This window comes from Mustelus asterias, chromosome 17, assembly GCF_964213995.1.
Source record: "Mustelus asterias chromosome 17, sMusAst1.hap1.1, whole genome shotgun sequence".
NCBI classification, from domain to species: Eukaryota; Metazoa; Chordata; class Chondrichthyes; order Carcharhiniformes; family Triakidae; genus Mustelus; species Mustelus asterias.
The window spans coordinates 69,303,033-69,375,121 of record NC_135817.1 but is presented as its reverse complement, the minus strand read 5'-3'; the positions used below and the strand labels follow the sequence as shown (position 1 = coordinate 69,375,121).

The 72,089-nt window shown below is 46.3% G+C and overlaps 1 protein-coding gene across 1 annotated transcript; it reads left to right on the top strand.

Moving 5' to 3' along the window:
• Positions 1 to 34,911: 34,911 nt before the first annotated feature.
• LOC144506189 (NXPE family member 3-like) lies at positions 34,912 to 56,291 on the top strand. The gene is made up of 6 exons (XM_078232044.1): positions 34,912 to 34,962; positions 36,609 to 36,782; positions 38,054 to 38,841; positions 43,153 to 43,226; positions 49,649 to 49,858; positions 55,713 to 56,291. Exons 2-6 carry the CDS (start codon positions 36,663 to 36,665, stop codon positions 56,264 to 56,266), a joined length of 1,746 nt encoding a protein of 581 aa, XP_078088170.1. The 5' UTR covers positions 34,912 to 34,962; positions 36,609 to 36,662; the 3' UTR covers positions 56,267 to 56,291.
• The last annotated feature ends 15,798 nt before the right edge of the window (positions 56,292 to 72,089 follow it).

Below are 72,089 nucleotides of genomic sequence, written 5' to 3'. Positions count from 1 at the left end.
TTATCAAGTCTCTACAGGTTATCAAGTCTTTACAATGCATTGTTTGTGAACCCAACACTCCACTCACCTGAAGGAGCAGCACTCCAAAAGCTCGTGGTACAAAATAAACCTGTTGGACTTTAAACTGGTGTTGTGAGAGTTCTTACCGTGCCCACCCCAGACCAACGCTGGATTCTCCACATCTTTAAAAAAGATAAAATACCAAAACTGAAAAGGACACAAAAAGTGTAACAGGTTCAAAAACCTCTGCTGAATGCTTCCCATTGGGGGATCCTCCGCTCACTCAATTAGGCAGTTTATACTCCATAAAGCCCAAGCGGAGATTTACAGATGATCCCTGTGGCCTTTGTGGGCAACATTACATCCCTCCCCCGCTTAGGTCTACATGTCTCCCAGCACCCCCACTGCGAGGAGGTCCTTTCCTTCGCTTGGCGCTCGGTCGGAAGTCCATCAAAGTCAGGGCTGGACCAGGTTCACGTTGGGCTGGACTTTGCTGTCGAACTAATGATGAGGCTGTCATCACTCACTCTTATTAAAAGGTAAATTGAGAGCAACTTCTGGCAACTGCACGTGCTCAGTAAAGGCAGCATTCATCACACTGCAGTCTGAGTTGTGTTGCCAGCTGTGGCTCAGTTGCCTTTGAATCAAACCAAGGCTCCACCTCCCCTCAAGGGTGGAAATAAAAACTCCCAGGGTGCTGTTTTGAACAGCAGGTTGTGCCAGTATCCGGACCAATTTTTATCCCTCAATTAATTGATTGATGATCTAATTCATGTTTTATCTGTTGACACTGTAACCTGATGTTGTGAGACTTTGTAAAGTCCAAAGGTTTATTTGGTAGCATGAGCTTTCAGAGAGCTGCTCCTTCATCAGGTGACTGGAGAGTTGATTGATTTGATTTATTATTGTCACATGTATGAATATAAAGACAAAACATACCATTCATAGAGAAGATGAGAGAGTGCAGAATGTAGTGTTACAGTCATAGCTAGGGTGTAGAGAAAGATCAACTTAATGCAAGGTAAGTCCATTCAAAAGTCTGACAGCAGCAGGGAAGAAACTATTCTTGAGTCATTTGGTACATGATTGGGAGAGGATGTTCGAGGGTAAGTCCGCGTCTGGCATGTGGGAGTCTTTTAAGGAACTATTGATAAGGCTGCAGGATAGGCATGTGCCTGTAAAAAGGAAAGATAGGAAAGGCAGGATTCGAGAGCCGTGGATAACCAGGGAAATTGAGGATCTGATTAAAATGTACGTTAAGTCCAGGCAACAGAAAACAGATGGAGCTCTGGAGGAATACAGAGCGTAGGAAAGAACTCAAACGGGGAGTGAGAAGGGCAAAAAGATGTCACGAGATGTTCTTGGCAGGCAGGATTAAGGAGAATCCTAAGGCACTCTATTCATACGTTAGGAACAAAAGAGTTGTCAGGGAGAAAATCGGACCTCTCAGGGACAAAGGAGGGGAATTATGCTTAGAACCCAAGGGAATAGGGGAGATCCTAAATGAATACTTTGCATCGGCATTCACGAAGGAGAGGGGCGTGTTAACCGGGAGTGTCTCGGAGGGAGGTGTTGACCCGTTAGAGAAAATCGCCATTACAAGAGAGGAAGTGTTAGGTTTTTTAGGGAACATTAAAACTGACAAAGCCCCAGGGCCTGATGGCATCTATCCTCGACTGCTCAGGGAGACGAGAGATGAAATTGCTGGGCCTCTGACGGAAATCTTTGTCGCTTCTTTGGACACGGGTGAGGTCCCTGAGGATTGGAGGATAGCGAATGTGGTCCCGTTGTTTAAGAAGGGTAGCAGGTAATGTGAACCTGGTCCAGGAAATTATAGGCCGGTGAGCTTGATGTCCGTGGTAGGGAAGTTGTTGGAGAGGATTCTTAGAGACAGGATGTATGTGCATTTAGAACGGAACAATCTCATTAGTGACAGACAGCATGGTTTTGTAAGAGGGAGGTCGTGCCTTACAAATTTGGTGGAGTTTTTTGAGGAAGTGACAAAAACGGTTGATGAAGGAAGGGCCGTGGATGTCGTCTATATGGATTTCAGTAAGGCATTTGACAAAGTCCCACATGGCAGGTTGGTTAAGAAGGTTAAGGCTCATGGGATACAAGGAGAAGTGGCTAGATGGGTGGAGAACTGGCTTGGCCATGGGAGACAGAGGGTAGTGGTCGAAGGGTCTTTTTCCGGCTGGAGGTCTGTGACCAGTGGTGTTCCGCAGGGCTCTGTACTGGGACCTCTGCTATTTGTGATATATATAAATGATTTGGAAGAAGGTGTAACTGGTGTAATCAGCAAGTTTGCGGATGACACGAAGATGGCTGGACTTGCGGATAGCGAAGAGCATTGTCGGGCAATACAGCAGGATATAGATAGGCTGGAAAATTGGGCGGAGAGGTGGCAGATGGAGTTTAATCCGGATAAATGCGAAGTGATGCATTTTGGAAGAAATAATGTAGGGAGGTGTTATACAATAAATGGCAGAGTCATCAGGAGTATAGAAACACAGAGGGACCTAGGTGTGCAAGTCCACAAATCCTTGAAGGTGGCAACACAGGTGGAGAAGGTGGTGAAGAAGGCATATGGTATGCTTGCCTTTATAGGACGGGGTATAGAGTATAAAAGCTGGAGTCTGATGATGCAGCTGTATAGAACGCTGGTTAGGCCACATTTGGAGTACTGCGTCCAGTTCTGCTCGCCGCACTACCAGAAGGACGTGGAGGCATTAGAGAGTGTGCAGGGAAGGTTTACCAGGATGTTGCCTGGTATGGAGGGTCTTAGCTATGAGGAGAGATTGGGTAAACTGGGGTTGTTCTCCCTGGAAAGACGGAGAATGAGGGGAGATCTAATAGAGGTGTACAAGATTATGAAGGGGATAGATAGGGTGAACGGTGGGAAGCTTTTTCCCAGATCAGAAGTGACGTTCACGAGGGGTCACGGGCTCAAGGTGAGAGGGGCGAAGTATAACTCAGATATTAGAGGGATGTTTTTTACACAGAGGGTGGTGAGGGCCTGGAATGTGCTGCCAAGTAGGGTGGTGGAGGCAGGCACGCTGACATCGTTTAAGACTTACCTGGATAGTCACATGAGCAGCCTGGGAATGGAGGGATACAAACGATTGGTCTAGTTGGACCAAGGAGCGGCACAGGCTTGGAGGGCCGAAGGGCCTGTTTCCTGTGCTGTACTGTTCTTTGTTCTTTGTATGACCTCAGACTTTTGTATCTTTTTCCCGAAGGAAGGTGGAAGAGAGAATGTCCCGTGTGCGTGGGGTTCTTAATTATGCTGGCTGCTTTGCCAAGGCAGCGGGAAGTGTAGACAGAGTCAATGGATAGGTTCAGAAAGAGGACATATATAGGCAGAGAGGCAATTACAAGATAATGGTTGGACTGCGAGTCTTAACAGGTAATCAAGTCTTTACAGATACAGGCAATGCGAATGGAGAGAGGGTTAATCACAGGTTAAAGAGGTGTGAATTGTCTCAAGCCAGGACAGTTAGTAAGATTTTGCAAGCCCAGGCGTGGGGGTTACAGGTAGTGTGAATCTGTTGAAACCACATTGCTGTTAGTGAGAGCTTGCAAATTGGCTGCTGTGTTTCCTTTAGGGCAATGGTTCCCAAACTTTTTTCACTGGGCCGCACTTTCGGAATAAAAATTTGCGCACGCCACATTGATGAGAAATACATTAAAAAAAACAACTCCTGGCAGGGCTTGATTCATAACATAGAACACAACTACTTTATAATATGATCATGGGACATCCAGAAAGTATAAAACAATCACTTTGGAAACATATCTAATCCATGTTTAAATGTTTCTTTGATTGTCCTTGAATCTTCCCGCCACACTTGCCATCCTCTCTCGCCGCGCGCCACACCCTTTGGGAACCACTGCTTTAGGGCAGCAGTGGCCACACCTCAAAAAAAGGCTGTGAAAAGCTTCGAGATGTTTGGTGGCCATGCAAGCTGAAAGATGAGTGCAAATCATTGCTGTGAAACCAGCCCCGCTGAGTTTTTCCAGCATTTTCTGTTTGTATTACATTCTCGGGGAATGTCGCCTCTGACTCTTTACCCTGAAGTGGTTCCTTTATTTCCCCGTCATCTCAGACATTGCTGGTTCCCTTTACAAAACTCTAGCCACTTTTCTTCCTCAGATAATGTTCTCCCTTCATCCCATCCAGACATTACCAGGCGTACATGTCAGCGCATAGTGGATTAAAAGCAAGGAATGTTTTTAATTTCTCCTGGGGTAAAGTGTCTCACTTGATAACTGCACACAGCTCCTCCCCGTGATAAACGGATATAGAGACACAGGCGTAAACTGAGGTTAGCAGAAGAGTTATGTCTATGGGGAGTCCTTCAGTCACCAGAGAACTGGCAAGATGTGAACACTGTTCTCATCCCATTGGATTTCCAGTTGAGGTCAGTAATATTAGTGCTAAGCCGATTGTCAAGTGAAAAACAGAAATCAGATGCACAAACATCCAAGTAGTTTGTGCGCTGACGTTTTGGAACTGATAGATACAGAAGCTCTGCATTCAGCAGGAGCCAAACCGTGAAAATTGGCTAATAAAGTACAACAATCTGGATTTGCGATGCAATTTATTTTGGTAGAAGTCAACATACCCTGAAGAACAAAATCTGAATAGATTTAACGGAGGAGAGTTAATGAAATAAATATCATGGAAAGCTGCTGGGAATGTGAACTTAATTGTTGATAAGAATGGAAATCTGGCTAAGTCGTGACTGTATATATTTCATAAATCTTTTCGATGTTAAAAGTTAAACCTTCCATAAATTTGGAATGAAATGGAGGTATTCAAACAAAGGATTAGTGGGCTGTTGTTGAATCATTGTTGTTTGACAATTTCAAAACCTCAGGTTGATCAAATAAATAGCCAAGTAACATCCGTGTCAATATCAAGACGGGCTACAGCCTCCAGTGCATTTTGAAGCGGTAATCCTTCGAGTTACTGTGCCACGACTAATGAAAAGAATAGTTTCAAAACTAGGTTGTTTTATATGCTGGGAACGCGCCTCGGTGCTCAGTGTGGAACTGCCCTGCATTTGGAAATTGTAGCTGTTACATATACAAGAATTTATAAGATTGTTATGTTTGTGACTGTAGCCGGGATTTTTCAGCCCACCCCGGTTTACACCCCTGCATGGGTTTCCCTGCTACACTCCCGTTGATTCCCACACTACCTTCGCACAGACTCTCTTCCCCTTTAGTTTAAGAGGATCCCCGCCCGCCCCCCCCCCCCCGCCCCCCGCCACTCTCTCCCATGTGCTTGGGCACACGACTACTCTCAGACTGAAGTTCAGTTCTTGCTTTACCTCCTGGTTGCTTGTCAACTGGGTGAGGCAACTGTCTCGGAACCAATTTGGAAATTATTCTGCTCTCCCCATACTTGTTGGACTGGTCCCTAATTAACTCTGCAAAAAAATGTATCGAACAACCCAATTTCCACTTTATCTTCTTTACCTGGTTTTAATTCCACAATCCGGCACTGAGTATTCAGTAAGGGTGATGTGGAGATGCCAGCGTTGGACTGGGGTAAAGCTCGCTCCATAAAAGCTTGTGGCCTTTGCTGCCAAATAAACCTGTTGGACTTTAATCTGGCGTTGTTAAACTTCTCACTGCATTCAGTAAGGGCACAGATCCAAACTTGGCCTTTTTAACTTCCAGAAGCTTGTTTCTTAACGCCCACTGGTCTTATTGTCTTATGGGAAATTTCATTCCCATATCAATTTGTTGCTTATTTCGAAACTAGACATTGAGCTGGATATTATGGGCCCAAATTTACCATTGTGTTGTGACCGTTTCGGGCGCGAAAACTTGGTGAGGTGAGTAGCACAATCTGTGCCCGTCTCCACGTCAGTTCCTCCTCGATCAAGGTCCGAAAATTGACGCGATCAGGACCGCGCCCGAAACAGGCACGGCGGCTATTTGAATACATTAAAATTGAATTAATGGGCTGCAACTTTACCGGCACTTCCCCCTTTACCACCGTGTTCACCCATCCGGAATCGGCGCAAAACAGACATGCTCCATAGAAGTCTGATTCGGGCACTCCATCAGTGAGGAGGTAAGTGCATAGCGTCCGACAGCTCTCTGCTGCTCACGGGTGTCCTGTTGTTGTGGCCATTTTCCTTCTCGGGTCGGTGGTGGTTCTGCGAGTGTGTGGGGGGGTGGAGGGCTGTTGCCCTGCAGGGTCTCCGATGTCCGACTTGCAGCACTGACCCGGGTCTCAGCACGAGCCTCGGGTCTTGTGGTTGTTAGCGCGAGTGAACAGATACCACACCACTCGCACCCAGAGCCAAGATCGTTAACAGCACAGTTTATTATAGTGTTTTACGTCGACGGAGGTACAATCAGGACACAGACAAGACAGTCCCGTAAAGTACTCTGCTTGCCTGCCAAAACGGAGTACAGTTATAGTAACGATCTGTTTTGATATGTAAATGGTTTGTGAGTGGTTTCCTGATATAATCATCCTGTTTCAATAGGTTTGTGGGTGTGGAGTTTGATGTGTAAATGGTTTTCTTTTATAGTTATCCCGTTAATGGGTTTTCTGGTCTAGAGTTTTAATATGTAAAGTTTGGTTTAAGAGTGTGATAATTGCTTTATGTCTCTGAATTCCTTTGGACAATGGGTGTTTGATGGGATGTCAGGAAGTTTTCCAGGTCTCAAGATATTTTCTGAATAGCATATTGATGCGAGTTCCTGAGTCTTTGTCAACCTGGTTTCTGTGTTTAAAAGATGTCTGCTTGCCTTACTCACACCTTTCTGGCTGAATGCTGTCCTGTTTTGCTTCATTTATCGAGTTATAGTTTAAGAAATATTCTAATCCTAATACCCACAAAATTTATGCCCGCCTACATGGTGCTGCTGGGTCCTGGCGCACTCAGCATTTTTTCAGCTGAAGGATGTGCACAAAGCCCTTGCAAATTGCACTGCTGCAGCCTCTCAACTTTTCAAGGAGGTGCGATTGTGGGGAGCATGTGGCTGGGGGAATTGGGGGGGGGATGTGACTGTGGGGAGCATGTGGCTGGGGGGGATTGACTGTGACTGTTGATGTGCTAGGGGCAAGCAGCGTTCCTTCACCTCTACATGTGTTCCTCTCCATCTCCCCCACCCCCACTTCAGAGTGACGAGATGGCTTTTGTGATGCAACCAATCGATCTTGCTGTTCTTTTGGTTGCTGCTGGAGCTGAGGAGGAGGAGCTGGAAGAAGAATTGTGGGCCCAGGAGGCCCGGGCCTTACCACTTGCAGGAGTAGAGGGAGATGATCACCAGAGGCAGGAGGTGGCTGCCGTTCACCCAGAGCAGGGGAGGGGTGCAGGAGAAGGAGGGAGCAGAGACCCCGGCAGTTCCGTGCACGAGTGTCATTTGAACAGATGTTGGACACCGTGTGCCACCGACGTCTCCGCCTCTGAAAGGAGACAATGCAACACCTATGCAACCTGTTGCAGGACCTGGCACCTAGAGGGGAAGGAGGGTGGGGTGGGGGGACACCCACTCTTGGTGGCTGTCAAATTGACAGCCGCTCTGAACTTTTATGTGACTGGCTCCTTCCAGACCCCTAGTGGAGATGTCTGTGGCATCTCCCAATCAGCCGTGCACACCTGTGTCAAGCAGGTCACAGAAGCCCTGTATGCCCAGGCTGGGCAGTACATCAAATTTAACCTGGAGCACACCCATCAGGAAGCCGGGGCTGCAGGGTTTGCAGCCATTGCAGGCATGCCTAGTGTTCAGGGGGCCATCGACTGCACACACATCGCCCTTAAGGCCCCCTTACAGAATCCGCGGAGATTCATCCACTCCCTGAATGTTCAACTCGTGTACGACCATAACATCAACATTATGCATGCCTGTGCAAGACATCCAGGTAGTGTGCACGGCAGTTTCATTGTCAGGAGCTCGGACATCCCGGAGGCATTTGAGGAGGAGCCCAGGCTGCGGGGGTGGTTCGTGGGTGATATGGGTTACCCGCTTCGGACATGGCTGATGACGCCTGTGCGGAGGCCTGTGTCTGAGGCGGAGACCCGCTATAATGAGGCCCATGTAGCCACCCGCGCAATAGTGGAGAGGTACATTGGGCTCCTCAAAATGCGATTCGGGTGCCTGGAACATCTGGCAGGGCCCACCATTACAACCCAGTGATCTCTTCCCGCATAATGGTCGTGTGCTGTGCCTTGCACAATCTGGCTCTACAAAGAGGTGACCTATTGGAGGAGGAGGAGGAGGAGGTCGTGGAGGCTGACCAGCTGGGCGTCACTGGGGAGGATGACCAGCAGGAAGAGGAGGAAGAGGAGGAGGAGAAAGACGAGGAAGAGCATGCCGAGGAACATCAACCAGACGCTGGAGGGCTGGCAGCCCAAATGAGGCATGCAAGGGCAGCAAGGAGGCCCTGATCACCAGGCAGTTCACTCGCTAGGGGTATGTGTCTGTGGGTTCCATCTCGCCCCCCCCCCCTCCATATCCTGCAACATTTTCACACCAGAGTGGTGGGCCTGGGTACTCTGTGTTCGTGAGTATTTTGGCAGGCAGGAGGGTGATGATGACTTACTAAGCACCATTATGATGATGCCCTGGTGCAAACTAGCCTGACTCCTACCTGAGTTCCGCACACACACTGGCACCTGGGCCCACGTCTGTGTGGTGGATAAGGGATCTGAAATCCCCGTACAGGGCCCTGGGGTGGGTGGGGTGGGGGACGGGAGGGAATCACTTGTGGGGCCTGGGGAACCAATGGCTTCCTTTTCTCAATGACACAGCATTGAGGGGCCCCGCAACTGACATCAACCTGAAGCATTCCTCTGGCGATCATCAATGGAAGAGGATTCCTATTTGAGACAAATTAGTCTCAGGTGGGTGTTGAAAAAACATTTAATTGCAATAAAGCTGTTTAAATATGATGTTCTAACATAAAAACTTGTGAACAGAAAACATTAAGGTCTTTGAATATCTTTCTAACTAGTGCAGCCCTTCACCCGTGCCATCTCAGTGCAACTGCAACTTCTTAACCTTACGTGGCCTACCACTACGTCTCAATGACTCCCCAGAATGTACATCGGAGGTGGAGGGGGCCAGCTGCCCATCATACCCCATGGCCTGTGATGCACGTGACAGGTGCCCTCTGGAGGCCCTGAACCTTGAGGGCCCTGGCCTGCTTCCAGGCATCTGGGATGTTTCCATGACACCTCTTCATCCTGCTGCCCTGAGATGCCTCAGTGTCAGGAAGGGAGGAGTCAGCAAGTGCCCTCTGAGACAGGGCCACGCTCTGCAAGCCCTTAGCCATGACCCTCTGTGACTGGGCCACATTCTCAAGAGCTGCTGCCATAGCCCACTGTGTCTCAGCGCTATCAAAGAACAAAGAACAAAGAACAATACAGCACAGGAACAGGCCCTTCGGCCCTCCAAGCCCGCGCCGCTCCCCGGTCCAGGATTGAATCCTGAATCCAGGATCCCCGCCCAATTTTCCAGCCTATCTACATACTAATATCCTATCCACCGAGCTGTCCCTCACAGCTACGATGCTTTGTTCATCACAACCTATTAACTCACCCCCACCCCCCCATTCCAGACCATGTGATCTCCAGGGAGAGGCAAAAACCCAGAGTGAAAACGCCAGGGCCAATATGGGGAAAAAAAAATCTGGGAAATTCCTCTCCGACCCCCTGTGGCGATCGAAACGAGTCCAGGAGATCACACTGGCCCTGATCAGAAAATGCTTCCCAACCCTATTCATTTCCACTTCTGCTTTACGAACACCATCTGAATTCCCTGCCCCCGAGACAGGTTCCCAACTATCCGCAGTCTCGCTCTGTACTGGCACCAGCAAGATGATCATAGAATGAAGCCTTGAAACGAGAAACAAAGAACAATTAGCCTGCGCCGCTCCCTGGTCCAAACTAGACCACTCTTTTGTATCCCTCCATTCCCACTCCGTTCATATAGCTGTCTAGATAAGTCTTAAACGTTCCCAGTGTGTCCGCCTCCACCACCTTGCCCGGCAACACATTCCAGGTCCCCACGACCCTCTGTGTAAAACATGTCCTTCTGATATCTGTGTTAAACCTCCCCCCCCTTCACCTTGAACCTATGACCCCTCGTGAACGTCACCACCGACCCGGGGAAAAGTTTCCCACCATTCACCCTATCTATGCCTTTCATAATTTTATACACCTCTATTAAGTCTCCCCTCATCCTCCGTCTTTCCAAGGAGAACAACCCCAGTTTCCCCAATCTCTCCTCATAACCAAGCCCCTCCATACCAGGCAACATCCTGGTAAACCTCCTCTGTACTCTCTCCAAAGCCTCCACGTCCTTCTGGTAGTGTGGCGACCAGAACTGGATGCAGTATTCCAAATGCGGCCGAACCAACGTTCTATACATCTGCAACATCAGACCCCAACTTTTATACTCTATGCCCCGTCCTATAAAGGCAAGCATGCCATATGCCTTCTTCACCACCTTCTCCACCTGGGACATCACCTTCAAAGATCTGTGGACTTGCACACCCAGGTCCCTCTGCGTCTCTACACCCTTTATGGTTCTTCCATTTATCGTGTAGCTCCTCCCTACATTATTCCCACCAAAATGCATCACTTCGCATTTATCAGGATTGAACTCCATCTGCCATTTCTTTGCCCAAATTTCCAGCCTATCTATATCCTTCTGTAGCCTCTGACAATGTTCCTCACTATCTGCAAGTCCTGCCAGTTTTGTGTCGTCCGCAAACTTACTGATCACCCCAGTTACTCCTTCTTCCAGATCATTTATATAAATCACAAACAGCAGAGGTCCCAATACAGAGCCCTGCGGAACACCACTAGTCACAGGCCTCCAGCCGGAAAAAGACCCTTCCACTACCACCCTCTGTCTTCTATGACCAAGCCAGTTCTCCACCCATCTAGCCACCTCCCCCTTTATCCCATGAGAACCAACCTTTTTCACTAGCCTACCATGAGGGACTTTGTCAAACGCTTTACTAAAGTCCATATAGACAACATCCACGGCCCTTCCTTCGTCAACCATTCTGGTCACTTCTTCAAAAAACACCACCAGGTTAGTGAGGCATGACCTCCCTCTCACAAAACCATGCTGACTATCGTTAATGAGTTTATTCCTTTCTAAATGCGCATACATCCTTTCTCCAAGAATCTTCTCCAACAACTTCCCCACCACGGACGTCAAGCTCACCGGCCTATAATTACCCGGGTTATCCTTCCTACCCTTCTTAAATAACGGGACCACATTAGCTATCCTCCAATCCTCTGGGACCTCACCTGCGTCCAGTGACGAGACAAAGATTTGCGTCAGAGGCCCAACGATTTCACCTCTCGTCTCCCTGAGCAGCCTTGGATAGATTCCATCAGGCCCTGGGGATTTGTCCGTCTTTATATTCTCTAACAAACCTAACACTTCCTCCTTTGTAATGGAGATTTTCTCCAACGGTTCAACACTCCCCTCCGAGACACTCCCAGTCAACACATCCCTCTCCTTTGTGAATACCAACGCAAAGTATTAATTTAGGATCTCCCCTACTTCTTTGGGCTCCAAGCATAAGTCCCCACTTTTGTCCCTGAGAGGTCCGATTTTTTCCCTGACAACCCTTTTGTTCCTAACGTATGAATAAAATGCCTTGGGATTCTCCTTAATCCTGTCTGCCAAGAACATTTCGTGACCCCTTTTTACTCTTCTAATTCCCCGTTTGAGTACTTTCCTACTTTCTTTGTACTCCTCCAGAGCTCCCTCCGTTTTTAGCTGCTTGGACCTAACATACGCCTCTCTTTTCTTTTTGACCAGTCCCTCAATTTCCCTGGTTATCCACGGTTCTCTAATCCTACCCTTCCTATCCTTCTTTTTTACAGGCACATGCTTGTCCTGTAGCCCTAACAACCGTTCCTTAAAAGACTGCCACATACCAGATGTGGATTTACCCTCAAACAGCCTCTCCCAATCAAGAGCTGCCAATTTCTGCCTGATCCCAATAAAGTTAGCCTTCCCCCAATCCAACACCTTACCCTTGGGACACCACTCATCCTTTTCCATCACTATCCTAAAGCTAACAGAATTGTGGTCACTATTTGCCACATGTTCCCCGACCAAAACTTTGAAGACCTGACCGGACTCATTCCCCAGTACCAGGTCCAGTATAGCCCCCTCTCTAGTAGGGCTGTCTACATATTGTTCCAACGAACCCTCCTGTACACATTTTACAAATTCCTCCCCATCCAGAGTCCCTGCCTTCAGCGATTTCCAGTCTGTACCAGGGAAATTGAAGTCTCCCACTACAACAACCCTATTTTTCCTGCACCTATCCAGTATCTCCTGACATATCCATTCTTCCACTTTCCTTGGGCTGTTGGGGGGCCTGTAGTACACCCCCAACATAGTGACTGCGCCTTTCCTGTTTCTAAGCTCCACCCAGAGTGACTCGTTACACGACCCCTCTGAATTGTCCTCCCTCTGCACCGCTGTAATATGCTCTCCAACTAATACCGCTACTCCCCCACCTCTTTTGGCCCCTCCTCTGTCTCGCCTAAAACACTTGTACCCTGGAATATTCAGCTGCCAGTCCTGTCCCTCTTTCAACCAAGTCTCTGTCACCGCAACCACATCCAAATTCCTCGTGCGTATTAAGGCCCCAAGTTCGTCTGTCTTACCTGCTACGCTCCTTGCATTGAAGTATAAGCACTCCAGACCTCCAGGCCCAATGAGGTCGTCCTCCCCCAGAGTGCTCTTCTTCTTTGCCAGCCTTGTCCCAGCCCCAAGCTCGTCCCCAGCCTCCACACTTATAGACCTAATATTTTGATCCCCACCCCCCTGCCATACTAGTTTAAACCCCCCCGAACTGCACTAGCAAAGCTCCCAGCCAGGATATTTGTGCCCTTCCAACTTAGTTGTGACCCCTCCCTCTTGTACAGGTGCCATCCTCTCCTGAAAACTTCCCATTGATCTATGAAAATGAAGCCCTCCCTCCTAAAGGAGTCCTAAAGGACTCTGCAACTAAAACTTTCATTACAGGAGTAAAATTTCTTGTTATTAAGACAATGCCTTTATTTCTGGTCACTATCCCTTTCCTCTTCTGATTCTTCGGTGTCATGTGGTTGGCACAGTGGTTAGCACTGCTGCCTCACAGCGCCAGGGACCCAGGTTCGATTCCTGGCTTGGGTCACTGTCCGTGTGGAGTTTACACGTTCTCCCCGTGTCTGCGTGGGTTTCCTCCGGGTGCTCCGGTTTCCTCCCACAGTCCAAAGATGTGCAGGTTAGGTAGATTGGCCATGCTAAATTGCCCCTTAGTGTCAAGGGGACTAGCTAGGGTATGTGCATGGGGTTATGGGGATAGGGCCTGGGTGGGATTGTGGTCAGTGCAGACTCAATGGGCTGAATGGCCTCCTTTTGCACTGTAGGATTCTATGTCTATGTGTAGCTTTAAACACTATTAAATTGTTTCGGACAGTTGAAAGCATATTGAAACTTAGAGTTACACTGATTAATCATTCCCTGGGCATTTCTGGGGTTCATTTCTCTGTTACCACTCTCCATATCCTTCCTCCTGCTACAGATATTAAAGGGGTTTCTATCCTCATAATTTCTGGGTCCCAATCTTCTGCCATTCTCCTGTAGCCACCTTATGCCTGTACGATCTCGCTATCCTGTTAACAGTGTGTCTGCCACACAGTCTGTTTTATCACTGACTGACCCATTTGTGTCATAAGAGCCGTGGGGGATAGAATGTTTCCCTAAAAAATTTTTTGGGATCATATAAGGTATGGTTGACGTTTCAGTAGGGGAGCAGTTCGAGAACAGTGACCAGAATTCAGTAAGCTTTAGGGTAGTGATGGATAAAGATTAGTGTAGTCCTCAAGTTAAGGTGCTAAACAGGGGGAGGGATGTGTGTGAAAGGCTAGCAACAATATTAATCAGGAACTGAAGAATGTAGATTGGGGCAGATGTTTGAGGGCAAATCAACATCTGGCATGAGGGAGGCTTTCAAGTGTAAGTTGATAGGGATTCAGGACCGGCACATTCCTGTAAGGATGAAGGATAAGTATGGCAAGTTTCAGGAACCTTGGATAACGAGAGATATTGTGAACCTAGTCAAAGAGAAAAAGGAAGCATTTGTCAAGACTAGGAGGCTGGGAACACACAAAGCAAGTGTGGAATACAAGGAAAGAAGAAAGAAACTTAAGCAAGGAGTAAGGCGGGCTAAAAAGGCTCATGAAGGCATTGGCCAGCAGAATTAAGGAAAATCCCAAGGCTTTTTATACACATATAAAGAGCAAGAGGGTAGCCAGGGAGAGGGTTGGCCCACTCAGGGACAGGGAAGGGAATCTATACGCGGAGCCAGAGGAAATGGGTGAGGTATTAAGTGAGTACTTTGCATCAGTATTCACCAAAGAGAATGACTTGGTGGATGATGAGTCTGGGAAAGGGTGTGTAGATAGTTTGAGTCATGTTGAGATCAAAAAGGAGGTGGTATTGGGGTTCTTGAGAAACATTAAGGTAGACAAGTCCCCCAGGGCCTGATGGGACATACCCCAGAATACTGAGAGAGGCAAGGGAGGAAATTGCTGGAGCCTAGAGAGAAATCTTTGTATTCACACTGGCTACAGGGGAGGTCCCAGAACATTGGATAATAGCCAATGTTGTTCCTTTGTTTAAGAAGGATAGCAAGGATAATCCAGGTAATTACAGGCTGGTGAGCCTTACATCAGTGGTAGGGAAATTATTGGAGAGGATTCTTCAAGACAGAATTTACTCCCACTTGGAAATAAGTGGGCGTATTAGTGAGAGGCAACATGGTTTTGTGAAGGGGAGGTCGTGCCTCACCAACTTGATCGAGTTCTTCGAGGAAGTGACGAAGATGATTGATGAGGGTAGAGCAGTGGATGTTGTCAACATGGACTTCAGTAAAGCCTTTGACAAGGTCCCTCTTGGCAGACTGGTGCAGAAGGTGAAATCGCATGGGATCAGAGGTGAGCTGGCAAGGTGGATACAAAACTGGCTCGGTCACGCAGGTGGAGAAGGCAGTCAAGAAGGCATATGGCATGCTTGCCTTCATCAGCCGGGGCATTGAGTTTAAAAATTGGCAAGTCATGTTGCAGCTTTATAGAACCTTAGTTAGGCCGCACTTGGAATATAGTGTTCAATTCTGGTCACCACATTACCAGAAGGATGTGGAGGCTTTGGAGAGGGTACAGAAAAGATTTACCATGATGTTGCCTGGAATGGAGGGCATTAGCTATGAGGAGAGGTTGCACAAACTTGGCTTGTTCTCACTGGAACGACAGAGGGGCGACCTGATAGAAGTCTACAAGATTATGAGGGGCATGGACAGAGTGGCTTGTCAGAAGCTTTTTCCCAGGGTGGAAGAGTCAATTATGAGGGAGGCATAGGTTTAAGGTGCGAGGGGCAAGGTTTAAAGGAGATGTACGAGGCAGATGTTTTACACAGAGGGTGGTGGGTGCCTGGAACTCGTTGCTGGGGCAAGTAGTGGAAGCAGATATGATAGTGACTTTTAAGGGGCATCTTGACAAATACATGAATAGGATGGGAATAGAGGGATATGGTCCCGGAAGGGTAGGGGGTTTTAGTTTAGTCGGGCAGCATGGTCAGTGCAGGCTTGGAGGGCCGGTTCCTGTGCTGTAATTTTCTTTGTTCACCTGCAAATTTAGCTCCTGTCAAAAGCAGGAGCCTATTCATATTTATAACTTTAGCAGTCAAAGCAACTTAAATGCCGACACAGACTGTGGGATTTCCAGGCAGTCTTTTTGCGGCCTTATATACAGTCTGTTAAATTCCATTACATACTCTTGAATAGAAATATCCTGATTTCCAAAAACTATCAAAACCTGACTAGGCTTCATACGCACTTAATAAGTCATCCTTTCGATAAACCTTATCCATAAAGATTAAAAAATTATCCAGACCTTCTTCCGAACCCAAATGTTCCAACTCCAATTTGGAAAATACCTTGCAACAAATTTTACTTCGATGTAGTGAAGAGAGCCAAGACCATTCCTTGTTTTATTTTCCCCAAACCAGTTACCTTAGTCCACATGATGACTTCTCCATAGGTCATCAGGTTCAGTGTCTGAGAATAATGGTGGATAGTCATATTCTGACACTTTTACTCTGGGTTCAGCCATTTTGTCGTCTCCCATTCATTCCTTTGATTGAAATGCTGAGTGAAGTCTTTTTTTCCAAAAAAAGTCATAACTTGCAGCCTTTTATTTGGAATCAACAACTATCCCCTGCTACCAATGTTAATCCTCTCAGTGCAGTCCAGAAATAAAAGATGATGCAATTCCTGCTTCTTCACAAACACATTTTTTTCTCTTTTACAACTCCACACACACACCCAACACCCAGTGTCATCTGGTGCAGAGGGGGGGCGGGGAAGGAGGATGACCTCCTCGTGAACCTGCTCCGAGACTTGGCAAGGCACGTCATCTACAGGTCCAGGCAGCGGGCGATCGACGGGGCCGTCCATCCCGACTGTCTGCCCCTCTACCGCGGCTACATTCGCGGCCAGGTGTCCCTGGAGAGGGAGCTTGCGGTGTCCACGGGCGCGGTTGACGCCTTCCGCGACCGCTGGGCGCCGCAGGGGCTGGGGTGTATTATCGACCCCGATAATCACCTTTTGGTTTGACGTTTTAAGTTTCCTTTCGACTTTGATTTTGGTTCGGGCTGTTCCCCCCTTCCTTTTGGGGAGCCGCCCCTTTTACTTTGTCCCTAAGTTAATTTGAGTTTGTTTACTTGATTGGTGCCGAAAAAGCTACCTGTAATCCCTTTACACACTCCAGTAATTTCTATTGAATGGTTAACGTCCAATTTAGTACTTAAGTGCAAGGTGACTGTTAACCCATTCCTAACATAGGGCTCCCACATTTCCTTGAATACATCCACTGAAGTTGGTGCACAGGGAGAAGAATCATGTCAAGTGGGTTCACTCAACCTGTACTCAGAGAGGGGGAGAAAAATGGAAATCTGGAGATAACCGCCAATGAAGACTCGACTGGCCTTCTGCGACTCGTGATGATGCAAGAGGACAGGCAAGACCCACCTTCATACCAAGGAGTTCTTTCATCGACGTGTGCTCAATGAATTGGAACCAACAGCCCGGTTAGGTTCACTAGAGAGGCTAGTATAATGTGTATTTCAGGCAGTCAACCTTTTCCCAAATTAGGCTAACTTAATTTATTGTGTAAGGGTTGTTTCTTTAACTTGCAAGTGTTTTAATAAAATTAAATTTGAACCGCAATCCTTTGTTAGTTTCATAAAGTAAGAGCTCCTGCGTAAACGTGTTTTTGGAACTTGTGGAAGTGTCCGTGTGGAATATTTCACAGGCAACAGCTGCTAGGTTTTGTAATGTGCCAACAAAGAACCTTGGAGGCCATTGTGAATTTTCTGCTGATTTGTGGGAACTCCAATGTACTTTATGTATCCGAGATAGGCATATGTACGCTGATTGGTGGCACTTTGTGTAAATAGTTCTGTTAGCGCGAGTGAACAGATACCACACCACTCGCACCCAGAGCCAAGATCGTTAACAGCACAGTTTATTATAGTGTTTTACGTCGACGGAGGTACAATCAGGACACAGACAAGACAGTCCCGTAAAGTACTCTGCCTGCCTGCCAAAACGGAGTACAGTTATAGTAACGATCTGTTTTGATATGTAAATGGTTTGTGAGTGGTTTCCTGATATAATCATCCTGTTTCAATAGGTTTGTGGGTGTGGAGTTTGATGTGTAAATGGTTTTCTTTTATAGTTATCCCGTTAATGGGTTTTCTGGTCTAGAGTTTTAATATGTAAAGTTTGGTTTAAGAGTGTGATAATTGCTTTATGTCTCTGAATTCCTTTGGACAATGGGTGTTTGATGGGATGTCAGGAAGTTTTCCAGGTCTCAAGATATTTTCTGAATAGCATATTGATGCGAGTTCCTGAGTCTTTGTCAACCTGGTTTCTGTGTTTAAAAGATGTCTGCTTGCCTTACTCACACCTTTCTGGCTGAATGCTGTCCTGTTTTGCTTCATTTATCGAGTTATAGTTTAAGAAATATTCTAATCCTAATACCCACAAAATTTATGCCCGCCTACAGTCCCCCCTGTCGGTCAAAAGTGAATTTTTGTTGTTTATTTCCTTTTCACTTTTCTAACCGATCTTTCTCCCCTTTATTATATTTTGTGTCCGGTGCTTCCTGCCTCCGTACGCTGCAGTCGTACAGTTTAGGGGAGTCCCGGAGTTTGTCAAATCATGTGTAGGCGGGAGTAATCATCCCGCTTGGCTACCTGCCCCATCATACCAATTGTTCTAACTAAGTTCTTATGTGCTTTCATTCTCTTCCGCTGGCGGTAGGTATAACATGTAGCCAATCCCCAGGAAAGGGCTAAGATGAGTTGGATGACCACCAGTGTGTGCGATGTAATTCGGACCCAGGGGTGGATGTTTACATTTAGACCCCAGTCCCACACCTTCTGTACCCATGTTTGACTTCGTAACGCCGTCTCGGTATCTTGTTCCAAGGTTTTGATGTGTGACTGTAACCGGTGGTATAATCGGACGGAGTGTCCTACTTTAAGTCGGAGCTCCCTTAGGACTTCGGTCAGGTGTGGGATGGGGGCTTGCTCGGGTTCTTGGTAGTCTCTTAGGTTGTCTTTTAGGGGGTCTGTGGCATTAAAGGCTATGGTCTGCCTATTTCGAATATTGGTGATGTGAGCTTGACCTATAGTGACTGGCTTGCGAGGGGTAAAACAGAAGTTAGGGTCGGGGATTGGGCATGTTAATCCGTTATATGTGAATGATGTACGTGTGGTGGCTACACAGTATCTACCCCGCCCCCCGTATCCTGCCCGGGCGAAATGTGGGTCTACGGGTATAATCTCTAAGGTGCAGTCCTGTGTTCGGTTAAACCCACATTCTGCTGCCTCTCCTTGTCTCAGTGGGTGAGGACAGATGGTGACCTCTCCCCTCTGCTTGCACCCTGCGAGAGAAACACTGGACATTATGCCATGTTTGGAGATGGCCATGTTTTCGGTTATGTGGTAGCGGAGGGAAGCATTGCCCCTAACAACACCAATATTTTCAATTCGGAAGATGGGGAATGGTCCAGCGTCCTGTGTGACCGTTGGAATTAGCAGAACCATTCCTGATCTACCACTGCCCATCCTGTGCGGTACTGTCCCTCCACCTGCCTTCGGGACCCGTCTACGTATAGTATTATATCGGGGTTCTCCAGTGGCTGATCACTAATCCCATCCTCTGTATCCATGTCTGAGTTAATCGGACAGTGATGTGGACTGCCGTCTGGAAGGAACCCCTCTGCTGGGTTTCTTCCGGTATCTCGTACGATTTTAATAGATTGGTCCTGAGGAAGGAGCACTGCCTCCCAAGTTGCCCTTCGAGCATCTGAAACAGTTCGGAGTCGACCTGTGTTTAATAATTCTACTATTGTATGTTTTGTGTGCAGGATGATCTGTCCTAACATAGTAATGGGTTCGCACACCCTGACTGCCCATGCGGCACAGTCCAGGGCTGCCACACATTTGTGTAGTCCTTTGGCTATCGGGGACTGCCGCACCGAATAATATGCTACAGGTCTCATGGTGCCCCCACTTTCTTGAGTCACAACGGAGCTATAGAATCCGTCCTCCGCATTATAAAAAAGATGGAACGGTTTCGCTATGTTGGGCAGGCATAAGGCTGGGGCCGCTAATAATTCTGATTTCAGGTGGGAGTATGCTGTTTCTTGTTCGGGTCCCCATTCAATGATTTCTGCCCCCGGCCTCCCCCCTTTTACCAATCGCTGGATAGGTTCTGCTATGGATGCAAACTGATCGATGAAATTCCGACAGTAATTAAAGAGTCCCATTACCCTACGCACCCCCCTAACTGTGTTCGGACGGGTCATGTTGGCAATTGCTGTTTTTCGGTCCGTGGGAAGGGTTTTCTTTCCCTGACTTATGTAATGCCCCAGATATCGGACCTCTGGTTTTGCGAGTTGTGCTTTGGTTGGGTTAACCTTAAATCCTGCTGTTTGTAAGCCCCGCAGGATTACTGACAGGGCTCCCAAATGCCCCGTCGGGTTAGTGGAGGCGATCAAGATGTCATCCACATATTGGAGAAAAGCGCTCTCATAGGGGGATAAGTTACAATTTTCGAGGGCTTTGCTCATAACCCGGTGGAATATGTTGGGGCTATTGTGGAATCCCTGGGGGAGACGGGTCCAGGTGTACTGTCTACCTCCACAGGTGAAGGCAAACTTCTCCTGGGAGTCTGGGTGGAGTGGAATTGACCAGAATCCGTTTGCTATGTCTAGCACGGAGAAGATACAATATTCAGGTCGCAGTCCGTTAAATATAGTGGCCGGGCTCGCAACGATAGGGTGTTCCTTTGGGGTGACCTTATTCAGGGCGGTATAGTCGATGGTTAGTCGGTAGTTCCCGTCTGGCTTACGGACGGGCCACATCGGGGAATTTGTGTGGGACACGGTGGGTCTCAGGATGCCCCGTTTAACCAAAGCCTGGACGATTGTTTCGGTTGCCTGTAACGCCTCGGGTTTTATGGGATATTGTTTATGAGGGGCATGGGCTGGTCCTTGTATTTGTAAAGGAAGGATTGTGACGAGACCGCAGTCTTGCTTGCCTGTAGCCCAGACCCCGGGCAGTGCTTGACATAAGAGTCCCACTAGTCCCTCCTTCTTCCAGTCTCGGGCCGTCGGAGCCGGAGCCCCCATGCCTATGGCTGCTACGTTCTTATTAGGGACCCAGTATCCTTGGATCCCGCTCTTGTGTTCTTTCCTTGCCGTCCACAGCAGGCGCTTATTGAAAGCGTCCACCACTGCTCCTAACTCTCCCAGGAGGTCTATTCCCAAAATTGTCCCTTCTTCATTTGGGCCCACCCAGAAGTGTACGGGGAGTATGATCCCCTCTACCTCAAGTAACACTGCTTCGCTCTGATATGCTATAGTCCTATCCCCCCCTATTCCTACTACTACTATGGAACGGTGGGTGGTGGGTAGTGCCATGTTGGTGAGGGATATCGAAGCCCCCGTATCTATTAATATTTTGCATCGCCGGCCCCCTAACGATGCATTCACCCAGATACGGGGGTCCGTTCCCGGGGCGGGGGCCGATGCCACTCATGCAGATTTTTGTGCCGCCAAGGTTTGTATAATGTCCAGCAGCTGCTGGTGGCTGAGGTGCGCTGGGTCCGAAACCACCTCATTCTCCCTTATATCTGGGGCGCTTGCCGGGGTTTTCTCCAGTCTCTTCGGGGGCGCTCCCTTTCTCCTTGGGATCCTTCTGTCTTTGCAGGTAGATTCGGTGTGTCCGATTCTGCCGCACTTATTACATGTATCAGGAGGGTGCGGGATTATAGCTCGGCATTCCCTTTTGAAATGGCCTAATTCCCCGCACCTGTAGCAATTTCCTCCTTCAGTTCCTACCGCTGATATCCCTGCTCTGGCGCCCTGTGTTTTCCTTTGCTGGTTGTCTACAGTGACAGCCCAGTTTTCTAATTCATCGAAGGTGTTAAAGTTTACCAATCCTGTCTTTAGGATAGCTTGGTGTGCTGGGCTCAGCCCATCCCTATATAACTGGAGGAATGCCGGGTTCTGTCTATCTGCATCTGGCATTCCTCCGTGGGCTACAAAGGCATCGAATTTTCGTCGCCCGTATTCCTGAGCCCCTTCCTCCTTTTTCTGCGTTACTCCTACTATTACACTCCAACTCACGGGGACCTCCCCCATGGTCAGGATGATATCGTTTTTAAAGCCTGTCAGAGCCTGTTCCTGCTCCCGGCGGCTCCCGTCTAGGTCTGCACACCAAGTCCCATTCTGGTGTTCTGCCCGGAGCCGAGCCCAGTGATTCTCGAGCATCTTGGCTCTTACTAACCCTGCTATATCTCGGTTGTGTAAGTTGTGGCACAGTTGCATCTCTTTCATCTTTTGCCAAAAAATTGCGTTACTGTGCCTGGGCTGCAGGGTTGGGAGCTTTTCTAGTAATTTCATAGTGTCCCCTGGCGAGAGTGACACATAAGTCATTTTAATTTGGGCCTGCCTTCCTCGCCCGTCTCTCCCTTGTCCCCCTGGGATACATTCGATCTTAAGAGGTGCTGCTTTGGCGTTTGGGGGATCGGTGGTTACCGGGGGACTCCCCCCTGTTGGGCACCGAGGACTTGTCTCGTCTATTAAGCACTCCCAATCGGGACATTCCTCGTATGGGGCTTCACGGGAGAAGTCGGTCAGTGCCGGCAACACGGGGTTAATAGCCATCACAGCAGCATGCTTTTTCTGTTCAGCCTTTTCTTGTTTATCCTGAACGTATTTATGGACTCGCCCTGCTAGGGTGAGGTGTGCCTTTAGTATGAGGATCCAAGCCTTATCATCCTTGTTCCTCTTTTCCGTTGCCCACCATTCCCGTTGGCTCTCAAGGGGGTCTTGGGGTTTCCACCCTGTTTTAATCATGCTTTTAATTAGGTTCTTGTTTTTATCTGCTAGATAGCGGGTGAGGGACCCTTCCGGCCCCCATTCAAAAATGGTCTCAATGCTATCCATGTCGAATCTCTTAGCTAAGATCAGTGGTGTACTAATCCTGGTTTGGTGCTTCCCACAGATACTTGTGTAGGTATCCCTGGGGTTCCTGGTTTGGTGTTTCCACTGTCAGTACCTTTAAACCTTCAACAGTAACACGCAGAGCCCGTCCTGCATGTAACGGGGAGATCACCGCTCACAGAAACAGGGGGGGGGCTCTGACCACGACTACAGGGGCCGGGGGCCACTCTTTCCTGACCAAATCCTACATCTAAATCAATCCACAGAGGCTCGCCGTTTCCCTATCTCCCCGGGAATCACCCTGACCTGGGTGCGGACAAGCGTGGGATTGACCGCAGGTAGGAGTTCCCCCGGCGTGTAGCCGTTCTTTCGCGCTACCAGAGGTCTCCTGCTTGTAGTGCCCGAAGCACTCACAGAGGCTCCAGACTTAGTAGCGCCCGGACATGTAGCAGACTCCTCGCGGATCTGTTTCCAGTGGCCCAGACTTTCGCGCCTGCAGAGGTCCTACCCGACTTGCAGCGCCCGGACTTAAACCGAACTTCGTGAGTCCGCGTTCATTGGCCCTAACCCTGGACGTCCTCCCGGCCTCCCGGCCACCTAACCCTTGTCTTCCTTAGGTACCTTTTGGGTCAGCTAATGTCTGGTCGGGTCCGCTGTCAGGGATACACGGAATGCAACAGTACACAATCAATTACAATTCGCGACCCCGCTCACCCGCCCAAAGAAGAACCTACCCCGCTGTGCAGCTCTCGATCGGGCTCTGTTCACAAGTTCAGATCGCGGCAGCCGTGGAACACCGCTGGCACTGGGAATTCCCGCGGACTTTAAATGAGTAAAGATACTCACCCAGTGTTTGAGAGGCGATGTTCCAGCGGCGGTCACGATCCCGGACGAGCCCCCAATTGTTAGCGCGAGTGAACAGATACCACACCACTCGCACCCAGAGCCAAGATCGTTAACAGCACAGTTTATTATAGTGTTTTACGTCGACGGAGGTACAATCAGGACACAGACAAGACAGTCCCGTAAAGTACTCTGCTTGCCTGCCAAAATGGAGTACAGTTATAGTAACGATCTGTTTTGATATGTAAATGGTTTGTGAGTGGTTTCCTGATATAATCATCCTGTTTCAATAGGTTTGTGGGTGTGGAGTTTGATGTGTAAATGGTTTTCTTTTATAGTTATCCCGTTAATGGGTTTTCTGGTCTAGAGTTTTAATATGTAAAGTTTGGTTTAAGAGTGTGATAATTGCTTTATGTCTCTGAATTCCTTTGGACAATGGGTGTTTGATGGGATGTCAGGAAGTTTTCCAGGTCTCAAGATATTTTCTGAATAGCATATTGATGCGAGTTCCTGAGTCTTTGTCAACCTGGTTTCTGTGTTTAAAAGATGTCTGCTTGCCTTACTCACACCTTTCTGGCTGAATGCTGTCCTGTTTTGCTTCATTTATCGAGTTATAGTTTAAGAAATATTCTAATCCTAATACCCACAAAATTTATGCCCGCCTACATGGTGCTGCTGGGTCCTGGCACACTCAGCATTTTTTCAGCTGAAGGATGTGCACAAAGCCCTTGCAAATTGCACTGCTGCAGCCTCTCAACTTTTCAAGGAGGTGCGATTGTGGGGAGCATGTGGCTGGGGGAATTGGGGGGGGGATGTGACTGTGGGGAGCATGTGGCTGGGGGGGATTGACTGTGACTGTTGATGTGCTAGGGGCAAGCAGCGTTCCTTCACCTCTACATGTGTTCCTCTCCATCTCCCCCACCCCCACTTCAGAGTGACGAGATGGCTTTTGTGATGCAACCAATCGATCTTGCTGTTCTTTTGGTTGCTGCTGGAGCTGAGGAGGAGGAGCTGGAAGAAGAATTGTGGGCCCAGGAGGCCCGGGCCTTACCACTTGCAGGAGTAGAGGGAGATGATCACCAGAGGCAGGAGGTGGCTGCCGTTCACCCAGAGCAGGGGAGGGGTGCAGGAGAAGGAGGGAGCAGAGACCCCGGCAGTTCCGTGCACGAGTGTCATTTGAACAGATGTTGGACACCGTGTGCCACCGACGTCTCCGCCTCTGAAAGGAGACAATGCAACACCTATGCAACCTGTTGCAGGACCTGGCACCTAGAGGGGAAGGAGGGTGGGGTGGGGGGACACCCACTCTTGGTGGCTGTCAAATTGACAGCCGCTCTGAACTTTTATGTGACTGGCTCCTTCCAGACCCCTAGTGGAGATGTCTGTGGCATCTCCCAATCAGCCGTGCACACCTGTGTCAAGCAGGTCACAGAAGCCCTGTATGCCCAGGCTGGGCAGTACATCAAATTTAACCTGGAGCACACCCATCAGGAAGCCGGGGCTGCAGGGTTTGCAGCCATTGCAGGCATGCCTAGTGTTCAGGGGGCCATCGACTGCACACACATCGCCCTTAAGGCCCCCTTACAGAATCCGCGGAGATTCATCCACTCCCTGAATGTTCAACTCGTGTACGACCATAACATCAACATTATGCATGTCTGTGCAAGACATCCAGGTAGTGTGCACGGCAGTTTCATTGTCAGGAGCTCGGACATCCCGGAGGCATTTGAGGAGGAGCCCAGGCTGCGGGGGTGGTTCGTGGGTGATATGGGTTACCCGCTTCGGACATGGCTGATGATGCCTGTGCGGAGGCCTGTGTCTGAGGCGGAGACCCGCTATAATGAGGCCCATGTAGCCACCCGTGCAACAGTGGAGAGGTGCATTGGGCTCCTCAAAATGCGATTCGGGTGCCTGGAACATCTGGCAGGGCCCACCATTACAACCCAGTGATCTCTTCCCGCATAATGGTCGTGTGCTGTGCCTTGCACAATCTGGCTCTACAAAGAGATGACCTATTGGAGGAGGAGGAGGAGGGGGTCGTGGAGGCTGACCAGCTGGGCGTCGCTGGGGAGGATGACCAGCAGGAGGAGGAGGAAGAGGAGGAGGAGAAAGAAGAGGAAGAGCATGCCGAGGAACATCAACCAGACGCTGGAGGGCTGGCAGCCCAAATGAGGCATGCAAGGGCAGCAAGGAGGCCCTGATCACCAGGCAGTTCACTCGCTAGGGGTATGTGTCTGTGGGTTCCATCTCGCCCCCCCCCCCTCCATATCCTGCAACATTTTCACACCAGAGTGGTGGGCCTGGGTACTCTGTGTTCGTGAGTATTTTGGCAGGCAGGAGGGTGATGACGACTTACTAAGCACCATTATGATGATGCCCTGGTGCAAACTAGCCTGACTCCTACCTGAGTTCCGCACACACACTGGCACCTGGGCCCACGTCTGTGTGGTGGATAAGGGATCTGAAATCCCCGTACAGGGCCCTGGGGTGGGTGGGGTGGGGGACGGGAGGGAATCACTTGTGGGGCCTGGGGAACCAATGGCTTCCTTTTCTCAATGACACAGCATTGAGGGGCCCCCCAACTGACATCAACCTGAAGCATTCCTCTGGCGATCATCAATGGAAGAGGATTCCTATTTGAGACAAATTAGTCTCAGGTGGGTGTTGAAAAAACATTTAATTGCAATAAAGCTGTTTAAATATGATGTTCTAACATAAAAACTTGTGAACAGAAAACATTAAGGTCTTTGAATATCTTTCTAACTAGTGCAGCCCTTCACCCGTGCCATCTCAGTGCAACTGCAACTTCTTAACCTTACGTGGCCTACCACTACGTCTCAATGACTCCCCAGAATGTACATCGGAGGTGGAGGGGGCCAGCTGCCCATCATACCCCATGGCCTGTGATGCACGTGACAGGTGCCCTCTGGAGGCCCTGAACCTTGAGGGCCCTGGCCTGCTTCCAGGCATCTGGGATGTTTCCATGACACCTCTTCATCCTGCTGCCCTGAGATGCCTCAGTGTCAGGAAGGGAGGAGTCAGCAAGTGCCCTCTGAGACAGGGCCACGCTCTGCAAGCCCTTAGCCATGACCCTCTGTGACTGGGCCACATTCTCAAGAGCTGCTGCCATAGCCCACTGTGTCTCAGCGCTATCAAAGAACAAAGAACAAAGAACAATACAGCACAGGAACAGGCCCTTCGGCCCTCCAAGCCCGCGCCGCTCCCCGGTCCAGGATTGAATCCTGAATCCAGGATCCCCGCCCAATTTTCCAGCCTATCTACATACTAATATCCTATCCACCGAGCTGTCCCTCACAGCTACGATGCTTTGTTCATCACAACCTATTAACTCACCCCCACCCCCCCATTCCAGACCATGTGATCTCCAGGGAGAGGCAAAAACCCAGAGTGAAAACGCCAGGGCCAATATGGGGAAAAAAAAATCTGGGAAATTCCTCTCCGACCCCCTGTGGCGATCGAAACGAGTCCAGGAGATCACACTGGCCCTGATCAGAAAATGCTTCCCAACCCTATTCATTTCCACTTCTGCTTTACGAACACCATCTGAATTCCCTGCCCCCGAGACAGGTTCCCAACTATCCGCAGTCTCGCTCTGTACTGGCACCAGCAAGATGATCATAGAATGAAGCCTTGAAACGAGAAACAAAGAACAATTAGCCTGCGCCGCTCCCTGGTCCAAACTAGACCACTCTTTTGTATCCCTCCATTCCCACTCCGTTCATATAGCTGTCTAGATAAGTCTTAAACGTTCCCAGTGTGTCCGCCTCCACCACCTTGCCCGGCAACACATTCCAGGTCCCCACGACCCTCTGTGTAAAACATGTCCTTCTGATATCTGTGTTAAACCTCCCCCCCCTTCACCTTGAACCTATGACCCCTCGTGAACGTCACCACCGACCCGGGGAAAAGTTTCCCACCATTCACCCTATCTATGCCTTTCATAATTTTATACACCTCTATTAAGTCTCCCCTCATCCTCCGTCTTTCCAAGGAGAACAACCCCAGTTTCCCCAATCTCTCCTCATAACCAAGCCCCTCCATACCAGGCAACATCCTGGTAAACCTCCTCTGTACTCTCTCCAAAGCCTCCACGTCCTTCTGGTAGTGTGGCGACCAGAACTGGATGCAGTATTCCAAATGCGGCCGAACCAACGTTCTATACATCTGCAACATCAGACCCCAACTTTTATACTCTATGCCCCGTCCTATAAAGGCAAGCATGCCATATGCCTTCTTCACCACCTTCTCCACCTGTGACGTCACCTTCAAAGATCTGTGGACTTGCACACCCAGGTCCCTCTGCGTCTCTACACCCTTTATGGTTCTTCCATTTATCGTGTAGCTCCTCCCTACATTATTCCCACCAAAATGCATCACTTCGCATTTATCAGGATTGAACTCCATCTGCCATTTCTTTGCCCAAATTTCTAGCCTATCTATATCCTTCTGTAGCCTCTGACAATGTTCCTCACTATCTGCAAGTCCTGCCAGTTTTGTGTCGTCCGCAAACTTACTGATCACCCCAGTTACTCCTTCTTCCAGATCATTTATATAAATCACAAACAGCAGAGGTCCCAATACAGAGCCCTGCGGAACACCACTAGTCACAGGCCTCCAGCCGGAAAAAGACCCTTCCACTACCACCCTCTGTCTTCTATGACCAAGCCAGTTCTCCACCCATCTAGCCACCTCCCCCTTTATCCCATGAGATCCAACCTTTTTCACTAGCCTACCATGAGGGACTTTGTCAAACGCTTTACTAAAGTCCATATAGACAACATCCACGGCCCTTCCTTCGTCAACCATTCTGGTCACTTCTTCAAAAAACACCACCAGGTTAGTGAGGCATGACCTCCCTCTCACAAAACCATGCTGACTATCGTTAATGAGTTTATTCCTTTCTAAATGCGCATACATCCTTTCTCCAAGAATCTTCTCCAACAACTTCCCCACCACGGACGTCAAGCTCACCGGCCTATAATTACCCGGGTTATCCTTCCTACCCTTCTTAAATAACGGGACCACATTAGCTATCCTCCAATCCTCTGGGACCTCACCTGCGTCCAGTGACGAGACAAAGATTTGCGTCAGAGGCCCAACGATTTCACCTCTCGTCTCCCTGAGCAGCCTTGGATAGATTCCATCAGGCCCTGGGGATTTGTCCGTCTTTATATTCTCTAACAAACCTAACACTTCCTCCTTTGTAATGGAGATTTTCTCCAACGGTTCAACACTCCCCTCCGAGACACTCCCAGTCAACACATCCCTCTCCTTTGTGAATACCAACGCAAAGTATTCATTTAGGATCTCCCCTACTTCTTTGGGCTCCAAGCATAAGTCCCCACTTTTGTCCCTGAGAGGTCCGATTTTTTCCCTGACAACCCTTTTGTTCCTAACGTATGAATAAAATGCCTTGGGATTCTCCTTAATCCTGTCTGCCAAGAACATTTCGTGACCCCTTTTTACTCTTCTAATTCCCCGTTTGAGTACTTTCCTACTTTCTTTGTACTCCTCCAGAGCTCCCTCCGTTTTTAGCTGCTTGGACCTAACATACGCCTCTCTTTTCTTTTTGACCAGTCCCTCAATTTCCCTGGTTATCCACGGTTCTCTAATCCTACCCTTCCTATCCTTCTTTTTTACAGGCACATGCTTGTCCTGTAGCCCTAACAACCGTTCCTTAAAAGACTGCCACATACCAGATGTGGATTTACCCTCAAACAGCCTCTCCCAATCAAGAGCTGCCAATTTCTGCCTGATCCCAATAAAGTTAGCCTTCCCCCAATCCAACACCTTACCCTTGGGACACCACTCATCCTTTTCCATCACTATCCTAAAGCTAACAGAATTGTGGTCACTATTTGCCACATGTTCCCCAACCAAAACTTTGAAGACCTGACCGGACTCATTCCCCAGTACCAGGTCCAGTATAGCCCCCTCTCTAGTAGGGCTGTCTACATATTGTTCCAACGAACCCTCCTGTACACATTTTACAAATTCCTCCCCATCCAGAGTCCCTGCCTTCAGCGATTTCCAGTCTGTACCAGGGAAATTGAAGTCTCCCACTACAACAACCCTATTTTTCCTGCACCTATCCAGTATCTCCTGACATATCCATTCTTCCACTTCCCTTGGGCTGTTGGGGGGCCTGTAGTACACCCCCAACATAGTGACTGCGCCTTTCCTGTTTCTAAGCTCCACCCAGAGTGACTCGTTACACGACCCCTCTGAATTGTCCTCCCTCTGCACCGCTGTAATATGCTCTCCAACTAATACCGCTACTCCCCCACCTCTTTTGGCCCCTCCTCTGTCTCGCCTAAAACACTTGTACCCTGGAATATTCAGCTGCCAGTCCTGTCCCTCTTTCAACCAAGTCTCTGTCACCGCAACCACATCCAAATTCCTCGTGCGTATTAAGGCCCCAAGTTCGTCTGTCTTACCTGCTACGCTCCTTGCATTGAAGTATAAGCACTCCAGACCTCCAGGCCCAATGAGGTCGTCCTCCCCCAGAGTGCTCTTCTTCTTTGCCAGCCTTGTCCCAGCCCCAAGCTCGTCCCCAGCCTCCACACTTATAGACCTAATATTTTGATCCCCACCCCCCTGCCATACTAGTTTAAACCCCCCCGAACTGCACTAGCAAAGCTCCCAGCCAGGATATTTGTGCCCTTCCAACTTAGTTGTGACCCCTCCCTCTTGTACAGGTGCCATCCTCTCCTGAAAACTTCCCATTGATCTATGAAAATGAAGCCCTCCCTCCTAAAGGAGTCCTAAAGGACTCTGCAACTAAAACTTTCATTACAGGAGTAAAATTTCTTGTTATTAAGACAATGCCTTTATTTCTGGTCACTATCCCTTTCCTCTTCTGATTCTTCGGTGTCATGTGGTTGGCACAGTGGTTAGCACTGCTGCCTCACAGCGCCAGGGACCCAGGTTCGATTCCTGGCTTGGGTCACTGTCCGTGTGGAGTTTACACGTTCTCCCCGTGTCTGCGTGGGTTTCCTCCGGGTGCTCCGGTTTCCTCCCACAGTCCAAAGATGTGCAGGTTAGGTAGATTGGCCATGCTAAATTGCCCCTTAGTGTCAAGGGGACTAGCTAGGGTATGTGCATGGGGTTATGGGGATAGGGCCTGGGTGGGATTGTGGTCAGTGCAGACTCAATGGGCTGAATGGCCTCCTTTTGCACTGTAGGATTCTATGTCTATGTGTAGCTTTAAACACTATTAAATTGTTTCGGACAGTTGAAAGCATATTGAAACTTAGAGTTACACTGATTAATCATTCCCTGGGCATTTCTGGGGTTCATTTCTCTGTTACCACTCTCCATATCCTTCCTCCTGCTACAGATATTAAAGGGGTTTCTATCCTCATAATTTCTGGGTCCCAATCTTCTGCCATTCTCCTGTAGCCACCTTATGCCTGTACGATCTCGCTATCCTGTTAACAGTGTGTCTGCCACACAGTCTGTTTTATCACTGACTGACCCATTTGTGTCATAAGAGCCGTGGGGGATAGAATGTTTCCCTAAAAAATTTTTTGGGATCATATAAGGTATGGTTGACGTTTCAGTAGGGGAGCAGTTCGAGAACAGTGACCAGAATTCAGTAAGCTTTAGGGTAGTGATGGATAAAGATTAGTGTAGTCCTCAAGTTAAGGTGCTAAACAGGGGGAGGGATGTGTGTGAAAGGCTAGCAACAATATTAATCAGGAACTGAAGAATGTAGATTGGGGCAGATGTTTGAGGGCAAATCAACATCTGGCATGAGGGAGGCTTTCAAGTGTAAGTTGATAGGGATTCAGGACCGGCACATTCCTGTAAGGATGAAGGATAAGTATGGCAAGTTTCAGGAACCTTGGATAACGAGAGATATTGTGAACCTAGTCAAAGAGAAAAAGGAAGCATTTGTCAAGACTAGGAGGCTGGGAACACACAAAGCAAGTGTGGAATACAAGGAAAGAAGAAAGAAACTTAAGCAAGGAGTAAGGCGGGCTAAAAAGGCTCATGAAGGCATTGGCCAGCAGAATTAAGGAAAATCCCAAGGCTTTTTATACACATATAAAGAGCAAGAGGGTAGCCAGGGAGAGGGTTGGCCCACTCAGGGACAGGGAAGGGAATCTATACGCGGAGCCAGAGGAAATGGGTGAGGTATTAAGTGAGTACTTTGCATCAGTATTCACCAAAGAGAATGACTTGGTGGATGATGAGTCTGGGAAAGGGTGTGTAGATAGTTTGAGTCATGTTGAGATCAAAAAGGAGGTGGTATTGGGGTTCTTGAGAAACATTAAGGTAGACAAGTCCCCCAGGGCCTGATGGGACATACCCCAGAATACTGAGAGAGGCAAGGGAGGAAATTGCTGGAGCCTAGAGAGAAATCTTTGTATTCACACTGGCTACAGGGGAGGTCCCAGAACATTGGATAATAGCCAATGTTGTTCCTTTGTTTAAGAAGGATAGCAAGGATAATCCAGGTAATTACAGGCCAGTGAGCCTTACATCAGTGGTAGGGAAATTATTGGAGAGGATTCTTCAAGACAGAATTTACTCCCACTTGGAAATAAGTGGACGTATTAGTGAGAGGCAACATGGTTTTGTGAAGGGGAGGTCGTGCCTCACCAACTTGATCGAGTTCTTCGAGGAAGTGACGAAGATGATTGATGAGGGTAGAGCAGTGGATGTTGTCAACATGGACTTCAGTAAAGCCTTTGACAAGGTCCCTCTTGGCAGACTGGTGCAGAAGGTGAAATCGCATGGGATCAGAGGTGAGCTGGCAAGGTGGATACAAAACTGGCTCGGTCACGCAGGTGGAGAAGGCAGTCAAGAAGGCATATGGCATGCTTGCCTTCATCAGCCGGGGCATTGAGTTTAAAAATTGGCAAGTCATGTTGCAGCTTTATAGAACCTTAGTTAGGCCGCACTTGGAATATAGTGTTCAATTCTGGTCACCACATTACCAGAAGGATGTGGAGGCTTTGGAGAGGGTACAGAAAAGATTTACCATGATGTTGCCTGGAATGGAGGGCATTAGCTATGAGGAGAGGTTGCACAAACTTGGCTTGTTCTCACTGGAACGACAGAGGGGCGACCTGATAGAAGTCTACAAGATTATGAGGGGCATGGACAGAGTGGCTTGTCAGAAGCTTTTTCCCAGGGTGGAAGAGTCAATTATGAGGGAGGCATAGGTTTAAGGTGCGAGGGGCAAGGTTTAAAGGAGATGTACGAGGCAGATGTTTTACACAGAGGGTGGTGGGTGCCTGGAACTCGTTGCTGGGGCAAGTAGTGGAAGCAGATATGATAGTGACTTTTAAGGGGCATCTTGACAAATACATGAATAGGATGGGAATAAAGGGATATGGTCCCGGAAGGGTAGGGGGTTTTAGTTTAGTCGGGCAGCATGGTCAGTGCAGGCTTGGAGGGCCGGTTCCTGTGCTGTAATTTTCTTTGTTCACCTGCAAATTTAGCTCCTGTCAAAAGCAGGAGCCTATTTATATTTATAACTTTAGCAGTCAAAGCAACTTAAATGCCGACACAGACTGTGGGATTTCCAGGCAGTCTTTTTGCGGCCTTATATACAGTCTGTTAAATTCCATTACATACTCTTGAATAGAAATATCCTGATTTCCAAAAACTATCAAAACCTGACTAGGCTTCATACGCACTTAATAAGTCATCCTTTCGATAAACCTTATCCATAAAGATTAAAAAATTATCCAGACCTTCTTCCGAACCCAAATGTTCCAACTCCAATTTGGAAAATACCTTGCAACAAATTTTACTTCGATGTAGTGAAGAGAGCCAAGACCATTCCTTGTTTTATTTTCCCCAAACCAGTTACCTTAGTCCACATGATGACTTCTCCATAGGTCATCAGGTTCAGTGTCTGAGAATAATGGTGGATAGTCATATTCTGACACTTTTACTCTGGGTTCAGCCATTTTGTCGTCTCCCATTCATTCCTTTGATTGAAATGCTGAGTGAAGTCTTTTTTTCCAAAAAAAGTCATAACTTGCAGCCTTTTATTTGGAATCAACAACTATCCCCTGCTACCAATGTTAATCCTCTCAGTGCAGTCCAGAAATAAAAGATGATGCAATTTCTGCTTCTTCACAAACACATTTTATTCTCTTTTACAACTCCACACACACACCCAACACCCAGTGTCATCTGGTGCAGAGGGGGGGCGGGGAAGGAGGATGACCTCCTCGTGAACCTGCTCCGAGACTTGGCAAGGCACGTCATCTACAGGTCCAGGCAGCGGGCGAGTGAGGGGGTCGTCCAACTGACTGTCTGCCCCTCTACCACGGCTACATTCGTGGCCAGGTGTCCTTGGAAAGGGAGCATGCAGTGTCCGAGGGCGCAGTTGATGCCTTCCGCGACCGCTGGGCGCCGCAGGGGCTGGGGTGTATTATCGACCCCGATAATCACCTTTTGGTTTGACGTTTTAAGTTTCCTTTCGACTTTGATTTTGGTTCGGGCTGTTCCCCCCTTCCTTTTGGGGAGCCGCCCCTTTTACTTTGTCCCTAAGTTAATTTGAGTTCGTTTACTTGATTGGTGTCGAAAGAAATACTCAACACACAGTGCCACCTGTAATCCCTTTACACACTCCAGTAATTTCTATTGAATGGTTAACGTCCAATTTAGTACTTAAGTGCAAGGTGACTGTTAACCCATTCCTAACATAGGGCTCCCACATTTCCTTGAATACATCCACTGAAGTTGGTGCACAGGGAGAAGAATCATGTCAAGTGGGTTCACTCAACCTGTACTCAGAGAGGGGGAGAAAAATGGAAATCTGGAGATAACCGCCAATGAAGACTCGACTGGCCTTCTGCGACTCGTGATGATGCAAGAGGACAGGCAAGACCCACCTTCATACCAAGGAGTTCTTTCATCGACGTGTGCTCAATGAATTGGAACCAACAGCCCGGTTAGGTTCACTAGAGAGGCTAGTATAATGTGTATTTCAGGCAGTCAACCTTTCCCCAAATTAGGCGAACTTAATTTATTGTGTAAGGGTTGTTTCTTTAACTTGCAAGTGTTTTAATAAAATTAAATTTGAACCGCAATCCTTTGTTAGTTTCATAAAGTAAGAGCTCCTGCGTAAACGTGTTTTTGGAACTTGTGGAAGTGTCCGTGTGGAATATTTCACAGGCAACAGCTGCTAGGTTTTGTAATGTGCCAACAAAGAACCTTGGAGGCCATTGTGAATTTTCTGCTGATTTGTTGGAACTCCAATGTACTTTATGTATCCGAGATAGGCATATGTACGCTGATTGGTGGCACTTTGTGTAAATAGTTCAAAGCTGTGTCGCAAGCCCGATGGAATCAATAATTCCAAATGTTTTGTTTGATATATTGAACTGTGGTTTTTGCAGCAATTTCCCTCTTTTTCATTTTAGACATTGTGGGTTCCCTTTGCAAAGCTGCTCTCTGTTTCCTTGCTGGGGATCTCTTCCCTCCCCACCAACCACAATGCTACCCACACACTGACTGCTCCAAGCAGGAGGACTGCGTCTCTGCGAATGCTCGACTCAAAGTAAGGAGAGTTTTATTTTCCTTTTCTAACAAGTGGGAGGTTTTATTGCCTTGTAGGTGGTTAACACCAGAACCTGAATAGTGAACTAAAAATGTAAAATGATGTTTGTGCGCCCACATTGAGTTAATCTCAATGCTGGAGGAAGAAGCAGAGAAACTGCATGTAGCAGGAATCAGACTGTGAAAACTGACGAATAACCGGCACCATTCTGGATTAGGATGCAAATTATTTTCAGAAATAAATGAACTTTCTCAGAGTTAACGAATCGTGTATATATATATAATGTTCTCATTAAAATTAATCTCAATGCTGATTAATTTCAAATTAATCTCAATGCTACTAAATAAACCTGTTGGACTTTAACCTGGTGTTGTGAGACTTCTTACTGTGCCGACCCCAGTCCAACGCCTGCATCTCCACATCATGACATTGCACCTTATCCAGTTTAGTGGGAATTCCAGCCTACCCTGAATAAGACAGTGACTGGCGAACTGCAGTGTAGCTGGGAATCTGATTAAGGCAGTAATGGCTTGTCCAATCAGGGAGCCCTCCATGCATACATAATGTGGGTTGTCAGGGTTACGGGCACTCTGGGTTTATAATCTGTACAAGGAAGTACCGGCCTGATTGTTGGTGACTTTGTAAATAAATCTAAATTTGGTGAAGGAACACTGGCCTCGGAAGAGTTATTTCAGTCTGGAGGGAGAGATGGAAAAAATAAAATTCTCCTCATCGCCAATGTAATGATTCAGCCAAATGCCAATTCCCCATCAGCAAACACCCTGATTGTGTGCACCAAAGGCCGTGCCTGCAGCTTACAGTTAGACAGTCCATACATCAGGACCTACAATGCCAGCTGACTGCTTCTCATTGGGTGAGTCAATAAAGAAGCTCAGCCTCCACAAAGCGGGGGGGGGTGGATCCATCGATTGGCTGCCATGGCCATCATAACCCAAGTGCTATCAGGATACGTTTCTATTCCTTTCTCAAAGCATTCTTTCTGGTTGTATCACAGCTTGGTATGGCTCCTGCTCTGCCCAAGACCGCAATAAACTACAAAAGGTCGTGAATGTAGCCCAATCCACCACACAAACCAGCTTCCCATCCATTGACTGTCTACACTTCCCGCTGCCTCGGCAAAGCAGCCAGTATAATTAGGGACCCCACGTACCCCGGACATTCTTTCTTCCGTTGGGAAAAAGATACAAAGTCTGAGGTCACGTACCAACCGACTCTAGAACAGTTCTTCCCTGCTGCCATCAGACATTTGAATAGACCTACCTTGCGTTAAGTTGATTTTTCTCTACACCTTAACTATGACTGTAACACTACATTCTGCACTCTCTCATTTCCTTCTCTATGAACGGTATGCTCTGTGTGTATAGTGCGCAAGAAATAATACTTTTCACTGTGCTAATACAGGTGACAATAATAAATTAAATCAAATCAAAATTAAATCTCATTTACTTACCTAGCAGCCTGGTTGTAATTCCTCCCAGACTTGCTTGCAGCAGATTTATTGCTGCATGGCTGATTGTTAAATTGTGTCCGTACAAATGAAATGGAAAACTGTATGTGAACTATGATGATGCAAATGTTTTCAGATTTCTTTTGGTAATTCTCTTTATTTTGTCATTATATTTAAGGAACAGGGGTTGATCAGAGGGATTGTTAACACTGGTGAGTTGTGAGCACCAAGTATGAATCAACAAACAAGGAAAGATTCACCCCGTTCCTGGTCTGCACTCCGGACTCTGTTTGGTTTGTTGTTACTGACGGCATTGCTGATGACGCTGACTCTGAACCTTCCTCACATAAAGGTGTGTAGAACGATAAAACAGATTGTTCGCAATAAACTGCGATTTTAAACTCTTTGAAACTCAACATTAAATGTTGACAACCTACGCAACTAAAGATTGCTTCAGATGAGTTAATGTGTCTGTCGCTGAAATGCCAATGCCCAGCAAGGTGAGGGCAATCAGAGTTGGAGGCACTGGCTGATTATTGGGTATTTTCCTTTCTAAACCCACATTTGCTGAGGTTGATTGTTCCATTCTTAATGCTGTCCAGTTGAGATCAGTGAACTCTGCACCAACCACAGATTGAACATGGAGTGTTCCTGATCTGCAGAGTTTAGGAACATTGGGAAAGAAATACTGTGTTAGCTTCAATTCCTCAGAAATGTGAAGCCTCAAGCTGCCGACCCACCACTGATCTAATCCCAAATCAAGAGGGCAGGTTAAATTGCTTCAGTGGTTTCAGGAATGTGGAACATAGATAGATAAGGGAAGTTGGGATTATTTTCCTTGATGTAACTTGGTGCTTTATAGTGCCTCTGTGAAACACTCTGGGAAGTTCTAACACAATAAAGATTCCACATAAATGCAAACTATTGTTCAGAAGATGTCTGATTATGAGGGAGCACAAGTGAACTATTCAGAAGGTGTCTCCGTAAATAAAAGCTGTTAAGTGCACAAAGACCAGACTCCAGTTCTATCCTTCACCAGCTTTCTATTTGAGCCTAATACGGTGGCCAGTTGACATAGGAGAACCAGGGGATGAGATGGTGAAATGTGGTAGATGTGGTCAAGAATCCTGCTCACTACAGCCAAGAGGAAGCCTTAGCTGATGTATTTTTGAATGGATTGAGCTAATTCATGCTCTTTGTCTCTCACTTCAACAGCTTTTGCTCCTTCCTTATTGCTGCTTTTCTGGTTTCCTTCATTGTCCTTCATCCCTCCATCACTTTAACTGGACCTGTTCCCCCAAGGAGCACACACAAGAAAATCACGATTTCAGCTTGTTCCTGTTCGACTGCTTGAGTCTCCTTGGTTCTTGGCTCAATCTTTTTTCCCCTTTTGCAGCCTACGCTCACTGGAAAAACCTGTGATTTTCACTGATTTCTTTTATCACTTGACAATTTCATGTCTCTGATTTCAATCTTCTCCTTCTCATCCTGGACATCAACCGTGTCTGCACTGTAGGATATTTCTCCTTTGTAAATCACTGCTTCGTTTCCGAGATGGGTGTGTTTTGGAAAATGAACGTGAAATTAAACTACATTATTTTATAAAGTTGCTCCTTTCCACAGTACAAGAAGGGATTAACCTCCGGAATGGAGGCAAATTGGGAGAGGTACCCACCTCCAAAGCATTATTCTACGAATGTACAACCAAAGCCGAATCAAACATCTTTTTGGACAGACAAACTGCTGCAATGTGGCTACCAGAATCACAGCTTCACCCCCGAAGAAAGGTCAGAGGGGACGTTCCTTATGAAAATGATCCAATGGCCAAGTCCACCTGACCCTGCTGTGACCTTTCTGAAAAGCAGCGACCCAGCACATGTTCGCTTTGTAATTTTAAATTCTACAAAGACCTTCTATGTTGGAGATCAGTTACAAGTGATGCTGCAAATGAATGATTTTGAAGGACGCCCAAAGCAATATGGGGGTGACTATCTCCAAGCCCGGATCCACAGCCCAGCTTTAAAAGCTGGTTCAGCCGGAACAGTTATAGATAACCAAAATGGATTTTACTACATAAACTTTAATTTATCTTGGCCAGGGAAAGTGGAAGTGTCTGTTTCCCTGGTTCATCCCAGTGAAGGAATCCAAGCACTTGAAAGACTACGCAAGGAACGGCCACAGAGAGTGTATTTTCAAAGTACCTTTAAATCAGGAGCTGCCACCGAGAGCACTGTGTGTAATCTCTGTTTACCTCAAACTAAACCGCTGTGTAACTTTACTGATCCCAGCACCGGGGAGCCCTGGTTCTGTTACAAACCTAAGAAGCTTCCCTGCTCTGCTCGAATTAACCATGCAATGGGAGGTTATGAACAAAAACTCTTAATGACAGAAGAGAAACATTTTTTCCAAAGGTATGTGACTTCACATTCTCCTTTCCTTTCATCACATCCCTGAGATGAGGGTTAATTCGCCAATCTCGCGCTCCGCTGCTTGTGAATGATAATATATCTGAGTGTTATATCCTTATCTCTGATTCAAACTCCATTTGATAGTAGCTCATTGCTGAGAGTGTGGCATTGAATGTACTTTATTGAACTAAACCTGTTGTTGATGGTTTTCCTCCCACACTGAACCCAACGCTGCCTTCCTCCCACACCTTGTCCAGATGGAAAATGTCACCAAACTTCCTGTTGCTCACAACATTTTACAACTTTGCATCCAAAATTACTCCTCTTAGTGCAGGCGTAATTTCAGATGTGAGAGATACAGCTTAAGCAAAATGTAATATCATGGTACATAGTGCAGACTTTGCAGTGTAACCATTGGCCCTATTTTACCATTTTGATTCTAAGTGCTGGGCGGACGTGAAACTGGCAGTGTTTCAGATCCGACTTTTAGACCTGTTCTCCGGTGCCCCCTTAAGCACTCTGCCTGCAAAAATATCAGCGATTCCGAATCACGCTGCACAAGCCCGTGGACGGAGCTTAATGCGCCCGAAATCCTGCAGCTCCGATTGGCACCTCCAACTGCGCAGGCGCAAAAAAAAAAGCCATCAGACACTTGGCACTTATCTCCTCACTTCTGGAGCCCCCGAATTGGACTTTTGTGCAGTATGTCTGTTTCTCACTGATTCTGGATGGGTGAATGCAGTGACAAAGGGGGAAGTGCCGGTAAGGTTGATCGTGCAGCCCATTAAGTCAATTTAAATGCATGCAAATACATTTAAATGGCCATCATGCCCGTTTCGGGCACAGTCCTGATCGCGGCCATTTTCGGGCCTTGGTAAAGGGGGAACCAGCGCGGAGGCGGGCGCGGATTGCGCTACCTGCCTCACACCCGACTTTACCAAGTTTTCATGCCTGAAAATAGGCGCAGCGCGATGGTAAAATCAGACCTCATATTTTTTCTAAAAAGCATCCTTTGAAAGTATTTTACTTTAAAATATATCAATCCATTAATATTCATCAGATCACTCCTAACATGACCTTTACTCTAACACAGAGTTTCAGGCGAGGGGGTTTTACCCACGTTAGTTAATTTTAGCAAATATCCAGCCCACATTGCCCAGCTGTCCAGGTAAATTTCCCCTTTTACATGACTTTGTATATTCAAATTCTCACAAACATCTTAACAACCATTTATGAATAGAAACAGAGTTAAGAGCCGGAACTTTCCAGCCATTTATGCCGATGGGATTTTCCGGTTCCTCTGGCACACCACCACTGCCGGTCTCACAGCAGCAAGGGGTACATTCAATGGGAAATCCCGTTGACAATGGCGGGACCAGAAGAACCCGCTGCTGGACAATGGGGGGGCTCCTCCCGCCAGCGTGAAACTTTAATGTTGTGCATTAAATCTGTCCGAGGTTTTGACTCTAAATGACCCTTCCACAGAACTGAAGAAAAGTAGAAATATAAAGAATTATATAGTTGGCAAAGGGATGGAGGAGGTGGAGCAGAATAGGAGATCAGGGAGAGGTCAGGACCAAGGAGACATCAGCAGAGTTGTCATGGAAATAAGACAAAGGGATGTGTTAATGGTGCCATTAAGGGATGAAGAGTGCTAAAAGCGGTAAAATAGCAGAATCTGTTAATGGGAGCGACTGAACAGGTGGCCATGTGGGGGATTGTACGATGGTGTTGCATCCTCCATGTTACTACTTAAAAATCTGTATTACATTGTCCATACTCGAGACCCTGGTCTAGAATTACTGATGGGCAGAAAAACTTCACAATTCAGTTCTGACGAAAGGTCATCCAGACTCCAAATGTTGGCTCTATTCTCTCCCCACAGATGCTGCAGTAAGAAGTCTCACAACACCAGGTTAAATTGCAACAGGTTTATTTGGTAGCGTGAGCTTTCGGAGCGCTGCCCCTTCATCAGGTGAGTGGAGATCCGAAGGCTCGTGCTATCAAATAAACCTGTTGGACTTTAACCTGGTGTTGTGAGGCTTCTTACTATGCCTGCCCCAGTCCAACACTTGCATCTCCACATCAAGCCCACGGATGCTGTCAGACCTGCTGAGATTTTCCAGCTTTTTCTGTTTTTGTTTCAGATTCCAGCATCCACAGTATTTTGCTTTCATAATTCATTTGTTCTGGTTAGTCTTGTCACAAATAGTACTACTGGCAAGCTGTCTAATGTCTGATCGCTGTAAATTGAAATCCAAGGAGAAGTTCTTGGTCAGACCAATTCTTACCCTCTGCATTCAGTAACTTCCTTTATTTTCTTCAAAGACAGACACTAAATTGTCATCAGCATTTCCACTTTTCAATGCAGCCTCTGAAATGCTGTGTTCAGGTTTGACCCCCTGATCTCCATTCCCCTCACTGTCCGTATCTCCTAAATGTCTAAAACTGTGAAGAAAATCTCCACCAGCCCAACATCTGAATTGTGCTGCAGAATAATTGAATTCACCTCATCCTGTTCAAATTCAGGGACACTTTTTTTATCTTTCAGTGTGTTTTCATGGTTCAATCCTTCAGTGTTCTTTTCTCGAGGATGCTACTTTCACACTGCCACATTCTGTACAAGCATTTCATTTCTCTGCCGAGCAATATCTTCAGCCGCTTTAAGGACTTCCGTAAGATTATATCAATGCTCAGCCAAAAGAATTTGATACTTTTATTTGACTCATTGGACACACCTTCAGGTGAAGCAATAATTACTGCATTGCGGTTAAAGCAATTCATGGATTGTTTTAAAACACTTTGGCTTCAAAACCGCAACAGGATTTGCTTAAATCACTGGAGACAGCAATAACCTATCCGACCTTTCCACTACGGGATTTCCCCCACCTCATCGATCCCCAGTCGCATGGGATTCTTCCCAACGCTCACAGCCTCCCCTCCCCCACAAACCCACAGGCAAAACTCTAAGTGCCCCCCACATGACTTGTCCAAACCAACCCATGCAACCTCTGACCCAACTTGTAACATCCCCTGCTCCCTGTCCCGACACCCCCTGACCTGAACGTCCTGACACAGCCTGACCACCCGTTTGGCCTTTCCCAAAGCCCTACCCTACCCGACCCGACCTAACCCCATCCCTGCCGAATCATCTCACCCTCCCTCACCTGACCCTCCTCCCCCTCGATCCAAATTCACTTCCTGACACAACGTGACCCCTCCTGCTGAACTGCCCTGGCCCTCCCAACCCCAGCTACTAGCCCGACCACCTGCAACCCCCCTCCCCCCCCCGCAGTGGTTGGGGGCCTCAGTGTGGGCAGTGTCCCATGCAGGGCTTGGTCTAGGTGTTTCAAATAGTTGTGCTGAAATTAGAAGTGGTTTTATTTGTTCTAACTTTTTTAAAGTAAATATTAGTGTAACACTGGCAGAACCATCCGACTTTAACAATTTAAATCACTTTGTCGGATGGTTCCCAGTGCAGCACAGTTGTGCAGGAGAAGTTTGTGCGTCTGGAAAAATGCTGCGTAAACCCTTATCTGGAACTCCTTAAGAGATTTCCCCAGGACACATTTGGGGTATCTCCCCAAATCCAAAATACAATTGAGTATTTGAGTATCCAAATCCAATGGGGGCCAATGTTTAGTCATTACTACTTTTAGTCTGCTTGTTACAGTAAGGCTTAATCCTGCCAGGCCATCCTTTAAACTATTAACTGGAAGTTTTCATTTCTTGTTTAAAAAGCTTTCAAACTCCATGGGATCACAACAAAATTTCAGGTTTGAATCAGGCAAGTGGTTCCCATCCAAGAGAATTGCAGAATGAAATAGAGAAAGGGTTGTATATTGGGGAAAGTGCATCGCTTTGTCTTTTGTTCATCAGGCTGAGGGAGTTAAAATTCTCCTTTTGGTAGAGAAAGAAGCTCTGATTATAACCAAAGGAGAAAATGCTGGAAAATCTCAGCAGGTCTGGCAGCATCTGTAAGGAGAGAAAAGAGCTGACGTTTTGAGTCCACATGACCCTTTGTCAAAGCCAATTTGATGAAGCCCTGATTATAAATTGGCTCAATGGGACTTGCTGTTCACAGACATAACCAATCAATGCTTTGCCTGAGACCAGCCAAAAAAGGCTGTTGATCACCAGCTGGGAGTTTAATCACAAAGGAGACAGCCCTGGATACGTCATGGCTAAGGGCTGTGGGAGGACTGATTCGCTGACTGTGTCCCTGTATTCCTAATTTATTTTGTCATATGACACTTTCGCTTCTTACAATTCATGGATACAATTGTTTAACCGACAATAATAATCTATTTTCAGTGGGGTCAATATCAAGAAGCCTATATTACCCAATGGTGCCGGTTATGTGATTGTAAAGCCTTCACCTCAAACAGGTAAGAGAAATAGAAACTATGACAATGGCTGGCACAATAGAGGTTTAGTGTGTTAGAGGACAAGTCAGAAGAACATTGGAGTCGTTCTTTGCTACAGATACTATATTCAACTCCAAAGCTGGAGCTTGCTATAAAAGCGGAAGTTTTCAACATGTTGGCATCTTTCAAATCATATAGCAGGAGGGTGGACCTGTTTAGATTTCCATTGAATCACAGCTACCAGCTTCATGGAGGGCAACTATGTTAATGCAGTCACCCAGATCCTTTGTATCTTCTGCAAGTGGATGTTAGGAAGAAGATAATGGTAATCCTTAATGTTCTTTAGAGGAGGAAATCCTCTCCTTATCTGGTCAGGCCTACATGTGACTCCAGACAGCAATGTGGTTGTCCCCCAACTGTCCTGTAAAATGGCCTAGCAAGCCGCTTAGTTGTTTCAAACTGCTATGAAGTCTAAACAAAGGAACAGAACCAGATGGACCTCCCGGCATCGACCTAAGCACCTTAAACAACAAAGGCGCACGCAGCCTTTTTGACTGTGCTAAGTCCTCCTTGCTAACATCCAGGAGCTTATACCTAAATTTGGTGAGTTTTTCTGTGATCGTACTGTGCCGTTAAACAATGTATTTTAATCATGTTTCTCTGCAAGATGTTATAACAGTCCCTAGGAGTTTGTCGGCACCGTATTGTCAGTAGCCAATGTCCTTTGTGGTTACTGAAGCAGTATAATTGACATCATGGTGGTTTTAATCTGAGCTAATGCAGTGTTCTGTTCTTTGTGTTCCCAGTGGATGGCAGACTAGGCTTGATTTGGGATCATTGCCAGGTTTATTGATATGAATGGGGCAGCTATTTTTCAGTCAGCATTCCAGTTTTAGTCTTATTTTTCAGAAGTTGATTGAAGCTGAGAGGCAGCAGCGTTCCCCCCGTCTCTGAAGCTGGAGATCCTGTTGGCTGGGTGGCTGTTTTTGGAAGCTGCCAGAGACTGGGTTTACCTCAGAGTTTGCTGTTTGGAGGACATATCATTCCCTGAAAACTGCTGCCGGGTTCACTGTCCATTGTTGTTACAAAACTGTAAATCCAGCATCCCATGGGCATACCTGTTTATGCTGAGTCTGAAGAAGGGTGTATATCTGTGGGATGTTGCTTTACATTAGAACAATAGAGATAGCTAGCTGTTAAGAGTTATGTTGTGTCCTTTAAACCATATCATTAGTAAAATTTATGATTTTTTTCTTGTTATATTCTAACTGTTTTTAAAACAATTTTGGATGATAAAAGCTTCCTAGTAGGTCATTTGAGTCATGCCTGGAGTGAAACATCTTGCACTCATCAATGCCAAAATTAAATGTGAAACTTATGGTCCAGCTAACTTCACAGAATACCTAGGAGTTTCTGGGCTGGGTCTTAACAACTGGGGGCTCTCTGTGGGATTAAGATCTGTATTCCTTGTTTTGTTTGGGATTATTGGAGTCAAAGATAGTGGAGGAAATCGTACCAAAAGGATTCTAAGTGCTGAACGAGTGTGAACATGGGAGAGAATGGCATCCATTTTTCCGGAGAGAGAGGGAAAATCAGATTTTATCACGGTTAGAGAAAAAATGAGACAAAGTGTGATTCATACCAGTCGGAAGTGGGCGGAAGCCGGTTGCTGACTGCCAGGGAGCGCTTTTGCGCATGTGCCGTGATCTTCCACTGCACGATGTAAAAATGGGACGATTGGCACTCCCCTGGACATCTCCACCTCCACCCCCACCCACCCCAATGGTGCCCCTGATCACAGACCACCGTGATTGTGGCCACCACCACCCCCCAATCACTGCCCCCTGATTGCAACCCTTCCCAGCTAATCGCCACCCCCAAATTTCCCCCCCCTTCCCCATATCGCTTCCCCCTTCAACAGCGATCGAATTTCAATGCCTAACTAATTTATCTGAATCTTCATGATGAATAACATTATAGTGCTGTTTAGGAGGTTGGGGTACAAGATGCAGCTATAAGGGCTTCAGGGAGGCAGTTGAAAAGTGGTAAATAAAGCACAAAGTGAGTTTACAGTTGACTTGTCACGAGAGTGATTAATGTCCCGTCGTTTGGAAAATAGGATAAGCAAGCGATAACCAAAAGAGAAAATGCTGGAAAATCTCAGCAGGTCTGGCAGCACCTGTAAGGAGAGAAAAGAGCTGACGTTTCAAGTACAGATGACCCTTTGTCAAAGCTAAAAGACATAGAAAGTGGGAGATATTTATACTGCAGCGTGAGGGAATGTCTGTCCTTGGCTTGCTGCAATGTTCCGGTGAAGCTCAACGCAAACTGGAGGAACAGCATCTCATCTCCCGGCTCGGCAATTTACAGCCTTCCAGCCTCAAACATCGAATTCAACAACTTCGAATGATTAGCTCTACCCCACCTCTGTTTTCATTTGGTTGATTTTTACTGTTCTCTGCCTTTTATTTCTTTCTTGTCTTTCTTCATTTTTCTTCCCCCCCCCCCTCTTTTTCCCCTTGCATTATCCCCTTTCCCTTACCTTTTCTCCCCCTTTGCTTTCCCCTTCCCCCTTTTCCTATTTTACCTCTCTCCTACCCATTCCCTCCCCCCCACCCCCGACATCTTCACTTGTCACAGCTTACCCTCTGATTTTAGTTTCTCTGCCTCTTGGCCATTCACACCCTTTATTCACTCTGTGAACAGCCATTAGCAGCCCTTTACCCTGGTCTCTGTGGCTATGACTCATTTTTAATTCCCTCACCCTGCAGTATAAATATCTCCCACTTGCTATGCCTTTTAGCTTTGACAAAGGGTCATTTGGACTCAAAATATCAGCTCTTTTCTCTCCTTACAGATGCTGCCAGACCTGCTGCGATTTTCCAGCATTTTCTCTTCTGGTTTCAGATTCCAGCATCTGCAGTAATTTGCTTTTAAAAGCAAGCAATAGTTGTGTTGTGGGAAAAATGCCACTTTGGAGTCAAACTGGAGGTTTCAACAATACAGTTTTATTTTAATGGAGCTTCGTGGAGAAAAGGCACTAACAAGCAGCAAACCTTCTCTCAATGAGACAATAGGAGCGGTCCATCTTTATACCCTTTACACAATAGATGGACCAGGCATCTAACCATTATCGCATCGTTGTAATCAAGTAGGTGATCGATCGTTAACACATCGTTATAGACAAATACAGACATGAACATGTTAACATCACATTGTCTTATGAATGGATACATTTCCTACGTCAGTGGCTATCAATGGTTTTTAGTTTCGGCCTATTCATATAGTAATTTACAGTAATTGGTTTTCCTGCAGTTATGTATTCCCGATCCCACCTGTAGCTAATCTCATTATTTACCCCTATTGTCCTTATCCTTAAACCCTGGCTGGCTTCCTGTAGGATTTGATTCCTGCATGTTTAACTTTGAATAGCTGTCTGTCCTTTATGTTTTAATCTCAGGTGGTTGTCTGTACTGAAAGTCAGTGCCCGTTTAATGTCTCTTTCCCAGGTGACTGTTTGTGTGCCAGGCAGCCATCTTATGTGTACCCATCTGTATATTTTTCCCACTTCAGTTGCTTGCATTATTCACAGCTTTGTACATTGACCCAGCCTGTTCTTAGTCTTGTGTCCATAGTTCAGACTCTTGTTTAATCAGATAGACAATAAAAACACTCTGCACACTATCAACAGGGGCAAGATTCACTTATGGAAAATATTGTTAACATTAAAGGATATATCTTATGCAAACTCAAGCCTTCAACACTGCCCTTCTTTCCTTTCAAAAACATTGTGACTTATGTTAGGATATTATCCCATAAATTCAGAAATGCTCAAGCAGTTCACACAATAGACCATGTTTTACATGTGATGCCAGTGGTTAGTAAGTTCTGGGCCTGCTGCCTTCTTTGCTGCTGCCAATCCTTACCTGTTGTCTACAATCATATTTGTTCTTTGGGATCACTGCATATCTGCTGGGAGTGGAAACTTTGGATGATTCATTTCCGATTCTCCCTGTCTTTGGTCCAGGTAACGATTGGCTGATTCCTCAGAATGGAACATGGTAACTTCCCAATTTGTTTCGCTCAGTTTATTGCATCAATCATGAGGAATGCTCTGAGCCTTTTCCCTCATCCTTCCATAGTGATCCCTTATCACAGCCTTATCAATTATACCACAAATTCTGCCCACAAGACCCAGCTGGACCTTTTTAATCACACTTTGTACAGAATGTGCTTTGTATCGTTAGTGCTGAAGCTGCCTTTTGCCAGCTTGTATCTTTGTTTCCATGTCCTTCCGTTGTCATTTAACTTGCAATAACGCACAAATTCCACATTCCATTTTAAAATGAAAAATTGCTTTCATGTAAAGGCTTTCATCACCTCCCGGGGTGGAATTCTCCCAAAAAAATTCTAATTGTCGAATTCACGTAAAAACTGGAGATAAATCCCGTTCTTTTCAGCCAAATTTTCAAAATGAATCTCCCACACTGTGCGCTGCACAGTGCACTCGTGTGAATCTCATTAAAAATCAGAATTCCTGCTGGAGAGGTCGGCGGCATAGCGTTGAGTGGGCCACTGCGCACGTGGCGATCTGTCATAGCGGAGATTGGCGCATGCGCAGTAGCCTGCATTGGCAGACTCCCAATCACTGGCCAGCTCAATCGCTGGCCAGCCCTAGGAGCTCCGCTTCCCTGCCCACCCACCCCTCCATGGCCCGATCACGGGCCCCCCCGGACGTGTCTAGATCAGCCTCTAACCCCCCATCCCCCCATCAGTCCTGAACACCACTCCGCAGTCCTGACCACCCCCCCCCCCCCCCCCCCCCCCACCCCAATGGCCAGCCCCGATCGCCGGCCTCACTCCTTCTGTCACTGCCAAACGCAGAGTGGAAGCGGACCCCCTACCCCTACCAATCTCTCCGCATTAGGTCCCACCTCTGGCACTGCCCGATACCCAGTGGGTAATGCCACGATGCCCCTTGGGCAGTGCCAGGGTGCCTGGCTGGCACCGCCAGGCTGTCAATGCCCAGGGGGCAACCCCCCTTACCCCCAAACCTCTAGGGGGCCTCGATAGCTCTCCCTATACTCTAGCGGGGCCAGGTTGCCAGCTCCCTGCAAGTGGGGAGCTATTGTAAACCCCGCTGGAGTGAAACACTCCTGGCGCCGGCAGAGAGGCTCGTGGGCCTGGAGAATTCAGTCCCGGGTCTGGGAATTATATTGTAATTCTAATTTAAATAATTTATACGGCTTGGTGCCAATCTCTGGCATGGAGCTGACAGTGCTGGAAATCCGGCAGCTGCAGATTCATAGAGACCGTGGCACCTAGCGGGGAGCCCGCTACATAGCCTCCGCTTGAGTCTCCCAGCCCACTGTGCACTGGGAAAATCGCCCCCCGCCTCCTCCCAAGATGTCCCAATGCAATTTACAACCAGTGAACTGCTTTTACAATGTGGCCGCTTTTGTCAGGAGGAACAGCAGTTGATTTGTACATGGCAATAACCCACTAACAACAGTGCAGAAATGACAACATAATCGCTTTACTGATTTTGGGTGAGGGACACTGGAGAGAACCCTTTTCCAACATTTTCAGATAATACAATGGGATATTTTATACTGTCTGCAAGTATAGATGGGACATTGGTTAAATGTTCATGTAAAAGATAGCACCTCCAACAGTGCAGCATTCCCTCTGTGACGCACCGTAGTGTCAGTCTAACTTCTGTGCTTGAGTCTTCAGGAATCTGTATATATCTTGTGGTCTTTTTTAATCAGTTCCTTTCAATGCTCAGGAGGCCAGGTTTTCTCACCTTTCAAGTTAAAGTCTTTTGAAAAGTTTATTTATTAGTGTCACAAGTAGGCTTACATTAACATTGCAATGAAGTTACTGTGAAAATCCCCTAGTCGCCACACTCCAGCACTTGTTCGGGTACACTGAGGGAGAATTTAGCATGACCAATGCACCTAACCGGCATATCTTTTGGACTGTGGGAGGAAACGGAAGCACCCGGAGGAATCCCACGCAGACCCGGGGAGAACGTGCAGACTCCTCACAGACAGTGATCCAAGCCAGAAATCGAACCCAGATCCCTCGCACTGTAAGGCGGCTGTGTTGACTGCTGTGCTACCGTGCCTCCCATCATTGAACGTTCCTATCTTACCAGCAATTGACGTTGTGCTCCTTCTGTGCACCATTGCCAGGACTTAATAATTTCTCTTATGCTTTGGTGACAAGACCTCACTGCAGAAATGACAGAATATTTCTCGCAATATGGTCATTTAACTATTTCCCTCTTACGTTTCTGTTTGTCTTTGGTAACTATCGAAGACCTATTGGAATTTTCCAGAAATTGTGATTGACCAATTGGGGAAAACCTTGGCTGACAGATATTTCAGACTGACGGCAATGGTTTTTGTGTATTTAAATACTTTTCTCTGTATTTTCAGGCCCCGGTCTCGGAAAATGTGTCCCCGGGAAGCCTCTGCTTTCACCATCTGGATTTTATTACCAGGACCAATGGATGTCAACGAGCTGCAACATTCAGCGCTTTAACAAACCTGCAAATATAACAGATTGTCTCCGTGGAAAAAAAGTTCATATATTTGGAGATTCCACTATACGCCAATGGTTTGAATATTTGACAGACTTTGTACCAGGTTAAGTTTAGCTTTTTCTAATATGTTTTTTGATATAATCTTCCTTATGAATTACTTATCCAGTTTTGTGTCGTGCCCAGGAAAATTATTCTTCCCTGAATGTGAATACACAGGTTAGGATTTCTACACAATGCGCCTTCATGTGCTGGGAAATGGAAAATTCCGCAGGGGAAATGGAAAATTCCGCAGGGGAAATGTTTTACTGGAGGGAACTAGAGGCCATTTTCACCCATTCTTGACATTCATGCCTCTGGATTCAAGTTTATTCCCAGTAAAACTCTCACGCCAATTTTATTTTCATGGCAAACAAACAAAGGTGATAAGTACTGAAGTAAAATTAGGCAGATTACAGCTCGGCAATGGAAAGACTGGATTCCTTTGCTGTGAGTGTTGCAGCATTCCATTGTAGATCCAGAAACGTTGCAGCAAACTCAAATGGTGCACTGGACCACAGCTCCTGTGCGGAAAAAGGCCAATGGAATTGCAAATGTTGAAGGGAGGGAACCATGTTGCAATCCCAGGGAGAGGGCTGCAATCTGACCTTTCCAAATAAGCCCCAGCTACATTATTGGGTTAACTTTGGGGATTCTGTAATGACTTTAATGAGGCACATGATGTTGAGCTGTTGGAGTATAAGCTCCCTGATTGAGGTCATAATTTTCTATCCAAACGGGGAGCCTCAGCTGTGTAAGAAAATGGGATGTCAGGTCTCCTGACACTCTGGATTCTGATGGTGTGCTAGAAGCATGCAAGGAGTCAGAATAGAGTTTGTAATGAAGGGAACCTTGTGAAGGGACACCAGCCTCTGAGGAGTTATTGGGGTTTGCTTACGGGGTTATCCATTTTCAGGACTCGTGCCTCTGTTTGGGAAACTGGACTATTTTGGCCTGGCACAAGGATACCCAGATACCCCTGCACCAATGCATTTTGAAGTTTCTATCCATTTAGAAAAGATGTTGCATTTTTCTTTTCTCTGATCAAAATAATGAATAACCTCTCACTTATTAGACTCCATCTGTTAAATTTTAGCCTACTCACCTAAACTATCCCTATCCGTTTGCAAATTATTTGTAACTTGCTTTCCCACCTATTTTTGTGCCATCTGCAAATATGGTTATAATACATTCTCTCCCTGCATCCAAGCCTCTAATATGGATGGTAAATAGTTGGGGTCTGAAGACATAACCATGTGGCACATCACTAGTTACAGCTTGCCAACCAGAAAAAGACCCATTTATCCCAACCCTGTGCTTTCAGTTGGTTAGCCAATCATCTGTCCAACCGAATATATTACCCTCAACCCTATGGGATCTTACATTGTGCATTAATATTGTGTGTGGCACCACATCAAGTATCTTCTTGAAGTCCATATACATTACATCCACAGGATCCTGATTATCCAGTTTGCTTGTCACATCTTTAAAGATCTCTAGCATGTTAGTCAAACAAGTTTTCCCTTCATAAAACCAAGCTGAGCCTGATGGATTGTATTTTGACTTTCCAAATATCATGTTACTAATTCTTTAATAATGGATTGCAACAATTTCCCAACCACAGACATTTCATTGCCCGACAACATTTCCTACTTTCTGCCCTTTTCACCTTTTGAACAGAAGTGTTACATTTGCTGTTTTCAAATCCACTGGAACATTTCCAGAATCCGGGGAAGTTTGGAATATTGTAACCAATGCCTCCACTATCTCTTCTGACACTTCCCATAATACCCTAGGATGTAGACCATCAGACCTGCCTTTAATCCTAATAATTTGCTCAGTACTTTTTCCCTACTGATGGCGATTGTTTTAAGTTCCTCCTTTTCAACAACCTCTGCATTACCTGTTACTCTTGGGATGGTTCTAGTGTCCTCCACCATGAAAACTGGAGCAAAATGTTGATTTAGTGTCTCTGCCATTTCTCTGTTCCCCATTATTACCTCTCCAGCTTTGTCCTCAAAGGGACTTTGGCTGCTCTCTTCCTTTTTATATATTTATGGAATCTTTTGCCATTCATTTTTATATTTTGAGCTAGATAGCTTTCATAATTTATCTTTGCTCTTTTATTATATTTTTAGTAACCCTCTGTTGGTCTTTAAAAGTTTTCAAATCCTCCACCTACCAGTGACCTTTGCAATATGTTATACCTTAATTTTTGCACTTGCATTATCCTTAACCTCCTTGCTTAACCACGGATTCATTTTCCACCTCTTACAACCTTTCTTGCTCTCTAGAATATATTTTAGTTGTGAGGAATGGGATATCTCTTTAAACATCTGCCACAGATCATTAACTGTCCGACCTTTTTAGTATTTCTGCCCAGTACATTAGGGCCAAATCTGTCCTCATACCTATGCAATTATTATCATTTAACACCAGAAAACTACCATGGGACTCGGGTTTATTGGTCTCAAAAATAATTTAAAGTTCAACCACGCATTGATCACACTTCCCTAGAGCATCCTTTACTACAAGATCATTAATTAATCCCATTTAATTACATAATATTAATTAAAAATAACCTGTTCCCTAGTTGGTTTGACAACATATTGTTCCAAAAAAAAATGGAAATGGCAGAGCAATTTAAAAAAAAAATTACTTTAATTCTGCCTTCATGGAGGAAGACACAACTAATATCCCAGAAATCAAGAGTCTAATGAGAAGGAGGAATTGAAGGAAATGTAATATTATTAGAAGAATAGCACTGGAGAAATCGATGGAACTGAAGCTGATAAATCCTCGGGTCTGATAATCTACATCCCAGGGCACTAAAGGAGCTGGACGTGGAAATAGTGAATGTATTGGTTATCATCTTCCAAAATTCGATAGATTCCAGAAAAGTCCTGGTAGATTGGAGCGTGGTAAATGTAACCCTACTATTTAAAAAAGAAGGGAGGGAGAAAACAGGGAATTACAGACCGGTTATCTGATCAATAATGTTAGAACCTATTATAAAGGATGTGATAACAGGACAGTTAGAAAACATCAATGGAATTAGACGGGGTCAACATAGATTTATGAAAGGGGTTTTTTGAGGATATAACTAGTAGAATAGATAAGGGAGAACCTGTAGATGTGGTGTATTAGAATTTTCAGAAAACTTTTGATAAATCCCAAAGAAGTGTGCAAAATTAAAACCCATGGGATTGGGGTCATATATTGGCATGGATTGAGAAATTGAGGAAACAGTAGTATTAAGTGGATATTTTTCAAAGTGACAGGCAATGATTATTGGGGTCCCACAGGGATCAGTGCTTGGGGCCCAGCTATTCACAATATACATCAGTGATTTGGATAAGGGAAAACATAAGTTCTCTACCATAGAAGGCTGTTGAGGACAAGTCATGCTTAAGGGATAGATCCACAGCTGTTCCGTGGCAGACACTTAAAGGGATATTTCAGAAAACACAGAATAGACACATTCCAACGAGAAAGAAAAATTTCAACATGGCAAAGCTGAGGTGCAGAGGGATCACAAAAGGCTAGTAAATAGGAAAGTTATCATTTATTATGAGGGGAATTAAATATAAAAGTAAGGAGGTCATGCTTCGGTTGTACAGTGCACTGGTGAGACCACATCTGTACTATGTACAGTATTGGTCTCATTTAAAGGACAATGTAAATGCATGAGAAGCAGTTCAGAGGTTTACTAGACTAATACCAGGAAAGGGTGGGTTGGCTTGAGAGGAAAGGTCAGAGGTTCGACCTGTATCTACTAGAGTTGAGAAGAGTAAGAGGTGACTTGATCAAACCCTTTAAGATCCTGAGAGGTATTAACACATTGAGTGTGAAGAGGTTTCCTCTTGTAGGAGGGTTCACTGTTGAAAAATAAAGAGGCGCTCATTAAAGGCAGGGATGAGGAAAACATTTTTTTCTCGGAGGGTTGTGAGAATTTGGAACTCTCTTCCTCAAAAAGCGGTGTCGGAGAGTCTTTGAATATCTTTAAAATAGAACTAGATGGATTGTTGATTAACAAGAGGGTGAAAAGTTATTGCAGGTTGGCAGGAATGTGGGGCTGAAATAATAAATCCGATCAGCCCTGATCTTATCGAATGGTGGAGCAGGCTTGAGGGGCCGTGTGGCCTCTTCCTGCTCCTAATTCGTATGTTCATATATATGCTAACTCATTGCTCAGCCTCACCCTAACTGACTTTGCTAGCTCACATAGCTGCTCAGTCTGAAGGCAGTGCAATAGACATTGGCTTTAGCAAGGACTTCAGCAAGGTACCGCAAGATAGGTTGGTTGTAAGGTTAGATCACGTGGGAATCCAGGGAGAACTAGCCAATTGGATATAAAATTGGTTTGCCGGTAGGAGGCAGAGGGTGGTGGGAGAGGATTGTTATTCAGATTGGAGGTTTGTGACCAGCGGTGTGCCGCAGGGATTGGTGCTGGGTCCACTGTTTGGCATTTATATCAATGATTTGGATGAGAATATAGAAGGTATGGTTAGTAAGTTTGTGGATGACACCAAAATTGGTGGTGTAGTGGACAATGAAGAAGGTTGTCTAAGACTGCAGTGGGATATTAATCAACTAGGCCAGTGGGCCAAGGTATGGCAGATGGAATTTAATTCAGATAAATGCAAGGTGCTGGATTTTGGTAAAGTGTTGGGGATTTTGGTAAAGTGTTGGGGATTTTGGTAAAGTGTTGGGGATTTTGGTAAAGTGTTGGGGATTTTGGTAAAGTGTTGGGGATTTTGGTAAAGTGTTGGGGATTTTGGTAAAGTGTTGGGGATTTTGGTAAAGTGTTGGGGATTTTGGTAAAGTGTTGGGGATTTTGGTAAAGTGTTGTCAAACAGTGACCAAGGGGTTCAGGTACATATATCCTTGAAAGTAGCATCACAGGTAGACAGGGTGGTGAGGCATTTGGCACACTTGTCTTCATTGGTCAGAGCATTGAGGACAGGAGTTGGGACATTATGTTACAACCTGTACAAGACATTGGGAAGGCCACATTTGGAATGCTCCAGATAATTCTGGTCAACCTGCTATAGGAAGGATGTTATTAAACTGGAAAGGGTGCAAAAAAGATTTACAAGGAGATTACCGGGACTGGAAGGCTTGAAGAATCAAGAGAGGCTGGATAGGCTGGGACATTTTTTCCCTGGAATGTAGGGGGATGAAGGTTCACCTTATCGAGATTTATAAAATCATGAGGGACATAGATAAGGTGAATAATCAAAGTCTTCTCCCCTGGGAAGGGGTGTCCAAAACTAGAGGGCATAGGCTTAAGATGAAAGGGGAAAGATATAAAAGGGACCTTTTTCACACAAAGGGTGGTGCGTAAATGACCATCATATGGGTAATGAGCTGCCAGGCAGGTGGTAGAGGCGGGTACAATTACAGCATTTAAAATGCATGGGTACATGGATGGGAAAAGTTCAGAGGGATATGGATCAAATGCAGGCAAATGGGACGAGTTCAGTTCAGGAAACCTGGTCAGCATGGATGAGTTGGGCCGAAGGGCCTGTACTGTATATCTCTGTGACTCTACAACTCTCCGTGACTCTATGGTTCTCAGCCTTTCTTGTTTATCCACTTATCCAACTGCCTCCTTGCTTAACCACTGGCTCTCAGCCCCGTTACTTACATTCTGTTAGCCAATCTGCCTGCATCTACTGCTGAATGCTTCTCAGGATGTTTATCGATCCATCTCAATGATTTAGCTTGGCTGCCGGTTGGCCCCCCTGAACACCCCACTCTGATATGAAGTTGATGGTCTGGTTACCGTAGTGTGAGATGGGAGACTCTCTAACTTATCATAGTGAGTTTCCAAGTGATTTGTCTATTCCATGCCTGTTAATTATCTACAGAATTATGATTCAGCATCAAGTTAAATGATGTAACATCTTCTGTTTTAGGTCTAAGAAAGTTTGATCTTGGCAATTCTAAGAATACTGGCCCTCATCTTGCTTTGGATATAGACAACAAGATCAAAGTGGATTATTATGCCCACGGCAAACCCATCCGAATCGCCCCCATTTCCAGTCAGGATCTGCCATTCATTGCAAACAAACTGGATGAGATTAAAGGAGGAAAGAACACAGTGATAGCCCTCACCATATGGTGTCATTTCAACACTTTCCCAGTTGAGGTGTACATCCGAAGGCTCCAGAACATCCGCAGGTCAATCCTACGTCTGCTGGATAGGAGTCCAGACACACTGGTTGTAATAAAGACCGCCAATGTCCAGGCCCTTCCACGAGATGTCAGCCTCTACAACAGCGACTGGTATTCCTATCAACTCGACTTAGTGATGAGAAAGATGTTTGAGGGCATCAAGGTGGCATTTGTGGATGCCTGGGAGATGACAATAGCCCATTACCTGCCACACAACTTACACCCACTGCGGGTCATTATAAAGAATGAAGTAGATGTCTTTCTTTCACATGTGTGTCCACCCGAAAGGAGTTAAATACTGTGTCAGATTGAACTTTCTAACAGGGGATTTACGTTGCGTGATAAAACGAATAGATTAGTAATCCAGAGGGCGATTCTCCCATCCCACTGTGCTAATTGTTCAGAGAGGTGGGCTGGGAGAATCACGTGTCGACCGATTCGCCGGATTCACGCACGCATTCAAAACGTGCGCGCATCTCCAAACGCGTCTCCGGGTCCGCGAGCATCTCCCACCAGTACAATTTCACTCCAGTGGGGTTCACACTAGCCTCACCTTCGGGGAACTAGCGGCCCGACCCCGCTGGAGTAGAGGGGGGCAATTAGGGCCCCCCAAGGGGGTCGGGCGGTGGAGGGGTGATGCCCCCTTGGCAGTGCCAGCCTGCACCCCTGGTACTGCCCACACCCAGGGGGCACCTTGGCACTGCCCACCAGGCATCAGGCAGTGCCAAGAGGTACAGCCAGATGGGGGCAGGATCTAGGGGGTGATCGGTGGGGGATCTTGCTGCCACTCTGCATTGGGATCAATCGTAGGCAGGAGGGAGGCCAGCGATCGGGGCTGGCTGGAGGAGGGGGGGGTGGGTGGTCTGCTGGGGGTCTGCCTCCCGTGGGAAGAGGGATTGGCCAGGGGGAGGATTGTCACTGCTGGAGCGGGAGGAAGCTGGAGATCAGGACGCTCCTAGACGGGCAGGGTGGGGGTGGGAACAGGAACAGGAACATAGAACATTACAGCGCAGTACAGGCCCTTCGGCCCTCGATGGTTTCACTGGTCAGTGCCACAATCTAAAGCCCATCTAACCTACACGATTCCAATATCATCCATATGTTTATCCAATGACCATTTAAATGCCCTTAATGTTGGCGAGTCCACTACTGCTGCAGGCAGGGCATTCCACGCCCTTACTACTGAGTAAAGAACCTACCTCTGACATCTGTGTTGTATATATCACCCCTCAATTTAAAGCTATGTCCCCTCGTGCTAGCCATCACCATCCGAGGAAAAAGGCTCTCACTTTCCACCCTATCTAATCCTCTGATCATCTTGTATGTCTCTATTATGCCACCTCTTAACCTTCTTCTCTCTAACGAAAACAACCTCAAGTCCCTCAGCCTTTCCTCATAAGACCTTCCCACCATACCAGGCAACATCCTAGTAAATTTCCTCTGCACTCTTTCCAATGCTTCCACATCCTTCCTATAATGCGGCGACCAGAACTGTACGCAATACTCCAAGTGCTGTCGCACCATGGTTTTATACAGCTGCAATATGAGCTCCTGGCTCCGAAACTCAATCCCTCTACCAATAAAAGCTAACACTCCATATGCCTTCTGAACAACCCTATCAACCTGGGTGCCAACTTTCAGGGATCTATGCACATGGATACTGAGATCTCTCTGTTCATCCATACTACCAAGTATCTTACCGTTAGCCCAGTACTTTAATCCTGTTACTCCTTCCAAAGTGAATCACCTCACACTTTTCTGCATTGAACTCCATTTGCCACCTCTCAGCCCAGCTCTGCAGCTTATCTATGTCCCTCTGTAACCTGCAACAACCTTCCGCACTGTCCACAACTCCACCGACTTTAGTGTCATCCGTAAATTTACTAACCTATCCTTCTGCACCCTCATCCAGGTCACTTATAAAAATGACAAACAGCAGTGGCCCCAAAACAGATCCTTGCGGTACATCACTAGTAACTGAACTCCAGGATGAACATTTCCCATCAACCACCACCCTCTGTTGTCTTACAGCTAGCCAATTCCTGATCCAAACCGCTAAATCACCCTCAATCCGATGCGTCCGTATTTTCTGCAATAGCTTACCGTGCGGAACCTTATCAAACGCTTTACTGAAATCCATATACACCACATCAACTGCTTTACCTTCATCCACCTCTTTGGTCACCTTCTCAAAGAACTCAATAAGGTTTGTGAGGCACGACCTACCCTTCACAAAACCGTGTTGACTATCCCTAATCAAATTATTCCTTTCTAGGTGATTATAAATCCTATCTCTTATAATCCTTTCCAAAACTTTGCCCACAACAGAAGTAAGGCTCACTGGTCTATAATTACCAGGGTTGTCTCTACTCCCCTTCTTGAACAAGGGGACAACATTTGCTGTCCTCCAGTCTTCTGGCACTATTCCTGTAGACAATGATGACATAAAGATCAAAGCCAAAGGCTCTGCAATCTCCTCCCTAGCCTCCCAGAGAATCCTAGGATGAATCCCATCCGGCCCAGGGGACTTGCCTATTTTCACACTTTCCAGAATTGCTAACACCTCCTCCTTATTAACCTCAATCCCATTTAGTCCAATAGCCTGCATCTCAGTATTCTCCTCGACAACATTGTCTTTTTCCTGTGTGAATACTGATGAAAAATATTCATTTAGCGCCTCTCCGATCTCTTCAGACTCCACGCACAACGTCCCACTCCTGTCCTTGACTGGCCCTAATCTTACCCTAGTCATTCTTTTATTCCTGACATACCGATAGAAAGCTTTAGGGTTTTCCTTGATCCTACCTGCCAAAGACTTCTCATGTCCCCTCCTGGCTCTTCTTAACTCTCTGTTTAGGTCCTTCCTGTCTAACTTGTAACTCTCAAGCGCCCTAACTGAGCCTTCACGTCTCATCTTTACATAAGTCTCCTTCTTCCTCTTCAGAAGAGATTCAACTTCTTTAGTAAACCACGGTTCCCTCGCTCGACCACTTCCTCCCTGCCTGACAGGTACATACTTATCAAGGACACGCAGTAACTGTTCCTTGAATAAGCTCCACATTTCAATTGTGCCCATCCCCTGCAGTTTCCTTCCCCAACCTATGCGTCCTAAATCTCGCCTAATCGCATCATAATTTCCTTTCTCCCAGCTATAACTCTTGCCCTTCGGTATATACCTATCCCTTTCCATCGCTAAAGTAAACGTAACCGAATTGTGGTCACTATCACCAAAGTGCTCCCCTACCTCCAAATCTAACACCTGGTCTGGTTCATTACCCAGTACCAAATCCAATGTGGCCTCGCCTCTTGTTGGCCTATCTACATACTGTGTCAGGAAACCCTCCTGCACACATTGGACAAAAACTGACCCCTCTAAAGTACTCGAACTATAGCTTTTCCAGTCAATATTTGTGAAGTTAAAGTCCCCCATAACAACTACCCTGTTACTTTCGCTCCTATCCAGAATCATCTTTGCAATCCTTTCCTCTACATCTCTGGAACTTTTCGGAGGCCTATAGAAAACTCCCAACAAGGTGACCTCTCCTTTCCTGTTTCTAACCTCAGCCCATACTACCTCAGTAGACGAGTCCTCATCAAACGTCCTTTCTGCCACCGTAATCCTGTCCTTGACTAACAATGTCACACCTCCACCTCTTTTATCACCTTCCCTGCTCTTACTGAAACATCTAAACCCCGGAACCTGCAGCAACCATTCCTGTCCCTGCTCTATCCATGTCTCCGAGATGGCTACAACATCGAAGTCCCAGGTACCAACCCATGCTGCAAGTTCACCCACCTTATTCCGGATGCTCCTGGCGTTGAAGTATACACACTTCAAACCGCCTTCCTGCCTGCCAGTACACTCCTGCGACGTTGAAACCTTATCCATGACCTCACTACTCTCAACCTCCTGTACACCGGAGCTACAATTCAGGTTCCCATCCCCCTGCTGAATTAGTTTAAACCCTCCCGAAGAGCATTAGCAAATTTCCCCCCCAGGATATTGGTACCCCTCTGGTTCAGGTGTGGACCATCTCGTTTGTAGAGGTCCCACCTACACCGGAATGAGCCCCAATTGTCCAGGTATCTGAATCCCTCCCTCCTGCACCATCCCTGTAGCCACGTGTTCAACTGCTCTCTCTCCCTATTCCTCTCCTCACTATCACGTGGCACGGGTAACAAACCAGAGATAACAACTCTGTTTGTTCCAGCCCTAAGCTGGTGGTGGAATGCTCGTGGTGACCGCAATCAGCCATGGGCGTGTAGGGAGGGGCAGCACTGCGGGGTCCCGGGTTGGCCAGCAAACTGCAGTCTGATAGCTCAGGGCCAGTGCGCATGCGCAGAGTTCCGGAACTGTCAGCCTCTGGTGTAAATAGGCCCCGCCCCCCCAAGCTTTTAATGATATTCATCTTTGTGACCTCTGCATTGCACAGAGTGTGGGGAGATTCGAGTCTGAACTCCCACTGAAAAAAACAATCGTGAATTATACCAGCTTTCCAGCGAATTCAGCATTTGGAACTTTTTTGGGAGAATCGTCCCACTGAACTTCAAGAAATCTGAAAATCTTAAATTACTACCCTATTTGATTTTAAATGTGGATGCCCTACAGGCTGCAATGTTTTTGAAATTGATATACTCCAATGTGAAGAGGGAGGCCAGATGGTTCTCTGGGCAGGGGGGGGGGGTTGGCGGTGGCAGGCCAGATGGTTCTCTGGTGGGAGGGGGGGAGAGAGGTGTATGGGGGCACCTGAGAACAGATTTCCAAATCAGATCTGAATTATGCCCAGATTCAGCATTTAGAATTAAAATGGTAAAATCGCCCCCTCTGTCTCTGAAAAGATAGCGAGTCAGTTTGTAGCCAGAGAGGCTGTGGGTGGGGATTAACTCACCAGACAGCCTGTAGAGGGAGGAGTTGCGCATGTGCAGATCTCTAACGCAGCACATGCGCTTCAGCAGTAGCAGGGGTCTCACAGACAGACAGAGAGCTGTCAGGCCCCTGCTACTGCAGGCAGTCTCAACTAGCTCCCTCCTCCTGCAATCACCGGGGGCCCGCAGCCTGAGCTGCAGCCCTACTGCCTCCCCTGTTGCCCAGAACGATCGCAGCACCCCCTCCCTTCCCCACTGTTCACAGGCAGAGAGGCAGCAGGCCCCCCCTCCACCCTCCCTCTCCCAGCAATTGCAGGCAGAATGGCAGCGGGCCTACCCACCCCCCCCCATTGGCCCCACCCCCATTGGTCCACCCCAACAGTCCCCAACCCCCATTAGCCCTGCTCTCTGGCCAATCCCTGACGTACCCCATTGGCACTGCCCCCACAGGCCCTGCCCTCTGGCACCATACAGTGCACTCGACTTCCCCGGGGGCCTCAGTGTCTTCCACTTCCACTGGTGACACCAACACGACTGTTCGCCGTTCATGGGGAGGAAGCGTTTTCCTTGTTGGAGAGAATCTCTCTTGCGAGATCATAAAGGCAATCGAGCGTGGGCGAATGAGCGCCAGGCTCGCTGTCCACCTGCAAAACACTTTTTTAATAAATTAATAATCGTCCTGCACATTTCTGACAAGAGGTTGGCCGTGTCGGAAATCTGGGTGTCATAAAATCGCTACAGGCATGAAAATAGGTGCTATTACTGCTAGCCGTTTTACGCCCAATTTTACCACATTTTCCCACTGGAAAGAGGGTGCAAAATGATGCCTGCAGGAAGGGAATTATGTAATTGTGTTTTCTATTTTTGATTACTCTTCTGAAATATCCTTCTTCGTATATTGTCCCACTGATGTCTCTTTCGCCAAATAACTATTGATGGTTGTGAACCCAGAAAATGAACAATGATTTAAGGAAATTTGATACACGTTTAGACGGGTGATGGTAGAATTTACAAGACCAGATTTGCAACCCTTGACGTGCTTGTGAAATGTTGCAAATTACTAGAGAGGGCGGCACGGTGGCGCAGTGGTTAGCACTGCTGCCTCACAGCGCCAGGCACCCGGGTTCGATTCCTGACTTGAGTCACTGTCTGTGTGGAGTTTGCACATTCTCCCTGTGTCTGCGTGGGTTTCCTCCGGGCGCTCCAGTTTTCTCCCACATTCTGAAAGACATGCTGGTTAGGTGCATTGTCCCGAACAGGCGCCGGAGTGTGGTGATTGGGGATTTTCACGGTAACTTCACTGCAGTGTTAATGTAAGCCTACTTGTGACACTAATTAATAAACTTTATTTTACTTTAGGGTGGGGGTGTCAGTGACCTTCACTCTGCGCTCACACCAAGGTGTGTGTTGAAGGGTAAGGTAACCCACTGGAATTCTCACTAATGCTGCTTCTGACCCCAAAGGTTAAAGTGGATTCTGAAGCTTGTTCATGGTCATTTTTATCACAGCATTTGAACAATGACCTTTCTGCAGGAGGTGCAATTTCCATCTCTTGGATTTTTCATCTGTCTAATTAGCGAGTGGTGGTCAATAATAACTTAGCAACATTGCAATTCTTAATTCCATCTTCCACAGTGAGCTGATAGTAGCCTCGATTGTCTCCCTATAAATGACCTGAATCTGTGAATTCCAGCAATAATCCACATGTGTTAAAGGGTTAGGGAGGGCAGCTGGGACACTGCTGGGATGTAAGGGTTAACTACACACTGGGTGATGTATGACAACTATCCGATTGCAGGGGCAGAGGGGGACTCTGGAGTTTATGGCTTTTTAAAAAATTGAACTGAAAATGCTCTTGCTAGATTTCCCCACTCCTCCGCCATTTGATAAAGATGACATTTCTACTCTGATGTATGGATAGCTATTCCAATTCAGCATTCCTAGCATGAAACTTCTCCTACTTGGAATCTGTACAATAGAACATGGGCAGCCATGCATGATTTTCTGTCAATGTACGGGGTACCTTGGTCTCCATGTTGAGAATTAGAATCTGTTTAATCCTATCCTGCGTGAGACAGTACCAAGGCAATAATCTATTTTTACAACAACCTACCCCTAGGATAGGGAACACTTTTTCTCCTCCATCTCAAACCTTATTACACCATTATATGTCAGAAATAAGAAATAAGAGTGGAATTAAGGCATAGGCCCCTCAAGCCCGCTCTGCCATTCAAAACAATCATGGCTGACCTTCAGTCTCAATTCTCTACCGGTGGAAGCTTTATAATGGAATTCCCTGGGATTTGGAGAGGTTTCAGTTTTCTTTCTGTCGCACTGCTGACCAGGAATCATAGAATGCCTACAGTGCAGAAGGAGGCCATTCAGCCCATCGAGTCTGCACTGACCACAATCCCACCCAGGCCCTATTCCTGTAACCCCATTTGTTTACCCTGCTAGCCCCCTGAAACTAGGGTCAATTTAGCATAGCCAATCAACATAGCTCGCATAACTTTGGACTGTGGGACGAAACCGGAGCACCCGGAGGAAACCCACGCAGACATGGGGAGAATGTGCAAACTCCACACAGACAGTGACCTGAGGCAGGAATTGAACCCGGTTCCTTGGCGCTGTGAGGCAGCAATGCTCACCACTGTGCCACCAGGCCTCTCCCATTCTTTTTGATTGGCATCAGTTGGAAGGATCTGCAGATTGATATTCAGTCTGTTTGGCCACATTATGAATACACTTTCTTTGGTCATCAACTCCTATGGGAGTCAAAACCAACTGAGAGGTAGAAGCACTCCGTACTGCACCACAAGACCTTTTATATCTGTTAAGTTATTGATGATTTTAGCACTTTGGATGGACTGGGCTTTTCTGTACTGCTACACTGGACATTTTGTATAACCATTAAAGGCTCGGGCTGGAATCTTCCCTCCGTTCATTCCAGCAGGAATTTCTAGTCCCGTTGCAGTGAACAGAGATTTGGCTGGGTGCCAAATTCTCTGTCCTTGCTGTAATGGAAACACGGCGTAAATGGCTGGTAAGATCACATCCTTTACTTTTGCTGAAGCATCGTTTTAATCACAGGGTTAAATTCTACCTCGGTGGAATGAGGTGATGGGTGTGGGTTGTATGAATTGGTGTGTTATTTATGTGTGTGATGATGGGCAGTGAGTTGTGATTATTAACACAGTGAATCTATTAATTGTAGTTGCACTGTCTGTTCCTCACTCTATGGAATAAAACAGATCAATGATTCATAAGGAACCTGCTCTTTGTGTTAATGCACATTTGAAAAGTTCATAGAAACTCAAAGACAGATGTCCACATGATCATGGGCTGGAACTTTGGTCACTGGAGCACGTTGTTTGGGTGATAAGTGGTTTGCTACACCCACAATACGGCCGGTAAGAAATGAACACGCTTGCAAAGTTACATTGCGTACAGAGACATCAGTCACACAGGCAGCTGCACGAGTCAAGTAAAATCCACTTAAATTAGGGTCCTGGCTTCATATAGAATCCCTACAGTGCAGAAGGAGGCCATTCGGTCCATTGAGTCTGCACCGACAACAATCCCACCCAGGCCCTATCCCCGTAACCCCATGTATTTACCCTACCTAATCCCCCTGACACTGAGGGACAATTTAGCATGGCCAATCGACCTAACCAGCAAATTTTTGGACTGTGGGAGGAAACCGGAGAACCGGAGGAAATCCACGCAGACACGGAGAGAATGTGCAAACTCCACACGGACAATCGCGTGAGGCTAGAATGGAACCCGGGTGCCTGGCGCTGTGAGGCCACAGCGCTAACCATTGTGCCACCGTATTGCCCTCAAGATGTTAAGGCAGCATTGATGACCGCTGCACTTAATATGGGGGAAATAAAGAAACAAACTGGTAAAGCTCATTTTGACACCACAGTCAAGACAGTAGAACTTAAAGTGAGTCATAAAATTATGATCAGAGTCCATCAACCTGAGGCTTTCTTGTCACTAAGGTATACCAGACTATTCCCTATCGTAGACCAAGTCAGTCCTTCAGGATGCAAAGTACTTGTGGACAGTGACAAGTCGGGATGCTGCCATATACGTCAGCTGAAACTCTATGGATGAGGACAAAATTGTCATTCCTTTCGCATCATTATCAATGGTATGGAAAAAACCCTTCATTCCTATGTTGTCTGCCCCACCAATGACACCCCAAAATAAAGGAGCTGTGAGGAAAATCAAAGCGCAGCCACCCTTACTGCTGTTGGATCACCAAAATCAGGGAGGGGAACCCCAAAATAACTCATAGAAGGGCAAGGAGGCAACCTTTCTGATACAGTGCCCCCCTCCCCACTTTGCATCCTCAAAGGAAAGGACCCCATGGACCCAGAAAGCTTATAGATAAAATAATCAGAGAAATAGATAAATTGTAAATAACAGCAGGTATTACCCTGATCCAAAGGATTTGAGAATAAAGCGCGAAAATGGACTGGAAAATGTATGTAACGTGGTGATTATCAGGACCGATGGAGTGACAGCACTAACAGATGTAACATCTCCAGGAGTCATGTCAAAATGTCTGGACATTATGAAGCGATAACTCATAAGGTTCAGAAGGTAAAGAAAATCCTTACAATGGACCATTCCCGACACCATACTTAAAAGGCACAGTGAAGTTTATACTTGATGTACTGATATAAGTGTGTATATGATTGTTAAGATTCCTTTAAATGAGCTAGTATGTCTCCATTGTACCTAAGAGTTTCCCAACCTTATGTATGTTGAAGCACCACCTCCGAAGATGGGGTATTATTGGGATGATTTTGACTGAATCAGTCCATGTCCAAACGTAGCAAGACCTGGACATTATCCAGATTGGGGCTGACAAGATACAGGTGAAATTCATGGCACACAGGTGGCAGGCAATGATCATCTCCAACAAAAGAGAATTTAACCATCATCCCTTGACATTCAATGGCATTACCATCACCAAATCCCCCATTATCAACATTCTGGGGGGTGTGTGGGCATATGCAAGGCAGATGCAGTATAATGTGGATAAATGTGAGATTGTCCACTTTGGTAGCAAAATTTGGAAGCCAGGTTATTACTTGAATGGGTGTAAAGTGAGAGAGGTGGATACTCAGCGAGACCTTGGTGTCCTCGTGCATCAGTCGCTGAAAGTAAGCGTGCAGCTACAGCAAGAAGTAAAGAAGGCAAATGGTATGTTGGCTTTCATAGCGAGAGGATTTGAGTTTCGGGATAGGGATATTTTGCTGCAATTGTTTCGGGCATTGGTAAGGCCACACCTGGAATATTGTGTGCAGTTTTGGTGTCCTTATCTGAGGAAGAATGAATAATAAGAACATAAGAATTAGGAGCAGGAGTAGGCTGATTTTTTCGTGGACCCAGTTCCACTTACCCGCCCGCTCTCCATAACCCTTAATTCCTTTACCGTTCAAACTTTTATCTATCCTTGCCTTAAAAACATTCGATGAGATAGCTTCAACTGCTTCACTGGGGAGGGAATTCCACAGATTCACAACTCATGGTGTGAAGAAGTTCCTCCTCAATTCAGTCCTAAATCTGTCCCCCCTTATTTTGAGGCTATGCCCCCTAGTTCTAGTTTCACCTGCCAGTGGAAACAACTTCCCTGCTTCTATCTTATCTATTCCCTTCATAATCTTATATGTTTCTAAAAGATCTCCCCTCATTCTTCTGAATTCCAATGAGTATAGCCCCAGTCTACTCAGTCTCTCCTCATAAGCCAACACTCTCAACTCCGGAATCAACCTCGTGAATTTCCTCTGCACCCCTTCCAGTGCCAGTATATCCTTTCCCAAGTAAAGAGACCAAAACTGTACACAGTACTCCAAGTGTGACCTCACCAGCACCTTATACAGTTGCAACATAACCTCGCTGTTTTAAAATTCCATCCCTCTAGCAATGAAGAACAAAATTCCATTTGCCTTCTTAATTACCTGCTGCACCTGCAAACCAACTTCTTGAGATTCCTGCACAAGGACACTCAGGTCCCTCTGCACAGCAGCATGCTGCAATTTTTTACCATTTAAATAATAGTCCATTTTCCTGTTATTCCTACCAAAATGGATGACCTCGCATTTACCAACATTGTACTCCATCTGCCAGAACCTCACCCACTCACTTAGACTATCTATATCCCTTTGCAGACTTTCAGCATCCTCTGCACACTTTGCTCTGCCACTCATCTTGGTGTCATCTGCGAATTTTGACACATCACACTTGGTCCCCAACTCCAAATCATCTATGTAAATCGTAACCAATTGCGGTCCAACACTGATCCCTGAGGCACGCCACTAGTCACTGATCGCCAACCAGAAAAATGTTCTTGCTATAGAGAGAGCACAGCGAAGGTTTACCAGGCTGATTCCCGGGATGGCAGGTCTGTCATATGAGGAGAGACTAAATTGGTTAGGATTATATTCACTGGAGTTTAGAAGAGTGAGATGGAATCTCATAGAAACTTATAAAATTCTAACTGGGTTAGACAAGGTAGATTCAGAAAGAATGTTCCGATGGTGGGGGAGTCCAGAACGAGGGATCATAGTTTGAGGATAAGAGGGAAACCTTTCAGAACTGAGGTGAGGAGCAATTTCTTCACCCAGAGAGTGGTGAATCTGTGGAATTCATTACCACAAAAGGTAGTTGAGGCCAAAACATTGTCTGATTTCAAGAAGAAATTAGATATAGCTCAGGGACTAAAAGGATCATGAGCTATGGGAGCAAGGGGGGATCAGGATATTGAATTCGATGATCAGCCATGATCAAAATGAATGGGGGAGCAGGTTCAAAGGGCAGAATGGCCTACTCCTGCTTCTAGTTTCTATTTTTCTAGACCAGAAACTGACCTCGACTAGCTACATCAACACTGTGGGCCGGATTGTCCATGCCCCTTTGCAACATGTTTCACTGTGGCAGAGTTGGCCTGCCATAGGCCTGTGACGGGATTTTCTGACCAAGAGAATTTGCATTGTTTGTATCACCTGCCGCCGGGAACACATGATAGGGATTCGCCATCAAAGGGACCAGAACATCCTGCTGGGTCAAAATCCTGGAATTCCCTGCTTATCCACACTGTGGGTGTATCCAGCACCTCAGGGACTGCAGCGGTTCAAGAAGGCAGCTCACCACCATCTTCTCAAGGACAAGTAGGGATGGGCAATAAATGCTGGCCTAGCAAGCGACACCCACATCCCACACCCACATCCAATAACTTAATTTTAAAAAGACAAACTTGGCACCATAAGGAAGTTCAAAGACGAGGCTCCATTGGATCTCATGGAAAATGCGATTCCATCAATTGACAATACAAAAAGAGCAGTATGCATGTACAGGAGAGGTTAATGAGTACGGTGGCATGGAGAATAAAACCTTTTACTGTTGTATGCATCAGCACACCGACTGGTGCAAGTTCCATTATGTGTGTACTGAAAGAAATAGCACAATTAGCACAAATAGGGGAATGTCACAGTAACTTCATTGCAGTGTTAATGTAAGCCTTACTTGTGACTAATAAATAAACTTTAAAAACTTTAAAATCCAGGTATCCTTGGGCTGAGATGTCTAAATCTCACTTAAAGTGGTGTTCACATCAGATTCCATCCTTCGAGGAATTGTATCCCCAGTTCACAGGAGCAAGGATTTTCCACCAAACACAGAAATTAATCAATTCATTTGGCAGAGGGATCTTAAGAAATCACTGCTTTCAGGACACCATTTGGAAGTGACTACTTCCAGACTTGACCATTTGGTTTATCCATTAGTAAGAAGCTGTTCCAGCAACATATGGACAGAATTACAGAAAATAAACCTGGATGCGTGTGCATCACTGATGATACTGTATTGATGGACAAAAGCAAAGGGATTAAGACAATATCTGCACTCACTGATGGCAGCAACTCATTGTGAGGGTTTAATCTTCTACAGCAAGAAAGGTGAATGTGGGTCAAATTAACATTTTCAGTTCTATATATTTAGCTACGTGAAGCTCTTCACCAGGACATATTGTCACAGTCACACAAGAGACATTCAGTCACAGAGTTAACAAGGTATGTTGGGTATTGGATAGGGATTAGCAATGATATTGAGAATTCCGTGAGGATGTATGAAGAATGCCAGAGACACATCAACACAAAGAACCTTTACACCCTCACAAAGTCCCATCAGACACCTGATCTAAAATCACAATACATTTATTCACTACCAATGGTGATGACTTTCTCCGAGTCACTGGTTACATTTCCAAATTTCCAATCATCAGGCCATTGAAGGATAAATCAATTGCATCCTTGGCAGTCAAAATGAGTTTGATCTTTAGTTCATTTGGTACTTCTGAAGAGATTATATTTGACAGTGGTCCACAGAACACTGGCAGGTCCTTTAGGGCCATGTGTACTAAGTAAGGCATAAAGCATGTGACAGCCACACCGCACTATCCTGGATCCAATGGTCTCGCTGAGTGAATATTTCATACTGTAAAGTCATTCATCACAAAGTACAAGGAGACAATAAGACCTATGTATTGCTTTGTTACCTTTAAGAACAACAGTTTTAAACATGGGCTTACCATCACCAGCAGAAATCATGTTTGGAAGGAAAGTTAGGACAACGTTCCCAAGACCTGACCTGTCTCCATTTCTCAGAAATGCAGGAGAAACTTCACAAAGATCTCAAAGGGGAATGATGATGGTGTAAAACCAACACACAGTTACAAACTGCCTTGTCTACATGAAGGACAAAAGGTTCATCCTACCCAGGGAACTTGGTGACATGCAGAAGTATCCAATGTGTGAATTGAGCCGAGATTCTATGAAGTCACCACACCCAATGGAGCAACGTTAAGAAGATACAGAAGCCAGCTTGGGGAATTGTGCAACTGTGTAACACCCAGCAGTCCAGTTATGTATAGAACACATCCAATGATGGACACAGAGAGTGAAATTGTAGAAGACCACTATGAAAACAATCATTCGGCGGCAATACACAAGATATCAACACATCCACAAGTCAAGAACAATGGAGTTTAAGTCTAGATCTCAGGAAGCTCATACTGTCCTGAGATTCAGGAGGATTGTAAAACCACTTATATATTATAGAAACTGTAACATTCTTAACCTCTTGAACTGAGATATATTTTGGTGAAAACAATATCTGCAACTACCCTAGTGTATACATATTTTCATTCTTAATGTATGTAAAGCATCTTGGAAAAGATGTTATGATAATGCTTAAAGTGAAAATATGCGAATGGTTAAGTAGCCAGGATGGAAATCATGTGAGCAGCAGACATTGTTGAGAGGAGCTTTCAGCTTATCTAGCAGTATGTGGTCTGAAGAAATTGCTCCTGTACTTTCGTGTTAACAATAGCTGTTGAAGCATTATAGTAAACCTGCCTGCTGAGCAATCCTGGGCTCCACCTTTAAATAAACTGAATCTAGTTTCATTTACCAGTCCTGTGCGTGGTTGGTACATTTGTCTGATGCAAACATAGAAATACAATATCAGGAGTGGTTCAGTTTGTAGCGCTCTCACCTCTGAGCCACATGGTTGTGGGTTTATAGACCCACTCCAGGACTGCAACACTAAAATATAGGCTGACACTCTAGTGCAGTACTAAGGGAGTGCTGCACTGTCGGATGTGCTGTCTTTCAGATGAGATGTTAAATCAAAGCCCTGTCTGCCTTCTCGAATGAACTGTGGGGTTACGGGGGTGGGATTGTTGTCGGTGCAGGCTCAATGGGCAAAATGACCTCCTCCACTTTAGAGGTTCTATGATTCATTGCAGTGTTAATGTAAGCCTATTTGGGACTAATAAATAAACTTTTCCAATCGATGCTGAACTGCCTTCCCATGTGACACTGACTGTATCTCTGGTTTGGTCAGGTCTAAACCTAATAGTGTTTCAATACCTCTCATGGGGCATCGATCATTATCATATTTCGGGTATATCCTGGAGAACTAGCGTCAGTGTTTCTAATGATCATGAGGGCAAATGGCAGTACTTTATTCCAAGTGGAGTTGTTTTGTTGCACCTTTCGCCTGGTCATAGTCTTCAAAATCCGAATCATTCGTTCCACAATTCCACATTGTGGGCGAATGGCCATATGGAATTTTTGATCGATCCCTAACACTGCCATAGTCTTTTGCACAACTTGGACCGGTTCAATTCTACGGGGCAGCCCCCATCAAGTAAAAACCTGTTGGACCAAAATGTGAACTGTGGCCATTGCTGTGTCCGAAGTTGTAGGAAAAGCTTCAACTCCTTTGCTGACAGTATCAATGATGACTAGAATGTAGTTACAATCCCCCTTGCACTGTGGTAAAGGACCCACATAATCAGCCTGGAGATTAGTCCAGAGACAATCTACCAGTCGAGTGTGTCTGAGTGCTGCTTTATTAGCATAGTGGTCCCATCGTTGTGAGCACCAATTAAACAATTTTCTATTTTCTATTCCTTTGCATCATTTTCATTTCGCCAACATACATTCTCCCAACTGTATTTTCAGTTCCCTGGTGTACCTGTAATTCATGGAACTGATGTGTACGCCGGAAATTTACCACCCCACCCACCGCAGAATCGCAGCATGCGAGGAACGGACAATGGAAATATCCGTTCACCTTGGGCAGAATTTTCCGGTCTTGGGACGAGCCAGGCCATAAAATCACACCCATAATTTGGATCCAATCCTGTACGGGGACTATTTATAAATTATCTTTCAGCACAAGCCCATCTTTTCCCTAAATCTGCTCTGTCCAGGTATTGTACAACGGGAGTGTAATTCCTGCAGCCAATTGCTGTAAATCATCACCCCCTTCCTGAGCTTCTATTAAATCGCAACAGACAGACTGTTATTGCACAGATGGGCTCGATATTTCCTTCCAACCCATTTGTAATTTGTGGCATCCACGAAATTCCTTCCCTGGCACCTTCCTTTGCCAATTCATCTGCAATTCTATTTCCCTTTGGGGATTCCTTGCAATGAGCTATAACTGTATCAATTTCATAGTGCTGGCCTTCAGTTTTACCCAAGATTAATTTCAGCAATGGAGCCGGTGGCATTGTCTTTCTGTCTGCAGACACAAACCCTCAGACTGCCCGTAAATAATCTGTCAGGCTGCTGCACACATAGACAGGGTGCAAATCTCCCCAAAAATTCTCAGTGTCAAATTCTCGTAAAAACTGGAGTAAATCCCGCTGTTTTTTTTTGCGAGAATTA

What these genes read in the sequence shown, in the direction of transcription:
- LOC144506189 (XM_078232044.1), top strand. Translation starts at nt 36,663, where the DNA reads ATGAATCAACAAACAAGGAAAGATTCACCCCGTTCCTGGTCTGCACTC. An exon ending in AAAGCCTTCACCTCAAACAG is followed by an intron (nt 43,227 to 49,648) that starts GTAAGAGAAATA and finishes CTGTATTTTCAG; the next exon opens with GCCCCGGTCTCGGAAAATGT. An exon ending in TTTGACAGACTTTGTACCAG is followed by an intron (nt 49,859 to 55,712) that starts GTTAAGTTTAGC and finishes CTTCTGTTTTAG; the next exon opens with GTCTAAGAAAGTTTGATCTT.